Genomic DNA, 72089 nt, shown 5'->3' on the forward strand with positions numbered 1-72089 from the left:
TATCGTCACGATCAGACGGCTGAGTTGTAAGTTTGCAATGTTGTGAGATTGCATGGTGTGCCGAAGTCGATTGTTTCAAACCGAGATCCTAGATTCACTTCGCACTTTTGGCACAGTCTTCAAGAGGCACTTGGTACTCGATTGCATCTGAGTACAACTTATCATCCTCAGACCGACGAAAAGTTAGAGCGGACTATCCATGTAGTGACCCAAGCCGTGATCACCTACTAATCAAAACTTAAGCATGCAATTAATCAATAAAATAATATTAATCAGAGTAACTGTGGAATCTAAAATAAAATAATATAAGGTAAGCAAATCCTAGTGGTCAACCCTGCTAACTAGCCTTGGTCACCATCTAAGCTCCTTGTCTCCGGGAGAACTACCTGCAATTGCCCCATGGAATAGGGCATCCAGCCAACAGAAAACAACCGGAAGTGAGCCTAACAGGCTCAGTACGAGAGTACGAGTATACGGTGTTATGTGTGCATGTATGCAAATGAACTGGGTACTAAGACTCTCAGGTAAAGAAACAAGCTCAAAGACCGGGCCCAAGGTATATAGCACGCTGCGCCGTCACCTCAGGAGGTGGCTCATATACCCAGTGGATAATGGTGACCTGATACTAGTACATGTGTCCAACCATAAAGGTGACCTGACACAAGATTTAAGTATCCAACCATCCACAACTCGTAGGTAAGCGCCCTACTACAGGATACCTCTAAGGTAAAATTTCAATATACTCATGTATGCAACATACAGTCGTGATATGCTGTATATATAAAGTCATATAAAACATGCAATCACATAATCCATGCAAACACATAAAACATGCATACTCATCTGGATATCTCGAATAAATACTTCTGTACCTTACTAAGGCAGATCCTAGAAGCTTTCCCTTTAGGTCCAAGCCTACCATGCATCACTACAACATAAATACCCCATGAATTGCCCAGCATGCCAAAAATCACCTATTAGGCTCTAAAAGCCTTAATTAAACTATAGCCTACTCCCTATTTTCTATAGGGAACCAAAGCCATACCTTCGTCCATCGTCAGCCCGCTGATGACGCATGCCCCAGAGCCTGGGCATAGCCTAGCTCCTGTTGGTGATCGGTTAACTCATGCCCGAAAACGCAGCAGAATTTCAAAATTTTATAGAAAACACCGAGCACTTGTGTAGCATTCAAAATCATCAAACATCCATAGGGTGTTTTTAGAAGATTTTACCTATCAATCTCAAAAGATTGATTTATGGATCCAACCAAGTTGTGAACAACTTAGCTCTTGAAATGGTAGACACAATCTACAAGCTTCCAAGAGCACACCTTGCTCAAATGGATTCAAGCCTTCAAGAATACACCTCATTCGAAATAGTTCCTCCTTCGAATTAGGTCCACGACTAGACAATCTAGATCCACTCTAAATATGCACTAGAATATTTAAAGCATTTTTTTTTGAGATGTTTCTTGCCTTTTCTCCCAAAAATCAAAAGACAAATTGGAGAATTTTTTAGATTTAGTGGATGAACATGTATTGTAAATGGAAAAGGAATATATAATATAATAATATGATGATCAAAGATAAACAATTAGTCATGCATTAAAAGATGAAAAGCATGCATGGAAAATTGTGTCCATTCTTTTAACCCTTCACATTTCCTCTCCCATATAATATATAAATATATATGTCAAACATATATATATATATATACATGACCCTTGAACTTAATATTTAATTAATTATTTAACTCAAACCCATTTAAGTTTAATCAATTAATTAAATCTAACTTGAACTCATTCAAGCCCACTAGTAAAATAATTATTCAACACCATTTTATTTTGAGCTCTACAAGACAAGACTCAATAGTGTTTAATTAATCCAACACTTGAATTAATTAATTATTTATACTTTACAAAGTATATTAGTGAAAAATTAATTCAACCATTGAATTAAGTTAATTAAGTTCAAAATAATAATTTTAAAAATCACAATTTTCAAAAATTAATTATTTATTCAAGTCAACTTTTAATCCTGGAACACATTCACAAATTAAAAGTTACTTTCTCATTTATTCTCCATTAGAATTCATAATTCTAATTTATTTTACTTATAAACTCCTTTTTAAGTTGTTCAACACATTGAACTATTTTAATCTCAACGGGATCTAGAAAGCTAGTACTTGTGTGACCCTCAATGGTTCATTGATATAATTAGCAGTGGGTTCACATCTCCATGTGATTCGGGATCAACAAGTTCCTTATGTGAGCATACCCTATATAGCTCCATTCTTATTAATCAACCCCTTGATAATAAGAACGTCAGAAAACTCAAGTCTGATAGTACCCAACAAGTCATGTTAAACATCTAGGAGCATCGCTTACATGACTCCCTAGGTATCAAATGATAGTGCCTGCAAGAACCAATCAATTATGGTTAACGTAAAGTATGGTCCCTTCAACTCATATATCCCGACCGATTCGACAACCATTGGTTTATCGAGAGTTGTCATTGAATCGATATCTATGTGTCATGCCGTAGTTGCATCGAAGGTGTAATTCAAGAAACCCATTTCTTAATTACCACCTACTCTGATTAGAGATTTCAAGCTACATATGAATGTGAACACATAGGATATCCATACTCGTAGGTAAGCAGTGAATTTCCAACTACAATGCATTGACTCCTATATGTTTCAACACAACGCCCAACCTTGCCACCTGATGACCCCATATGAGTCGGTAAACAAGTCAAAGTGAAGCTTTAGCATATAGAGTCTCCATGTTGTCCCAGGTCATAAGGACTAATGATGTACAACCATAAACTAGGACTTCTCCACTCGATAAGTGATAACCTATTGGAAAATCCTTTAGGGAGGGTTGTTCAGTGCACCCTACAAGGATCACCTATTTGCATGCTTGGACATCACCATGTCCCCTACCAATGAAATGTGGTACTTACATCGCAAATACTAGTCTCAAGCTCGAGCGGCCTTTATCATTTTTTGTGGCGGCTGAATCAACTAGGAACAGTTTAGAATATATAGTATTACAAATATGAGTTTCATGATAGTCATCATATAACCATCTCATATTCTTTCTACTATTTGTATCTTTAAGGGATTTATCTATGCAGCTAGCATGGGTATATAGATAAAGGTGTGCCAAATTAAATAATGTCAAATATTATTAAAATAAAGATTTTCATATAAGAGTTCTCTCAAGGACCATCGACCAACACATTGGCACGATGGGCACTACTCTAACAATCTCCCACTTTCATTAGAGCCAACTACCCATATTCTTCAAACCCATTGATTCGAGATGCTTTTCGAACAATGGTCCTGGTAAAGGCTTAGTTAGTGGATCAACAACATTATCTGCGGAGGCGACTCTGTCTAACGAGACCTCTCCTCTTTCCACAATCTCCCGGATGATGTGGTATTTTCTTAGTACATGTTTGGATTTCTGATGAGACCTTGGTTCTTTTGTCTAGGCAACGGCGCCAGTGTTGTCGCAGTACACAGGGACTGGATCAACTCCATTAGAAATAACGTCCAATTCTTGGACGAAGTTCCTAATCCAAACAGCTTCCTTTGCTGCATCGGATGCAACAATGTATTCTGCCTCAGTGGTTGAATCCGCAGTGCTGTTTTGCTTGGAAATATTCCAACAAACAACAGCACCATTGAGCATGAGTACAAAACCGGAAGTTGACTTCGAATCATCAACATCGCTTTGGAAGCTAGAGTCGGTATAGTCTTTCAATTTTAGTTCTCCACCCCCATAAACCAAGAACATATTCTTAGTCCTTCTCAAATACTTGAGAATGTCTTTCACAACTTTCCAGTGTGGAATACCGGGGTTTGATTGATATTTACTTGCAGTACTCAGTGCAAATGCCACGCCAAGACGTGTAGATATCATTGCATACATGATACTACCAATAGCAGATGCATATAGAATGTGTGTTGTCATCTCTATCTCTGCATCATTATTGGGAGACATGGACTTGGATAGAGACACGTCATGACACATATGTCCTCTCTTAGACTTTTCCATCGAGAACCTCTTCACGATGGTATCAATGTATGCAGACTGGGTGAGACCAAGCAATAATTTTGATCTATCCCGATAGATTTGTATTCCCAATACAAAAGATGTTTCACCCAAGTCCTTCATCAAGAACTTACTCGCTAACCATACTTTAGTTGATTGCAACATTCCTACATCATTCTCAATGAGTAGAATGTCATCAACATAAAGTACCAGGAATGTCACGGCACTCCCACTGACCTTCTTATACACACATGATTCTTCAGGATTCTTAATAAAACCAAACACTTTGATTGTACCATCAAATCTGAGATTACAACTCCTAGATGCCTGTTTGAAACCATAAATAGATCTATGAAGTTTGCATACCTTATGCTCACTTTCGAGAGATGTGAACCCTTCAGGCTGAGACATGTAAATCTCTTCCTTAATATCCCCATTAAGAAAAGCTGTCTTCACATCCATCTGCCATATTTCATAGTCATACCATGCAGCTATGGCAAGCATTATCCTTATAGACTTGAACATTTCGACTGGAGAAAAAGTTTTCTCAAAGTCAACTCCTTGCCTTTTAGTATACCCTTTTGCTACCAATCTCGCCTTGTAGATCACCACCTTCCCATCCGCTCCAAGTTTCCTCTTGTAAATCCATTTATACCCTATAGGAACAATTCCCTCAGGTGGATCCACAAGATTCCACACTTGGTTCGAATGCATGTAATTCATCTCAGATTCCATAGCTTCAAGCCACTTGGATGAATCGGCATCAGACAACGCTTCCTTGAAGGTCCTTGGATCACATCCATGGTCAGGCTTATCTTGGCCCTCTTCAAGAAGCAGACCATACCTCATAGATGGTCTCGAGATCCTCTCGGATCTTCTAGGAGCTTGTATCTCCTCTCTTGGCTATTTGGGTATGGGCTCTATAATCGTGGGTGTTTCTCGAACTTCTTCAAGTTCTATCATCTCCCATTTTCTATCAAATAGAAATTCCTTCTCCAAGAATGTTGCATTCCTAGAAACAAACACTTTGTTTCTTTTGGATGATAGAAATAATATCCAACCGAATTCCTTGGATATCCCATGAAGTAGCATAAAATGGATCGAGCATCCAATTTATCTCCTACTGTTAGCTTAACATAAGCAGGGAACCCCCATATTCTAAGATAAGAATACTTAGGAGGTTTTCCCATTCATATCTCATATGGTGTCTTATCAACTGTCTTTGAATGAACATTGTTCAACAACAGTGTCGCTGTTTCAAGCGCCTATCCCCAAAAGGATGGCGGCAATTCCGTGAACTCCATCATAGACCGAACCATGTCCATCAAAGTCCGGTTACGACGTTCTGAAACACCATTCAACTGAGGTGTAGCAGGTGGAGTCCACTGCGAGAGAATCCCATTCTCCCTAAGATAATCTTGGAATTCAGCACTCAAGAACTCACCATCTCGATCTGATCGAAGTGCCTTGATGCTTCGTACCAACTGTTTTTCTAATTCATTTCTGAATTCTTTGAACCTTTCAAAATCTTCAGATTTTTATGTCATCAAATACACATACCCATACCTATAGAAGTCATCGGTAAAGGTGATGATGTAGGAATGTCTGTGCTTAGTGGTGATGCTAAGTGGACCACACACATCTGTATGGATCAAATCCAATAGTGTATTGGCTCGCTTCACATGGCCCTTAAAGGGAATTTTGGTCATCTTTCCTTTTAGACAAGGTTCACAAGTAGTAAGAGAATTAATATCAGACATATGAAACATTCCTTCTCCCACTAGCTTGTTCATCCTTCTTAAAGATATATGACCTAATCGAGCATGCCACAAGTGTGCCGGATTCAGAGTATCTTGTTTTCTTTGGATGTTGTTGATATCTCTTGGACATTATACATTTGAATATATTTCAATTTTAAATTATAGAGATCGTTTTCCAATTGGTCTTTACCAATTAAACATTCATTCTTGTAAATATTGCAAACACCTTTGCCAAATAAACAAGAATATCGATCTTTATCAAGCATAGAAATGGAAATAATGTTTTTCACCAAATCTGGTACAAACAAAACATCTCTCAAAATTAATTTAAAATCATTGTCCAACAATAAGTAAACATCTCCAATAGCTTTGGCAGCAACTCTTGCCCCATTGCCCATCCTCAAGAAGGTCTCACATTCTCTGAGTCTCCTACTTCTTTCCATCAACTGCAAATCATTACAGAGATGTGAGCCACACCCGGTATCCAATACCCAAGAAGAAAAGTTAATTGAAATGTTTACTTCAATGTAGAACATACTCTTTCCAGAACCATTCTGGTCAAGATATTCCTTGCAGTTACGCTTACAATGTCCATGCCAAAGTGGGCGTGTATGCTCACCAAAGAGCTTATTGAGATGCAGATGAATGTCAGCAGCATTCTTAGCATCCTCAAAACGCCTCTGCAGCTCATCAGACATAGAATCCAGCATATAACACTTGGCTTTCAAGTCATGGTCACACCAATCCTTGTAAGCCTGCAGCTCCAAAGGACTGCATCTAGTCGAAGCCTCAACAGGGGGCGACTTATCAAGTGTATATGCTATTCTTTTTGAATTCAAGACGATTTTCACATTTCTTAGCCAATCGAGGTAATTTGGACCAGTCAGTACATGTTTGTCGAGTATTGCAGATAACGGATTGCGGATTGATGACATGTCAAAAGTGTTGTACAGAAAAATAATAACAGATAAATGTTACCGACTATTTTTAAATATTTAATAAGATATAAAGTATGGACTTTAACTTTATAAATTTTTACTCCCACTGTTTTGACATTTTCACTACCCTATAGTGAAAACGGGAAACACATTTCCTCAGTAAGTATGCAAGGTCCATTTAGCCAATCATGATATCGAATAATATTAGCCAATCACAATTCCTAAAAGGTAGTTTCCAATTGCATCTCCATGAAACCCTTACGTAAACTTTTGTCTCACTCTTGATTAGGACCCAATAATATGACGTCATTCATCTTTACGTGTCAAGACTTACCCATCGATATCGAACCTTAATGGACGGTCGCCATGAGTTCCCCCAATAATATGAGCCGAAGTCATGGGAGTTTCACGTAGTTCACATCACCATGTCAATGGATGTCAGCTTTTCGGCATCCAAGCCCCCCAATAATATGAGCCGAGCATTGAATACGGGTAGCGTTCATCATGCACCCATTGTCGATGGAAGACATGAAAATTATAAATAAATTTATAATTCCCCATTTCGGGCTTGATATAAATTTTGAATCTAATTCAAAATGAGGGTTTTTAATTTTGAAATGGTCTCATCATTAATTTTAAAACTCGCCATGATTGATCGTATGTTTGCCAAATTCATGCATCTTTGTTATTATAAAATAATAACGCACATATTATTTATTTATAATATATCATGCATGTATTACAAATAGTAAATTAACAAAGATGATCAATCGCCCCATAACTATTCGGCTCGTGTGAGCCAAACACGGGTCTAGGTCCAATCCTAGGGAATGCACGTGATGCAAATGCAACAATTACATAAGCTTCCAATATTTACATGTCTTGGATCTTCATAATTCATCATGACCCACCACCTTCCAATCTTGATCTTCCACTATCAAATATTTTACAATAAAATATCCATGACAAATAGGGTTACATCTCATGGGATGGGAACGTGCTATAAACCAAGCCCACTTTATAATTTGATAATTATTACAACCCATTAAACACAAAATATCCTAGCATACAACTAGCAAATTGGTCTTGGGCTTTTGAGCATCCTTCATGCATAATATCACATATCATACACCATCAATTAATTATCACAATAATCAATTGATCAAATATTATATATCTTGGTCCAATCACTAACCGCCACAATTATAAATTAAATTAACAAAATAAACAAACACGTTTGTTTATTTTCCAATTACTTTATTTATAACCGAATTTTTTGTAAATAAAATTTACTATAAATAATCAAAGTCACACTTTAACTATTTATTTCATGAGAAAAATCATACATCATAAAGTTTAATTTTCACAAAAATCAACTATAATGATTTTAACAACTTAGGGCCTATGACACTTCATATCCCAAAACATCTTTTGGAAACTCAAGTCATCATAGTCGTTACCAAAACTCCGTCGCCGAATTCCGGCCAAAATTAAATTTTTTTTTGAGGGGCAGCCCGTAGGCTGCCTAAGCAACCCTTCGGGCAGCAAAAATGTGCTTCAAAGTTTTTTAAAAACTTCCCCAAAAGTTTAAAAAAAATGATTTTCTAATGCGGTTAGAAATTGACCTCAATATAATATTCAACAAATGCTACACAAAAGAGTAACCTAGGCTCTGATACCACTGTTGGTGATCGGTTAAATCATGCCCAAAAACGCAGCGGAATTTCAAAATTTTATTGTAAACACCGAGCAATTGTGTAGCATTCAAAATCATCAAACATCCATAGGGTGTTTTTAGAAGATTTTACCTATCAGTCTCAAAAGATTGATTTATGGCTCCAACCAAGTTGTGAACAACTTAGCTCTTGAAATGGTAGACACAATCTACAAGCTTCCAAGAGCAAACCTTGCTCAAATGGATTCAAGCCTTCAAGAATACACCTTCTTCGAAATAGCTCCTCCTTCGAATTAGGTCCATGACTGGAAAATCTAGATCCACTCTAAATATGCACTAGAATATTTAGAGCATTTTTCTTTGAGATGTTTCTTGCCTTTTCTCCCAAAAATCAAAAAACAAATTGGACAATTTTTTAGACGTAGTGGACGGCCATGTATTGTAAATGGAGAAGGAATATATAATATAATAATGTGATGGTCAAAGATAAGCAATTAGTCATGCATGAAAAGATGAAAAACATGCATGGGAAATTGTGTCCATTCTTTTAACCCTTCACATTTCCTCTCACATATAATATATAAATATATATATGTCAAACATATATATATATACATGGCCCTGGAACTTAATATTTAATTAATTATTAAACTCAAACTCATTTAAGTTTAATCAATTAATTAAATCTAACTTGAACTCATTCAATCCCACTAGTAAAATAATTATTCAAAACCATTTTATTTTGAGCTCTAAGAGACAAGACTCAATAGTGTTTAATTAATCCAACACTTGAATTAATTAATTATTTATATTTTACAAAGTATACTACTGAAAAATTAATTCAACCATTGAAATTAATTTAATTATGTTTAAAATAATAGTTTTGAAAATCATCATTTTAAAAAATTAATTATTTATTCAAGTCAACTTTTAATCTTGGAACACATTCATAAATTAAAAGTTACTTTCTCATTTATTCTCCATTAGAAGTCATACTTCTAATTTATTTTACTTATAAACTCTTTTATAAGTTGTTCAACACATTGAACTATTTTAATCTCAACGGGATCAAGAAAGCTAGTACTTGTGTGACCCTCAATGATTCATTGATAAAACTAGCAGTGGGTTCACATCTCCATGTGATTTGGGATCAACAAGTTCCTTATGTGAGCATACCCTATATAGCTCCATTCTTATTAATCAATCCCTTGATAATAAGAACGTCAGAAAACTCAAGTCTGATAGTACCCAACCTGTAACGCCCCGATTTTATCTTAATTGACTTTATTTGAGATAATCGGAGATTCCATAGTTCAAGAGCCGACTTGATTTTGATCAGGGTCCTTTTTGCGAATTTTGGATTTTGAGGGACTAAAATGCAAATATTGGATTTGTTAGATATTTATAGGAGCTTTTACTATTATTTTCACTCCATCACCTTCCTCTTCACGCCTCCCTCCTCCATTGTTGAAGAAATCGATTCTTCAAGCTTCCAGATTTCATCCCGAGCTCGATCCGTCCGTTGGAAATTATTTCTGAAGGCAGATTAGCGATCACGGCTGAGAGAGCTTCGTTCTGTTGTAAGTTTTTCTTCGATCAGGTTCATTCTAATTTTGGGATGTCGTTAGAATCGATTGAGTTGCTAGTATGTTGTTCTTGGCAGAGTTCTGATCGTTTATTCTCTGTCGGTTTCGAAATAGAGCGTCGTTTGGAATTGTTATGAATTTTTAGGCTTTAATTCGAAAATGGGACTTTTGGATTTGTTGGAATTGGATTGGATTGGATGAATTATTTGTTGTTATGAGTTGTTGGCATTGTTAGATTGAGGTTTGCATTTCCGGTTAGTTGAATTTACAGCCGTTATGCCGCCGATTTGAGTTTTGGATTGTCTATCGGTTCGAATTGTTTGAGTCAAGCCTTCGATTGAGTTGTATGTTAATCTCGAGCCTTATTACTTTTTGTACAGATTGATTTGAGGCCAGTGGAGTTGCAAGATTGTAGCTTTGTGCAACTTGGAGATTGGAGCCGGTATAGTATCGATTCTCTTATTATCGACTAGGAAGTTTGATTGAATCTTGAATTGAGGAATCGTTGTTGTTTCTAGGTTTGGAGCATCGACGTTGTTGAAAAGAGGTATAAGATGACTTAGATTGGAATGGAACGTGTGACTCGAATCCGACTCGATTCGAGTGTTCCGAAGAATCACATACTTGCATGTTATTTGATTATTCGAATTATTTGAGTTATGTTTTGAATTTCATTCATCTTGAACATGAATCCTTGATTTGAGTAGCGGGCAGGACGACCCTTTTGATGATAGACGTTTTGGGGATTATATTGTGAGTGGCCTAGGTGTAGCCGTTTCACCTAGTGCTAGCATACTCCTTATAGTCGCACCAAAGTCTAGAGGATGGAGATACGTAGCACCACCTCGATCGGGAGAGTCGGTGAGTCGTTTACGTGATCTCGTCCTCGGGATCCCAAAAGCAAAAGCAGAAATGTTTTGATTATCCGACTTGATAATCCCAGATTTTAAAAACATGCATTGCATTTATGCATATGAATTGAGTTTTAGACATTCTTGTGGAATTTCATGGTTGTTTTATGAATATCTAGAAGATGATGCATTTCGTTTGAGATGTTTTTATGATATTGCATGTTTGTCTCTTTTACTGGGAATATTATTCTCACCGGATTATCCGGCTGTTGTCTTGTCTTTGTATGTGTGCTTGGCAACAGGTGGGGCAGGACCGAATCAGAGATCGCATGGCTAGGTGGATGAGTTGATAGAGTGAGGCCTTGTTATTGTAGAAGTTGAATTTGAAATCGAACTTAGATTGTATTCAAACTCGATTTGTATTTTGGATTTTGGAACTTAGAATTGATGCATGTTCTACTCTTTCTTGTAATTGAATACTTCGTTGTTGGAAAAGTGTTAGTTAGATCATGTCGGAGCCTTTCCGGGTGTTAGATTGCACTTTTGGAGCCTTATTTTGAGCTAAAACAGCAGGCCATGAGCGTCCGCGCCTGGTGAGGAGCGCCCGCGCGTTCTGCTCCCTTTCTCGGAGGCTCGGGCAGGGCTGTATGCGCGCCCGCGCGTCACCCTGTGTAAAAAAAAAAAAAAAAAAACTTTGCCTTTAATCTTAGATCTTGTATGCGTAATTATTGTTTATTCTGAGATTAGATGATTAGAATCGAGGTCTCACATTAAATGGTATCAGAGCGATAAGATTCTTGGACTGAATTTAGAAGTGAGCGGGGTAGATCGAGTTCGCATGAATTGATTCTCGCATGTGATTGAGTTATTTAAATTGATTTATTTAAATACCATGCGAGCATGCTTTGTTGTTGAGAATTACTTGATTTACATGATTTTGTGATTTGAAATATGAAGCATGAATTATTTGAGATATGAACTGTATTTCACCTGTATCCGGAATTCTGAGAGGTTGCAAGGGCACCGAATTGCAGCGATTGAGATATCTTGTGTCCTAACCTTTGATTATCAGATGGGTCCTCGACGAGTTATTAATAGGAATCCACCGCCAGTTATTCCTACAACTGAGAAAGCTAGTACTGAAACGGTAGAGATGGATGCTTCAGCGACGCCTATGGAAACCTTGCTGAAAAGGTTTCAGTCGTTCAATCCGCCATTGTTGATGGGTTCAGAAAATCCAGTTGACTGTGAGAGTTGGTTGGATGATATCGATCAGTTGTTCGATTCCATCGATTACACAGATGACCGTCGAATCAGGTTAGTCATTCATCAGCTTCGTGGGGTTGCTAAGAGTTGGTGGATCATGACGAAGAAAGCAATGGAGAATAGAGGTACGGAAGTTACTTGGACTCTTTTCAAATCGGAATTTTATAAGCGGTTTTTCCCTATCTCGTATCGCAAAGATAAGGGAGCAGAGTTTGCCAACCTGAGGCAAGGGAATCTGAACATTGAAGAGTACGTGGCTAAGTTCGATAGTCTGTTGCGTTTTGCACCGCTAATTGCCGGAGATAAAGAAGCTAAGGCAGATCAGTTCATCAATGGTTTGAACCCCGACGTCTTGACGTTGGTAAATACCAACAGGCCTAACAACTTTGCGGATGCCATGAATCACGCAAAGGGAGCAGAAGCAGGTTTGTGGAGACAGAGAGGAAATCAGTTTGTGCCTCAGCAGCAGCAAGGACAGTTTCAGGCACAATCTTCTCAATACCAAAACCAACCGTTCCATTACCAGAATCAATCCTTTCAGTTTCAGAACCAACCACCGAGTTCTGAGGGTGGTAGCAGTGGAGGTAACAGGAAGGATTACTATCTCCCGAAAGGGAAGCAGTTTAAGAAGCACGGAACCAGTTCTTCGAGCTCGAGTGGTTCGAGGCAGTATGGATCGGGACAGAGTTCGGGACAGTCAGGCATGTCTTGTGCCAACTGCGGAGGTCGTCACTCCAGTGATCAGTGTAGAGGTATTTTTGGAAGCTGTCATATTTGTAACCAGGCGGGGCATTTTGCGAGAACGTGTCCTCAGCGTGTTCCTCAGCAAGCTCAGAGTGGAATTTTCCCGAGACAGACAGCTCAGCCTCAGCAGCAAGCACCTACTGTCCACTCTTTCCAACCTCAGCAACAGAATGTTCAGGAAGGTAATCAGTATGCAAGCCAGCCTCCCAGACAGCAGGCACGAGTTTTTGCTCTGTCTGAGGATCCACAGACTCAGGCTACCTACTCCAACTCTTAAAATAAGAGTACCCAAAAGCTCATAAAAAATGAGCTAACATGGGCCAAGGAGAGGTGTGATTGCATTCAAAATGAGGACCCCTCGTCCCCTATTTATGTTGGCACAATCGGAAGCTTCGATAGTGCCAACAAAAGCTCTGTTCTGTGCATGGAATCCACGTTGCAATTGGTTGAGATCGGAAGCTCCGATCTCTTGCAGGCATCTACGTGTACAAAACTTGAAGCCACGTCTCATGGTAACACATCGGAAGCTCCATTGCGGCATCGGAACTTTCGTTCGTACCGGCATCTCCGATCTACACAACGGTGGCTCCGAAGTGAACACCATTTTCTTTACGGTTTTTGGATCCCCGGGACCTACCCTACCATTTTTGGACGTTCCGGATCTGATTTTCCACTTATTTTGACCAAATAAGGACTCCTTAAACATTTTTTGACACTTTTAAAATTATATGTCATTTTTTAACATGTTTAAAATCACTTAATCTTGTAAAATGGAACCGGGCTACTACAATTTAGACGTTAGAGGATATGCTTCGAGCAGTAGTGCTAGACTTTGGAACTAGTTGGCAAGATTCTTTGCCTCTTGTCGAGTTTTCTTACAACAATAGTTATCAAGCGAGTATCGGTATGGAGCCTTTTGAGGCTTTGTACGGTAAGAATTGTCGATCTCCTTTGTTTTGGGACGATGTATCCGAGTCACCTGATTTGGGACCGGATATGATTCGAGATATGGTAGAGCAAGTAAAGATCATTCAGTCGAGAATAAGGTCAGCTCAGGATAGATAGGTGAAGTATGCGAATATCAGACGCAGACCTCTGAGTTTCGATCAGGGAGACCGAGTATTCTTGAAAATTTCTCATTTCAGAGGCACCATTCGATTTGGAAAGAGATGGAAGTTATCTCCGAGATTCATCGGACCGTACGAGATTCTCGAGAAGTTAGCCGATCTTGCCTACAGACTTGCACTTCCTCCATATTTATCTGGTATTCACGAAGTTTTTCACGTCTCTATGTTGCGGAAGTATCATCCAGATCCTTCTCATATTATTTAGCCTGATGAAGCCGAGCTTGATAAGACTCTGAGCTACTTTGAGCGACCGATTCAGATCTTTGACCGAAAGAGAAGCAGCTCAGAACCAAGTCGATTCCTTAGGTAAAAGTGCAGTGGAGCCGTCACGGAGTCAAGGAAGCGACTTGGGAGACAGAATCTGACATGAGACAACATATTCCTGAGCTATTCGGATGACGTGAGTTCTTTTTACTGTCTTTTGTTCTTTATTATATCTTATGTGATTGACTCTTATTGATTTCGAGGACGAAATATCTTCTATAGGGGGAGAATTGTAATGCCCCAAATTTATCTTAATTGAGTTTATTTGAGATAATCGGAGATTACAGAGTTCAAGAGCCGACTTGATTTTGAGCAGGGTCTATTTTGAAAATTTTGGATTTTTCAGGGACTAAAATGCAAATATCAAGTTTATTAGATATTTAAAGGAGCTTTGACTTGTCTTCTACATTCAATATCCTCCCCTTGGCCGATTCCTCCATTATAGATGCCTCCCAAGCTTCTTCAAGCTTTGTGATTCCGGTTTTTGCTCTATCCGTCCGTTAGAATTTATTTCTGAAGGCAGATTAGCGATCATGGCAGCGAGAGCTTCGTTATATCATTCGTTTGGAGTTTGTCGAGCCCAGAGTTATCAAAAGTCGATCTTCGAAGAGTTGGACGAAGAGCGCTTATCCAAAGTTGGAACTATTCGTATCAAAAGGTACAAGCAGTCATCGTTTTAGCGGGATAGCACCCTCGAGACAGTTGGTTCTTGAGTTTCCCTTAAATCACATACTTGCATCAAAACTTGTTCTAGAATGTGGGACTTGTATTTTTTTTATTGAGCTTTTCTTATGCATTCATCTTGAGCCAAACCTTTGATTTCAGCGGGCAGAATGACCCTTTTTGTTTTGACGTTTTGGGGGCTATACTGCGAGTGGCCTGGGAGTAGAATATCACCTAGTGTCAGCATACTCCTTATAGTCGCACCAAAGTCTAGGGGAGTGGGATACGTGGAACCACCTCGATTGGGAGAGTCGGTGAGTCGTTACGTGATCTCATCCTCGGGATCCCAAAAGCATAGCAACAATCCCTTGTTTATCAGAGTTGATATCCCGTTTTAAAGACATACATTTCATTCGTCTTAACTTGATTATGTTGTCTTGAAAGCATGTTGTTGATATATTACTTTTATTGCTTGTTATGTTGCTTTTATTGGGAATATCATTCTCACCGGAGTTATCCGGCTGTTGCTTTATTTTGTATGTGTACTTGGCGACAGGTGGGGCAGGATCAAGTCAGAGGCAGCATGCTAGGGTTTGAGTTGAGTAGAAGTGAGGACTCGGTGTTTTTAGAAGTTGAATTGTAATTCGAACTTGTTTTGTATTCGGATTGTAATCTAGAACCGATGCATGTTCTACTGGTTTGAATAATGTACAACTCTAGACCTACCTTGTACTCTTTATGCATGTTGTATTGAGTTTTTAGCATTGTGGAATGGAAGAATTAGATTGTGTTAGCATGGATTTTTGTTCTGCTGAAATTATCTTTTTCTGGTGCAGCAGGGCGCGACCCCGTTCCACGTCTGTGCAAGGGTCTGTGTCCCCTTGCAAGCTTTGGAGTATGTATTTGTTTCGAGTGCACGGACCCCGTGCCACCTCCGGGTGAGGTTCTGTGTGGTTCGATAGAAACTCAGGTTTTTAGTGCAATGTTTAAGCACGGACCCAGACACGGAGGTGGTGCGGGGTCCGTGTGTGCTTTAGTTAAATGCATGGACCCGTGCACGAATGTGTGCACAGGGTGGGTCCGGGCATAACTTTTAAAAAAAAATCTTTTTTTTCTATTGCTTTTAATCTTAGATCTTGTATACTTACTTATTGTTTAATCCGAGACTAGATGTTTATTACCGAGGTGTCACATACCAGGTCTAGCAAAATTGTTGTCACTGATTTTCCGATATATCTATTGGATGCGTTAGGCCATTGATATGTTAGATTCGATGAGATCGAGTCAGGGGATTTGCTAGATTGTATTGAATTAAGGACTTTGCCAAGGAGGGATGAAACAGTTTTGTTCATCTAAGTAGCGCAAGTCAGGATTTAGCAACGAATTATTATTATCCGTGGCAGGATAATCGGTATTCTCATTTTCAAGTGTTATCTCAAGTTATTAGATAGATGACATTATATCAATAATAAAGATTGTAATAATTGAATTTTGAGTCAACTAAATATTTATATTGATATTTCCAAGAAGAGAGCCTGGAGGGTTCAGGAAATCAAGAATTGTGGACAAAGACGTTGTCACAGGTATTATGACAAGTGTTAGTCATAAAGGATGAGAATCCTATCAGTGTACAAGGAATTGCATACGAGGTTCTGGTGGAAAGGAATGAAGAGAAGTGTGTATCAACATGTTTATAGATGTTTGGTGTGTCAGCAGGTCAAGACAGAACACCGTAGACCTGGAGGTTTTCTTCCTAGTTTATCTATTCTTGAGTAAAAATGGGATTTGATTACGATGGACTTCGTGACCCATTTACCGGTGACCTCAAGGAATTGTGATGCTATCTGGGTTGTGGTGGACCGACTCACCAAGTCAGCACATTTCATTCCTTATAACTGGGATTACAGCTTTGATAGGATGGCACGTTTGTACATCCAGGAGATTGTCCGATTGCACGGAGTGCCTGTGAGCATAGTCAGCGATCGAGACTCCAGGTTTACTTCCATGTTCTGGGGGAGTCTTCAGCGCGCTATGGGTACTACTCTCAGTTTGAGTACAACTTATCACCCAGAGACTGACGGGCAGTCAGAGCGCACGATTCGTACTCTTGAAGACATATTGCGAGCATGTTCTTTGGATTTTGGTCCAGCATGGCAAGACCAATTGCAATTGATTGAGTTAGCGTACAACAACACTTACCATCGCAGTATTGAGATGGCTCTGTTTGAGGCATTGTACTGATGATGATGTCATACTCCACTGTTCTGGGAAGAAGTGGGGGAGCGACATGTAGAGGGACTAGAGTTAGTCCAGCAGGCTGTTGATATTGTTGGACATATCAAGAAAAAAATTAAGACTGCACAGGATCGGCAGACTAGTTATGCAAATGTTAAGCGCAGACCTTTGCAGTTCGAAGTGGGAGAGGAAGTGTTTTTGAAAATATCACCATTTCGCAGGATTATGAGATTCGGTCTAAAGGGTAAGCTATATCCTAGGTTCATTGATCCATTTGAGATTTTCAAAAGTGTTGGAGATTTGGCTTACAGGTTGGCGTTACCTTCGTATTTGTCAAGTATCCACGATGTGTTCCATGTATCGCTGTTGCGACGGTATGTGGCAGATAAGTCTCATATCTTACAGCCATCTGAAGTACAATTGGATACAGATTTGACGTATGTGGAGGGATCATTGCGTATCATAGGTCATAAGGATAAAGTCTTACGCAACAAGATAATTCCTCTAGTTCTAGTTCAGTGGCAACATCGAGGTACTGAAGAAGCCACTTGGTTAATGATGGAAATGGGTCGTGTAAGGCCCGTGATTAATTAATATTAATCCAAATTTATTTAATTTTAATCCGAGTATATTTAATTTGGGAATATTTAGAGTTTCGATTTAAATTCTAATATTCTTAAATTATTTAGGATTGAAATTGAATTAAAATTAGGGCCAAGGACCGAATTGCAATTATTGAAGAATTAAGGGACAAAAGTGCAAATAGAATTAAAGTTATCAGATTTTGAATTGATTATCAGCATGTATACGTGTATCTTTCTTATCAAATTCAGAATTCAAGAACAGAGAGCCGAGTTCCTTCATCGTTTTTCTTTGAAAGTTTGATTTTTGATTTGCCGTAACTTTTGAACCGGTTGTCCGATTTTGATTCCGTAAATTGTTCTGAAATCCTTAAGAAGAGGGCTTAGATCTAGTGTAAGTGTTTATATCTTTCAGTATGGTTTGAAGCTATAAAATTGACAGATATCAGATGTTGAGTTTTCGATTATGTTTATCGATGTTTATGCGATTCTATATCGAAACCGGATTGATGAGTTTGTGTTATTTGTATTCAACTTTGATTCCATCATGTATATCAATTGTTACGGCTACTGAGATGAGGTTTGGAATGATATATCAGTTGGTTTGTTGAATTGAATACACATATAATTGGTTTTGAAGTTAGAAATGATTTCGGGATTACGTCGGTTATCGATTTTCAATCGCTACGTCATTTAATCGAGTTTTGGAACTGTTTTGATAGCCGATATTTGAGTTGAAGTTGTAGTTGAGATGTTTTGAATGTTATAGTATTTTTCTTATTCAGTTTCAGTTAAGTTTGAAGGCTAAACGACACAAGACGCCGACTTGAACTAACGAAGAAAGAGTTGAGGTTTGAAATGCGATTGATTGATGAATTCTTGATGGTTTTGACTCATTTCTAAAACGATAGATTGATATGGAGTTTGATATATGTATTTTGATTATATCTTACAGATTTGAAGAGTTCAGAACCTCGATAAAAAAAGGTATAATGACGACATCGCGAAGTAGGGACTTTGAAACTCAAGAACGACTAATCTTGAGTTGGCCCGCAAAAACCACATACTTGTTTATGTTTTGATTTAATTGTGATGTTGTCGATCCATCTCAGGTAGTGGATCTTTATATTCGAGTTGATAAGATGCTATATTGAATCGATTCTATGCCAAGGTTGCGGTTAACCTTATTTGCGAATCGTTTACGAACTCGTTAGATGGATATCCATGTCAAGATCGTTTATGAATCTTGATGGCACGAAGTTATATGAATCAATTCTTATTCGAAGCATTAATTTACTCTATTTGTTGATTCGAGTTTTAAATAGAGTCGATACGATTTATTTAACGCTTTCTATATGTTGATTATACTGAGAATTGTATCTCATCAGAGTTTATCCGGCTGTTGTCTTGTTTTGTATGTGTGCATGAAAACAGAAGGGGCAGGAGCTAGCCATCGACGTCATTGACAGCTGGGAGAGAGTCTAGCACGTGAGAACTTGGGTTGTAGATGATTTCTTGAACTTTAGAATCACTAAACCTTAGTTATGTTGGTTTTGGAATACATGTATGAAACTTGATATAGTTGTGGTCGTTTACGATCTTTAGCGACTTGTTTGATGTAATAAAATGCATGTATAGATGTTTGAGACCTTGTTTATGTATATATGCAAGTTTTGGAACTTTTAAATCATGCCTCATGCTGTTTTTGATGACAAGAAGTGATAGTGCTCGGTTTTGACAGCAAAAATAATCATGCAGTTTTTCTGGAATTTGGAGGCCGCTCGATCCGTAGAAGTTGACGGATCGAGCGAGCCCTGCAATTTGCGGACAGAGGATTTGAGTTTTTGGCTCGCTCGATCCGCAGAAGTTGACGGATCGAGCGAGGCCAAATTATACTTCCATCCAAGAGCTGAGCAATAGTGCTCGCTCGATCGGGTGTTTTTCCCCGATCGAGCGAGACATTGAATTTTAAAAAAAAAATTTTTTTTTTACTTGGCTCTTGGTTTCTTAATTGATGTTTAATAAATGTTAATTGTTCATTAATTGCCCTAAGATGAGATTAGCAACCCGAGGTCCCCACAAAAGGTGGTATCAAAGCATAAGTTTCTTGGACTGAGATTAGATGAGCGGGGTAGATCGAGTCTTCTATTCTGATTTATTTATTGCTTTCATAATTGTATGGTATATGATTGATTGATTACAGATATTAAATTGTCACATGATGCTGTGATAATTTGCGAAGAATATGCTATACAATGGTTTGAATTACATGCTATCTGGTTATTTGATTGAAGTACTAGCATGTATTATGAGGATGAATCGAAACTCGATCTTTTATGAAGGCAATGTGGACTGCAACAGACTTGTTGTAATTAAGATTGAACTGTACACTAATATGTTTGATTATCAGATATGCCTCCCCGACCAGCACCGAGAGTTAGACAGACATTGGCTACAAATCAGCCTGAACAGACAAATGCTGCACAGGTCCCAGTGACAGTGTCTGAACATGGACAGGGTAGTACTTCTACTGATGAGTTTAGTGATGCTAATCCGATGGAGAAACTTCTGAAACGATTCCAGTCATTCCAACCACCGAAGTTGCAAGGAACTGAGAATGCTGTGGAATGTGAGAATTGACTGGAAGATATTGAGCAGTTATACGAGTCTATTGACTATTCAGATGATCGTCGTGTGAGACTGATTATTCATCAACTGCATGGCCTTGCCAAGAGTTGGTGGATAGTGACGAAGAAAGAATTGGAGAACCAAGGTACTGTTATTATCTGGTCTGTATTTCGAACTGATTTCTATCAGCGTTTCTTTCCTGTGTCTTATCGTAAGGACAAAGGAGCGGAGTTTGCAAGTCTGCAACAGGGGCAGTTAAATATCGTAGAATATGTTGCCAAATTCACCAGCTTGTTGAAGTTTGCTCCACATATTTCTATTAGTGATGAAGCTCAAGCCGATCAGTTTATCAATGGCTTGAATCCTGATGTGTTTACACTTGTGAATTCGGGAAGACCGAATACCTTTGCTGATGCTCTGAATCGAGCAAAGGGTGCAAAAGCAGGGATACTGAAACAACGAGGAGCATAGTTTGTGCCACAGCCAGTGAGACAGCCGCAAGAATAGTCACAGATTCCACCGCCACCTCGATTTGAAGCTGGAGGTAGCAGTAGTGGAAAGAAGAACTTCTTCAAGGGCAAGAGTAAACAGTTCAAGAGATCTGGTGGTAGTAGCTCTTCGAGTTCAGGTAGTTCCCGACAGTCTAGGGCTGGACAGAAGTCTGATGTGTATTGCACCAAGTGTGGTGGACGCCATACCAATGAACAATGCCGAGGTGTATTTGGAAGCTGCCACATTTGCAACAAGATGGGACATTTTGCACGAGTGTGTCCACAACGAGGTTCTGAAGGTGCACAGGGTGCGGGATCATTGAGACCGGTAGGTCAATCTACATCTTCTGTTCACTCTTTTCAACCACAGCCTGCAGCACCAAGTAGAGGAGGAGGTCAGACGGTGAATCAACCTCCGAGGCAACAAGCACGAGTGTTTGCATTGACAAAAGAGCAAGCACAAGCAGCACCGGACGATGTGATTGCAGGTAACTGTTTTCTTTCTGGTTATCCTGCCTATGTCTTATTCGATACTGGTTCATCACATACCTTCATATCTGAACAATTTGTTACGTTGTATTCATTGCCTGTTGAGTCATTAGCTATTGTAGTGTCTATATCTTCACCGTTGGGAAAAGGTATAGTATCAGTGAAGTCTGTTAGAAACTGTGTACTACAGTACGAAGGTAATGAAGTTGAGCTTGACTGTATCGTTCTTGGTTTGTTTGATTTTGACTGTATAATCGGTATCGATATGTTAACCAAGTACAGAGCAACAGTGGGCTGTTTTCAGAAGGTCGTGAAGTTCAAACCTGATATGACTAATGAATGAAAGTTCTATGGTAAGGGATCACGAGCTAGAATTCCTTTGATATCTGTTATTGCTATGACTGATTTGTTACAGAAGGGAGCAGAGGGATTTTTGATCTATGCAGTTGATATGCTGAAGTCTAGTCCGAAATTGACTGATATACCGGTGGTGAGTGAGTTTGCAGATGTATTCCCTGATGAGATTCCAGGATTTCCACCGTACAAAGAGGTAGATTTCGGTATTGAATTAATGCCAGGTACACAACCGATATCGAAAGCACCTTACCGAATGGCACCGATTGAACTGAAAGAACTGAAAGACCAACTTGAAGATTTGTTGGCCAAAGGATATATCAGACCGAGTGTATCCCCATGGGGTGCTCCGATATTATTTGTTAGAAAGAAGGACGGATCGATGAGGTTGTGTATTGACTACCGGCAATTGAACAAAGTAACGGTAAAGAATCGTTATCCTTTACCTTGTATCGATGATTTATTTGATCAATTGCAGGGATCGTCAGTATATTCGAAGATTGACTTACGATCCGGATATCATCAACTGAGGGTTAGAGACGAAGACATTCCTAAGGCTGCATTTAGAACCAGGTATTTCCATTAAGAATTCATAGTCATGCCTTTTGGTCTAACGAATGCACCGGCAGTTTTTATGGGATTGATGAATAGAGTATTTCAAAGATATTTAGATGATTTTGTGATTATCTTTATCGATGATATTTTGATATACTATAAGAATCTGTGTGAACATGCTGATCATCTCCGAACTATATTGAGAATATTAAGAGAAGAAAAATTGTATGCCAAGTTATCCAAATATGAGTTTTGGTTGCAGCGAGTTGTTTTTCTTGGTCATGTAATTTCAGGAGATGGCATTTCAGTGGATCCGAGTAAGGTTGAAGTTGTGATCAGTTGGCAGAGACCGATATCTGTGCCAGAAATTCAAAGTTTTATGGGCTTGGTAGGTTATTACCGTCGATTCATTCGAGATTTTTCCTCGATAGCGAAGCCTATTACACAGCTTACACAGAAGAATGCACCATTTCTTTGGTCTGAGGCGTGTGAAAGAAGTTTTATCGAACTTAAGAAGAGATTGACAACAGCGTCAATTTTAATAATCCCTACAGGTACTGGTGATTTTGTTGTTTATTGTGATGCTTCTCACCAGGGTTTGGGATGTATTTTAATGCAGAAAGGACATGTTGTCGCTTATGCTTCTCGACAACTAAAACCACATAAAGTCAGGTATCAAATTTATGATCTTGAATTGGCTGCAATTGTCATTGCATTGAAGATCTGGAGACATTACTTATACGGCGAGAAGTTTGAAATCTTTTCTAATCACAAAAGTCTGAAGTATCTGTTCTCACAATCATAATTGAATATTAGACAACGACGATGTCTTGATTTATTGAAGGATTTTGATTGTGAAATCAAATACTATCCGGGGAAATCTAATGCAGCAGCGGATGCCCTAAGTAGAAAGGTATGTGCTTTATCCTTGTCTACGGTAGGTGTATCTAATTTGATTGAAGATTGTTGTAGTTCTGGGTATGTATTTGAGATATATAGAAGGCCGATGAGAGTGTATGCAATCAGTGCTGAGCCAGAATTGCTAATTCGTATCAAAGAAGCACAAAAAGGCGATCAGAATGTGCAGAAATCGATTGAAATGATTCGATCAGGACATCAGTCTGAGTACAAGGTTAGTGATGATGATACCTTGTATGTGAATGACCGAATAGTTGTTCCCAATATTGCAGATTTGAGACAGAATATTTTGAAAGAAGCCCATTGTAGTCGCTTCAGTGTTCACCCTGGAGGCAGAAAGATGTACAACGACTTGAAGAGTCAGTACTGGTGGAAACAAATGAAGTCTGATGTGACTGAATTTGTATCTAAATGTTTGAATTGCCAACAGGTGAAAGCTGAACGAAAGAAACTAGGTGGCTTATTATAGAGTTTATTGATTCCTGAATGGAAATGGGACCACATTTCCATGGACTTTGTAACGAAGTTGCCACGATCATCTCGAGGATGCGATGCTGTTTGGGTGATCATCGACAGATTGACGAAATCTGCGTGCTTTATTCCTTATCGAATGACTTATCGTCATGATCAAATGGCGGATCTCTATATTCGAGAAGTGGTAAGACTACACGGTGTGCCAAAGTCGATTGTATCTGACCGAGATCCGAGGTTTACTTCGCACTTTTGGCATAGCCTACAGGAAGCTCTAGGTACGCGTTTACATTTGAGTACTGCTTATCATCCTCAAACGGACGGTCAATCTGAATGAACTATTCAGACGCTTGAGGATATGCTTAGAGCTGTAGTACTTGATTTTGGTGTTACATGGCAAAATTCTATACCACTTGTGGAATTTTCTTATAACAACAGTTATCAGACGAGTATAGAGATGGAACCATTTGAAGCATTATATGGAAAGAAGTGTCGATCGCCTTTGTATTGGGATGATGTTTTTGAGGTACCTGAGTTAGGGCCAGACATGATCAGACAGATGACTGAGAAAGTGAAATCGATACAACAGAGAATGAGAGCAGCGCAGCATAGACAGACGAGATATGCAAATGTACGACGACGGCCGTTATCTTTTGATCAGGGAGATAGAGTGTTTCTGAAGATTGCACCGTTCAGGGCCACAATTCGATTTGGCAAACGAGGAAAATTATCTCCGAGGTATATTGGGCCGTATGAGATTCTCGAGAAGATAGGCAATCTAGCTTATCGACTCGCTCTTCCTATGTCTTTATCTGGAATACATGATGTCTTTCATGTATCGATGCTAAGGAAGTATATATCTGATGCGTCTCATGTGATTCAATCTGATGAAGCTGAGTTGGATGACACTCTTAGCTATTTCGAGCAACCTATTCAGATTCTCGATAGGAAGACAAAACAACTCCGATCGAAGACCATTCCATTGGTGAAGATTCAATGGAGTCGACACGGAATTGAAGAAGCAACGTGGGAAGTCGAAGATGATATGAAGCAACGTTTTTCTTATCTATTCCACTGATGTGAGTTCTTATTCAGTTTTCAGTTATTAATCATTCTTATGAGCATGCAGTCTGCGCATATCTATACTGTTTATGAATTCGAGGACGAACTCATGTCTTAGTGGGGAGAAATGTAAGGCCCGGGATTAATTAATATTAATCCGAATTTATTTAATTTTAATTCGAGTATATTTAATTTGGGAATATTTAGAGTTTCAATTTAAATTCTAATATTCTTAAATTATTTAGGATTGAAATTGAAATAAAATTAGGGCCGAGGACCGAATTGCAATTATTAAAGAATTGAGGGACTAAAGTGCAAATAGAATTAAAGTTATCAGATTTTGAATTGATTATCAGCATGTATACGTGTATCTTTCTTATCAAATTCAGAATTCAAGAACAGAGAGCCGAGTTCCTTCATCGTTTTTCTTTGAAAGTTTGATTTTCGATTTGACGTAACTTTTGAACCGGTTGTCAGATTTCAATTCCGTAAATTGTTCTGGAATCCTTACGAAGAGGGCTTCGATATAGTACAAGTGTTTATATCTTTCAGTATGGTTTGAAGCTCTAAAGTTGACAGATATCAGATGTTGAGTTTTCGATTATGTTTATCGACGTTTATGCGATTCTATATCGAAACCGGATTGATGAGTTTGTGTTATTTGTATTCAACTTTGATTCCAGCATGTATATCAATTGTTATGGCTACTGAGATGAGGTTTGGAATGATATATCAGTTGGTTTGTTGAATTAAATATACGTATAATTGGTTTTGAAGTTAGAAATGATTTCGGGATTACGTCGGTTACCGATTTTCAATCGCTACGTCGTTTAATCGAGTTTTAGAACTGTTTTGATAGCCGATATTTGAGTTGAAGTTGTTGTTGAGATGTTTTGAATGTTATAGTATTTTTCTTATTCAGTTTCAGTTAAGTTTGAAGGCTAAACGACACAAGACGCCGACTTGAACTAACGAAGAAAGAGTTGAGGTTTGAAATGCGATTGATTGATGAATTCTTGATGGTTTTGACTCATTTCTGAAACGATAGATTGATATGGAGTTTGATATATGTATTTTGATTATATCTTACAGATTTGAAGAGTTCAAAACCTCGATAAAATAAGGTATAATGACGACATCGCGAAGTAGGGACTTTGAAACTCAAGAACGACTAATCTTGAGTTGGCCCGCAAAAACCACATACTTGTTTATGTTTTGATTTGATTGTGATGTTGTCGATCCATCTCAGGTAGTGGATCTTTATATTTGAGTTGATATGATGCTATATTGAATCGATTCTATGCCAAGGTTGCGGTTAACTTTATTTGCGAGTCGTTTACGAACTCGTTAGATGGATATCCATGTCAAGATCGTTTACGAATCTTGATGGCACGAAGTTATATGAATCAATTCTTATTCGAAGCTATAATTTACTCTATTTGTTGAGTCGAGTTTTAAATAGAGTCGATACGATTTATTTAACGCTTTCTATATGTTGGTTATACTGAGAATTGTATCTCACCGGAGTTTATCCGGCTGTTGTCTTGTTTTGTATGTGTGCATGACAACAGAAGGGGCAGGAGCTATTCATCGACGTCATTGACAGCTGAGAGAGAGTCTAGCACGTGAGGACTCGGGTTGTAGATGATGTCTTGAACTTTAGAAGCACTAAACCTTAGTTATGTTTGTTTTGGAATACATGTATGAAACTTGATATAGTAGTGGTCGTTTACGATCTTTAGCGACTTGTTTGATGTAATAAAATGCATGTATAGATGTTTGAGACCTTGTTTATGTATATATGCAAGTTTTGGAACTTTTAAATCATGCCTCATGTTGTTCTTGATGACAAGAAGTGATAGTGCTCGGTTTTGACAACAAAAATAATCATGCAGTTTTTCTGGAATTTGGAGGCCGTTCGATCCGCAGAAGTTGACGGATCGAGCGAGCCCTGTAATTTGCGGACATAGGATTTGAGTTTTTGGCTCCCTCGATCCGCAGAAGTTGACGGATCGAGCGAGGCCAAATTATACTTCCATCCGAGAGCTGAGCAATTGTGCTCGCTCAATCGGGTGTTTTTCCCCGATCGAGCGAGACATTGAATTTAAAAAAAAAAAAAAAATTTTAATTGGCTCTTGGTTTCTTAATTGATGTTTAATGAATGTTAATTGTTCATTAATTGCCCTAAGATGAGATTAGCAACCCGAGGTCCCCACAGGTCGGGTCTAAACCCAACCCCGCAATGAACCTGGCCCGGCGGGGCGGGTTTAGACCCGGCCAAGCGGGTCCAAATGCGGGTTTGGGGCAGGTCCCGGGTTTGGCTGGACCACCCCCCCCCCCCCCCCCCCCCCCGTAAAAAATATATATTAAATATAAATATAAAATATATATGTATATATATTAATAATATATAATGATATTATTTATATGGCATAATCAATAATTTATCTCAAATTTAAGTTTATAATATTTTTGGATTTGAATAATTTTAATATATTATGATATTTTTAATATGAAAATATATTATTATTTTTTTATTTTGATATTATTTATTAATTAAATAAAAAATGATATATATTTTAACTTGTAAGAATATTTTTTTGTCCTAAATAATATTAATATAAATTTGAAAAATAAATTTAATGATGATTTGTTAATTTTTTAATTTATTTAAATTTTTTATTTAATAAAATTTAAATTATATTTAATTTGGCGGGTCCAACGGTTCTAACCCGAATTGGACCCGCCGGGTTCGTAGGGCGGGGTGGGGTGGACGGGTCTCCGGTTTGCCCAAACTCACCCCAAACCCGCCCCGTTGCCATTCCTACACTTGGTAACTTGAGAGTCGTATGCGTACAAAATATCCAGAGTTATTTTGAATTGTTGTAATTCAGATGTATCTTGTAAAATGATCAATTTAAATAAAAGATGTTTATTAAGTATTTTTACTGCATTCAGTACTTAATATTATTCGAAGACGAAATATCTTATGTAGGGGAGAATGTAGTAGTTCGGCTCCATTTTACAAGATTAATTAAGTAAAGATGGTTAAGAAATGATTAGGGGCTTAATTTGGAATTAATCAGACAAAATATGAAGTTTTGGGCTAAGGATAGTTCGGAGCTTCCGATCAGTTCGAAAGCAATGTTGGTAGTTTGGAAGCTACGTCAGGATCGGAGCTTCTGAAGTGAGATCGGATCTTCCGATCTACTCTCAGACATTCATGCAATGAGGTGTCAAGGTTGATCGGACACGTACAGGATCGGAGCTTAAGATAGCAGGATCGGAGCTTCCGATCGTATCCAATCCACACATGGCCTGCATGCAAGATCGGAGCTTCCAATAAGGCGATCGGAGCTTCCTATTGTTGACTATAAATTGGCCATCCGAGATTTCATTTTCTCATAACTTTTCCAAGTTCTCTCTCTCGGTTTTAGTGTATTTTAGGTGTTTTGGGGTGTTTCCAGCCTTTCTAGGTTTGGTCCGGAGGTTGGCAAGGTGCTCCGGGGTTGCGACGGAGAGGTTCCCAAGTTCTGGGACAGTCGTCATCAGAGGGCTGACGGCGGACGCAATTATAGCTCTGGATCTTTATAGTAAATAATGAGTATGCTATATCATATTTAAGACATTTAGAATAAGACACTACAACAAATATAGTCATACACAACACTATAAAGACAACGGTTTTCAGCAAAAAACCGTTGTTGTTTACTCTTTAACAACAATTTTATTTAAAACCGTTGTAATATGTCCAAAAAGCACGTTCATACACAACGGTTTTTTGAAAATCGTTGTCTTTAATAGGTCAAAGACAACGGTTTTAATTAACCGTTGTCTATGAGCGGGGTTTTTTTAGCCTACGACAACGGTTTTTATTAACTGTTGTCTATGAGCGGGTTTTTTCAACCTACGACAATAGTTTTTATTAATCGTTAAAATTTATTTTGTGGTATACGACAACGGTTGTTCCACACTTTACTAATCCGTTGTGGTTTGGTTTTAATATTAATATTAAATTAAGGTTTGGTTTTAATATTAATATTAAAAATTAAATACACTTATTTTCTCACTCTCATGACTCTCACTCACTCACTCTCACGCCCGCCCCGCTTCGAAACCCAACCCTAGCTTCTCCTCACAGCTCACCGCCCTCTTCTCCGCCCCTTACCCGAGCTGAAATACCACCCACCCATCACCGCCAACTACCTCCCTGGCATTCACCGCCTTCCCTTGAATTCTCCCCCTCCTGTTTGCGCTTGCGGTTCGTCGTTAAATGTTTGGAGTAAAATTATGCTTCGGTTGTCCTAACCATCGCGTTGACTCCAATGTAGCGAGGAATTTCGACCTGAATCTTCAAAGTGGTGCCCATGTTCGATCGTAATTGCGTGAGAAGTTTGATTTTTAATTTTTTTTCATTTCTACTTTTATGTTCGACCGAAGTTGCATTTGATGGAGTTTCGACCTGAATCTTCAAAGGGTGCAGTGTTTGTGCGAACATGACTTTTTCCTTTTCACGTTTTTGGCTTTTGGGGGAATCGGTTTTTGAAGTTTTGAAAGATCTTTCTTGATTTAATTTTTTTTATATATTCAATCTCATTTTGTTTTTTTTTTGGTGTTCCTGTCTCGTTCTTGCTTACTTTATTCCTGTGTATTGGGCGGCACACATCTCAAATTATTCAAATTCATGTGCATTTTTTTTGGTGTAATAATGTAATGTGTCCGTTTTCCGTTTTCCACATGGTAATGAGCTTGGTGTTGTTCAGGAGTTGACATATCTGCATTTCGTCTGGGCATTTTTCAATGTGAGGTAAACAAAGATATTTTATAGGAGTGTTTTTGTTAGTTTCTTGAAGAAAATGTGAGCCAGGATCTCTGCATTTTTTCGGTTCTTGGTTGGGTTTTCTCGCCTTTTTTGCAAGATCCTGGATTTTGTTTGTGGTGAGTTGATCTTCACAATGCGGTAGAGGTAGTTGATTGTTTTGACGTTTAGATGTTATGTGCTGTTTGGGTTTAGTGTTTTTGAGATTTTTGAACTGTTTATTGAAGGGTATTTCATACCTATAAGCTATCAGGTGAGTGTTTCAAGGACTGCAGACATTTCAGATTTGTAAACTTATTTTCTAATTTTCTTGGTATGAATATGGAAGCCTCAAATGAGTAATGTAGCATTTTTTCGGAGGACATTTCATTTTTTTGCGGTTCATGTGTTGTTCTTTCCCCCTTAGTCCTTAAATTGTTCTTGATGAGGTTCTGTTTGTCATTTCTGCTTTCTTGTGCTGATATTGCGTGACAATTTTTCCTATACCTTCTCTGTTGATTTTTGACAATAAATATGCTAATCGATTATATTTGTCTTTAGTAGGTGGATTTGGATTACGATATTCTGAGAGATATCATAAATAGCATCTTGAAACTTGGAAGTGTATAAAATGGAAAACTATGATATATTGGAGCAGATCGGCAAAGGATCTTTCGGTTCTGCACTACTTGTCAGGCATAAACAAGAGAAAAAGAAGTAAGGGAACTTTCTAAGCCCTGAGATTACTTTGAATTAAGCAGACGATGATGCATTTTAGATCAACTATTAGGTTTATGATTGCAATATATGTAATGTTATTCAGTGGTGATTTTTGTGTTTTGTAAGCAGATTGGTGCAATTATTTTGTGAATTTTAATGTATCAGATTTTACTGTCGGGACACGCCGGACAGGAGAAATTTGGTGGCCTTAGAGATGGATACTAGTAAGTGAATTTTGATCTTATGAACTGTTCCTATAGTTGCTATAATTCTTGTGATTTTGCTTCTAGGTCATGGTGCATCATGAGTAACTTGGTTGATGAGAAAAACCAATGTAAAATTTTTTAACTCAACTTGGTTGGATGTGGGTATAATTTAGGATTCTTAGAGTATGGCATCACATGGTGCATCATGAGTAACTTGGTTGATGAGAAAAATCAGTGTCCATTTTTTAACTCAACTCGGTTGGATATGGGTATACTTAGGCTTCGTATAGTATGGTATCGCTACTTGTCTTATTTTTGGCTGACCATTTGAATATATAAGAATGATGTTTATATTGTGTTGTTGGACTGTTGCAGCATCCATGGACAGTGTTCCATCATCATGTTTGATGTAACAGCTCGACTTACATACAAAAATTTCCCCACATGGCACCGTGATCTTTGTCGGTATGTTGTATTCTTTATTTAAATTGTGTTATGTTTGGATTAAAAATTCTGGTGGCATAATAACATATGCGATTTTCTGCTACCCATATTCAGGGTTTGTGAGAATATTCCTATGATAATGCTCAAGGCTCCACTTGAAACAACAACAATTTGCTTGGGTTTTCCCCTTTGGTTGTAATCTTCTACTGTTATTTGGTTTTAGAAAATCGATTTGCTGCATCTGGAGATTTTCTTAGGGTTGTTATCGCGATAAACGTTGCTGCTCTAAGTTGATTTCCTGCTTGGGCTCTGGTTTGACCGTGAGTTTCACTTGATTATAGGAGTGTTGTGGCTGGGTTTTTTATCTTGTTTGAGGCTGCTAACTTCCTACTCTTCTCCTGGTTGGGTTGCTTACTTCTTCCCACCGTGTGTTTGATATTTTGCTGCAACCAGCGTTCTTGCCACTTCCACTACTACTTTGAGGTAATTGGCTTGAAACTCTACTGGTTTTTAGTTCTTATTTGTGATTTGTGTTCCTCTTCTCCTCCTTGCCTGCTGTTCTTGTGGTGTATCGAAGGGGAGTAGTGAATGAAGTGGGATTTATGTGGTTATTTCGGCTGATACAATGAGTACCAATAGCTTGGATCAAGCTTCGGCCATTGGGGCTTCTTCGAGCAATGCGTAAGTCATCTTTGACTAATTAGAGAGCCTTCCTTTGCAAGGCATTGAAGTAATCATTGTCGAAAGTATTTCTTGTTGAATCCAAAAATTGCTACTGAGATGCATTTTCGTTCATTTTTCAATATTGTAGTACGGGTTAATCATTGTCGAAAGTATTTTGAAATCTAAGTTTAACTCGCTTTGTAAAGATAGGATTATGTACGAATATCAGATTTATGGTGATAATTTGATATTGTTATTAATTATTAATTTCAGTTGTTTTCTTTCTGAACCTGTTAAAGTATTTTTGCATTATAGTCATCATTGTTGCTATGTTTTTGTTTCTTCTTTTGGCTTTTTGTATCAACATACATAGACAGTCTCGTAATTAATTTCATTTTATTTCCTCGATTGTTTGTAATTTTCTGTTATTTGTTTTTGACGTGTTTACTTGGAGATTTTATGAAAATCAATGAAAATTTGCATGTTCCTTTTCTTTGATCATATTTAGTTATTGGGATTTTTTCAAATATTTTGGTATAATAGTCCACAATTTCCTTACGGGATTAAATTATTAAGGATGCATACATGCAAATCTTATGTCAAGCGCTGATTTCCTTATGGGAATAAGAAAATACAAAGTTAATGCAACTCAATTCATTTTGGTGAACAAGCATACTCGGAAAACATGTCGGACGGAGCCCTACACGATCATTCGCCCGGGACCGCCATGAACCATGGCGGCGAACGCGAATCCACCGACAATTCAGCCGCCACAGGTTGCTCAAATTCTTCTATGGCGGATAGTTTGAACCTTTTGATTTTATCCGTGATCACCGGCTTCGATCGCACAGCCGACGCCACCTCCAGAAGCCAAGACCAGCTCTCCTCTTCTCTCGATCGCCTCACTAGAGGTGGTCAACTAGTTTTTTCTATTTCCATTTTGTACATGTGTTGAAACTCTTTAATTTCGGAATTTTGTGCGTGGGCAAATTGGATTTATCCTAGTGTTCTGAATTGTATACGTATAAAAGGGGCTTTTGGTGATTATAATGTTTGAAAAAAAGAAGACATCTTTATACTGGCTAATAGTAATTGCATACCAATTTGCGATCTACTTTAAATTTAGACGCAGTTTACTAGGCTATTTGTTATTTTATTTCTTGATTCTCTATTTCCTCCAGAGCTTGATAATTTGCTGGAAGATGCACCATCGACCTTCATTATGCAACATTCAGCTAGGATTTCTAGATTTAGGAAAAGGGTCATAGCATTAAATTATGTTCTAAAGCCTATACAACAGCGGATCGACAATATGGATCGAATGATATCAGCTGGATTGATGCGAGGTGCGATTTTATTTCTTTCCTATTCCCCAAATCATTTTTTACTTTGTCCATTTAATGAAGTGGATTTATTGGAAGTCAGTTGGTGGGTAGAAGCAGCACTAACTATAAAAAAATGTACAAGTGAATAGTCGCTTTGATCATATGTCAAGCTCTAATTTCCTCACGGGATTCATGATTTCGAAGATCCAGAATTTTCATATTTCCTTACTCACGATTCATCACCACGGCTGATTTATTGCATAAACAGATTCCATATGGATTTTTTACTAAACTGGTGCAGATATGGAGTTTCATTCGAGTCTTTGCTTCTGTGTGGTGTTCTTTGAATTACTGGGGAAATTCCACACATTATTCAAAGTTTTAATTCAAATGAAAGTTGTAGATAATCAAGTTATCTTTTATTTGGCGCTGGTCTTGTAACATTTCAATTTTTATTGAGTTCGTTATGCAATCTCTGATACAGAGCATACAATCTACAAATACAGGACATGCGAAATTAAACTTGTAAATTGCACATAGGATATAATTGGGTCATGGAATGAATTTATTTGATAAATATGTGTGAAGATAAATGGTTGGGCTTCAAGTTATCTTGCATATCCAACTAGCAGCACTTGATTTGATTCAATCTTGAATGCATTATGATTTTTTTATGAAAGTTGTTTAGTCTAGAATTTGTATGCTTTATGGATTGTTTTGGTTGGGCTTGAATTAGTACTTCGACGATTTTTTTTTTGTAACATCACAATTTATAGAGTTGCAGCGTGAATTAGTCAGACATACTGAGTTTCAGATGCAACATCAAATTTCAAATGTAGATGCAGATTTCGAAGATTCGGTAAACATAGCCTCTCTTGATCTTTTTTAGTGTAAAATTTGCTCATCACGGCCATGGTAAAACTTTGCATCGCACTAATTATATCACTGTATATAATTTATTTATATGCTGGTATTCTTTAAGTACTATTATTCCAGGGATGTCACACGGTCTTTGTTTCTTGGTTCGATTCTTTGTTTGTCTTCTAAGATGGTACAATCATATGCTGATTGTTTGGATCACTGTATTGGAACTTTTCCATCAAGTCTTCCCAGCATTTTCGTTTTATGGATTCGAATTCCAGAATTTTGAAATCTTTTCTTCCTCAACTTGTGCAGATAGTCAGGATGCAGGGGATAATGGTGGATGCTAATCTAGAAGGAGTGTTCAAAGTTAATTTATATAGATTAGTTCATAACTCGATGTATAGGAAAGTTTTGAGTTAATTTATATAGATTAGTTCATAACTCGATTGATATATTTTCTAGTGTAGATTGATTTAGAATTTAGAATTAGAATATTGATTTGTAATATTGAAAAATTGTATATTAAATTTATTTTAGAAATTTTAAATTTTGTTTCATTTATAATATTGAAAATTTGTATATTAAAATTATTATTTTTTTGTTTTTTTAGCAACGACAACGGATTTTATAAAATCCGTTGTCTTTTTCATTTTAAAACTGTTGTAATTTTCTGTGTTGTTAAAAGTTCTACATACGACAACGGATAAAAACCATTGTCGTTTCAAGGAAAATACAACAGATAAAATCCGTTGTCTTTTGAAAGAAAAGACAACGGATTTTATTCGTTGTCGTTGGGTATATTTTCGACAACACCTTAAAGTACAACGGTTTTTTGACCCCTACGACAACGAATTATATCCGTTGTCTTATCCCATTTTTGTTGTAGTGAGATTATAATGTATGAGTACTTTGCATTGTAGTACGGATGATAGGCTTGGACCTAGAGCTGGTTTAGCATTGCCTAGTATATGAGGTACATAAGTATTATTCGAGATATCCAGATTGAGTATGCATGTATTATGTGTTTGCATGGATTATGTGATTGTATATTTTATATGCCTTTATATGCAGCATCTCATGACTCTATGTTGCATACATGAGCATATTGAGCCTTTACCTTAGAGGTATCATGTAGTAGGGCACTCACCCTACGAGTTTGTGGATGGTTGGATAGGTAAGTTTTGTGTCAGGTCACCGTTATGGTTGGACACTTGTACTAGTATCAGGTCACCATTATCCACCGGGTATAGGAGCCACCTCCTGAGACGATGACGTAACGTGCTATATACCTTGGACCCGGTCTATAAGCTAGTTTCTTGACATAAGTGTCTTGGTACCCAGTTCACTTGCATACATGCATATATAATACCGTATACTCATACTCCATTACTGAGCGTGTTAGGCTCACTTCCGGTTGTTTTCTATTATCTGGATACCTCATTCATTGGGGCAGATGCAGGTTGTTACTCCTGAAGTCAGGGAGATTAGGTGATGACCAAGGCTGGATGGCAGGGTTGACCACTAATCTTTACCTTCTGGTATATAGTTCCTTTTAATTCTGCAGTTTCTCTGATTAAGATTATTTATTGTTTATCTGCATGCTTAAGCTTTTGATTAGTAGTGATCACGGTGTGAGTCACTACAGTAGTACTATTCTCTATAGATGTAGATCGAGTTGACCCATCTCACGGATATAGATCTGTGAGACCATTTCATAAATGACCAACTCTTACACGATATTGTTATATTAAATGGTGCTTTTGGGTTTTCAAAACATAAATTTTTTATATAATACAATCTATCTCTATATTTTTAGTTAAATCTCGTTCAATATAAAATGTTCAGTCAACAAGAAAGTCATTCTTCATTTTATTGTGAACTGACGTCTTCAAATGCTTTACTGCTAAAAATGCTCGCTCAGTAGTGACGGTAAAAAAGTAACGTCAAATTAATATGAATCAATCTAACGAAAAGTTACAATAAAAATATAAATCAAGTAGAAACCTCATACACACATGAAAAATATTGAAAATAAAATGAATTTTAGCAAATTATCTTTGCCTTAAGTGATAAAGCGTGAAAAACATAATTTTGATACTATTTAGCAATAGATATTAATGAATAATACCTAAAATGACTGAATTTTATAACACACTTTGACTTTTATGCAACTTTCACATACAGTTGGTTTAAGAGTTTCGTGATGTTTTGAATAACAAATAAAAAAAATCTCAACTTTCATATATATAATTTTTTTCACAAATAATTAATTGATTTTTTTTCAAATAACGCATTAATTAGGTCACCATAATATATATATATATATATTTGTAGAGAAATTTTCAGCTGCCCAACCTATGATGTTCAACTCGTTTCCGACCAGTAAAACCAGGTACCGTGTTTTAGTTATGTAAAAAATAAAAAAAAAACAACTAAAACCCGGTACCGGGTTTTAGTGGTCGGGAACGATGTGGAAAAATATTGTTGGGCAACTGAAAATTCCTATATATATGTATATAAATATATATATATATATCCAATTTTTTGGGTGGAATTGAATTAATTTATGCTTATGACAATCTTCAATCTTCATGGTAGAATTCATGATATTTGTATTTGTGCCCACATCCCACGTAAGTATAAAATAGGAAAAGGCAATAAGAAAAGACCGAGTGATGGGTAGAGAGTGGGTGTGCTGGAAAGAGGGCTTTGGCGTGTTATTTAAAACATTAAATAGGTAGTAGAGGAAAAAACTTTTGGGCTGGGCTAGAGCCAGTATAGCCCTTATGTAGATCCGTCTCTGCTTGCAAGAAAATATCATACATATTAGAATACACACATCAATATCAAAATATCTACTATTGCTTGATGAGGGTTCAAGAATTGAAAAAAATTACCTTTTTCTTGCTTGGTATGAAAATATAAACTTTGGAAATATGATTCTATTCTTCTCACAATCAAAGATGTAAAAATATTTGAAAACTTTGGGAGAGAATTTTGAACTAGGGTAGTGGGGAAGATGGTGGTTGCCAACATAAAAGGAGGAAAGAAAAAAAAAAGATTTAATGCTAACTTTTTTATTACAATAAGTTGGACTCCAATCTTTAAAAGAAAAGCCTATAGCCGAAACTGGCCCATAAATTTTAAAATATAAGATTTTAAAATAATTTCCTTTCCTAAACTTTAAGATTAAATAACATTCATTAATTCTTGAATAAAAACTACATAATATACGTATACTTCTTTAAAAAAAATTAAATCTTGCTTGTAGGCTAGTCTCGATTCCCTTCGTCTCAAGAATTATACACATACCTAAAAAACATTAAAACTAACTTTTGCATAAAACATTCATAATTTAAATTTTTTTTAATAATTAACTAAATTCTCGTGAGTGAGTTTATGGATTTTCTGACATTACAAGAGGAGCGGCTCCACCCACGACATCTTCCACGATATTTTCTTCCTCGGCCTCTACCATGAGGAAAAGACTAAGAGCTGGAGGAGAAAAAATCAAACTTCTTCTGAGAGGGAAGAGTAGCAGCATTCACAGAAGGAGTTGTGGTATCACCATTAAGTGAACAAGACTCGATCATATCTTATCTTCATGAGCCATGAGGAGAGCACCAACATCGGAGACAGTAAGACAGTCAACCCGAGATGTAACATGAACCATGGCAGAGTCATATTCAAGTCCTACTCCATGAAGCACATATAGGACTTGATATTCATTAGGAATGGGATGACCACAGGCTGCCAAAATATCCATAAGATTCTTAATTTTACCCAAATAACCTTTCATATTGAGATTACCTTTCTTCAAGGTTTGAAGCTGAAATTTTTACTGCATCACCTTAGCCTTTGATCTTGAGTCAAACAGAGACACTAGTCTCGCGAATCTCGCCCATAATTTCATAGAAGTGAGACACCCAATCATTTGATAGAACTAAGGAGAAAAGAAAAATGCAATTGATAATGTCTACACTAGGAGATAAAATCAAGATTAAGTATATATGTGCCATGCTCATCGAGAACAACCTACGAGGAAGAGGAGAATCATCAAGAAAGGTATCCAGTCCTAAGCCTAGAATCCCAGCAAGAATCTGGAGATTCCAGAGAAGATATTAAGCGCCACTTAATTTGACATAATTTATTTGGTTTGCAGGGTTGTGTTACGTATTATACCGAAGCAATCATGAAGATAATAAAATACAGAAAAAAATAATCAACAAGAACATCAATAATTTACGTTGTTCACCCAATATAGGCTATGTCCACGGAGCTCAAGTGGTGCCAGGATTGAGTTGAATTCGCACTTATGCTTGGAGGTGCAAGTTCGAATCATGGGGAGGGCATGGAACTCCCTATTTAGGTGGGAGAAGGCCATGAGTTAGAATATGGCTGGGCCAGCCCAGAACAAAGGCCAGAAGGGCTAGAGCAGAGGGTGTGAGCCCAGTCCATTACACTATCCCAAATATCGAGTATAACCAAGAAATATTTATCTAACTTACAGAAGAGAACAATCAAGAAACTCTCTCTTTTCTCTCTCAATTTTGGAATGCTTTAAAAAAATTTCGATGGTATAGCTACAAATGGGGAGGGAGATCTCTATTTATAAATCTCCTTGACAATGTGAACACTGAAGTTGCACGTGTCCTTCTCCATTCTTTGTCAAATATGGCAACCCGTGTCAGCATGCAAGAATTGACGAAATTTTCTTCCACCACCAACCATATTTAATTCCATCCATCTAAAATTTCTCCCACTTGAAGACTTGATTCCAATCATGTCTTCATATCATCAATTCAATAGCTTATATTTCTTCTCTTACACTTGCAGTCCGACTGAAGTTGAACACAACTTCAGTTTGTCAATGGTCACCATTTTTTTGAACTTGTTGGCTGGATTTTTACTTCCAGAAATCTTCTCAAGCATCAAGATTTCATATTCCAAAACTTATCTGATGAAATGGTATCGAACCTGTATATGTTTTGTCCTAGCAAGATAAACAGGATTCTTTGTTAAATGAATAGTACTCTGACTGTCACAGTGTAACGTGATATCCTTAAGCTTCTGACCCAATTCCTCAAGAAATGATCGCAACCAAATCTATTCTTTTCTTGCTTCCGTTACTGCAACGTACTCAGCTTCAGTAGTCAAAAGTGCGACTATCTTGTCGTACCACCTAATGTGAACACATACCCAGTAGTACTTTTCTTGTCTTCTAGGTCACCACCCATATAGGAATCGACATATCCTTGTAAGTCCTGATTAGTCCTCTTGAATCATAGAGATAAACCATCAATACCTTTCAAGTACCTGAGAATCCATTTAACTGCTTCCCAGTGTTGTTTTCCTGGATTGCTCATAAACCTACTCACAACCCCCACTGCATGTTCTATATCTAGTCTTGTGCACACCATTGCATACATGAGGCTTCTGATAGCAAAAGCAAAAGAAATCTTGTTCATGTAATCCTGCTCCTGCTCAGTCGGTGATGATTGGGCTTTGGTTAGTTTAAAATGACTAGTCAAAGGAGTACTCACAGCTTTAGCTTCATCCATATTAAATCTTTCAACCAGCTTTTTCACGTACTTTTCTTGAGATAACTTCAAGATTTCATTCACCCGATCTCTTAAGATCCTCATTCCAAGGATTTCCTTTGCAGCACCCAAATCCTTAATTGCAAATTCTTTTGATAACTATTTCTTGATCTTATCAATTTCCTAAAGACAAGATACTGCGATCAACATACCATCTACATATAACAGTAGTATGATATAAGAACCGTCAAACTTTCTCACATAACAGCAGTGATAGGCCTGACACCTCAGGAATCCATTGTTGCTCATGAATCCATCAAACTTCTTGTACCATTGTCTTGGAGTTTGTTTAAGACCTTACAAGCTCTACTAAAGTTTGCATACTATTTTATCTTTCCCTTGTACATCAAATCCCTGTGGTTGTTTCATATAAATTTCTTCATCTAGGTCACCATGAAGAAACTCTGTCTTTATATCTAACTGCTCCAGATTTAAGTCTTCATTTGCCACTAGTCCAAGTACAGTTCTGATAGTGGTTTACTTCACCATAGGAGAGAAAATCTTGGTGTAATCAATGTCTTCCTATTGTTGAAAACCATTTACAATAAGTCTCACTTTGTACCGCTTGCTACCATCATGATCTTCTTTCAAATGGTACACCCACTTGTTGTGTAATTCCTTTTTGCCTTTCGGAAGTTTCGTCAACTCCCACGTCTGAATGGATGACAGTGAATCCATATCATCTTCCATGGCTAACTCCCACTTGGTTGAATCATCATTTTTCATTGCTTCTTCAAAGGTTTTCGGTTCACCTTTATCTGTCAGCAAAATATAATGAAGTGTGGGGGATTATCTCTCAGGTGGTCTAATTGTTCTCGAAGATCTCCTGAGTTCAATCACCGGATTTTGTGGGTCAACTTCTTGTGCGGTATCTTCTTTATCTTCTTGGTTACTATCCTCCGACTAATTCATAGGAATATCTGTCAATGACACTTCATTTGTCTTCTTTACTTCAGAACATTTATCTCCAGCTGTACTGTCTGACCTGTTCTTGTACAATACTTGCTCATTGAAAATTACATCTCTGCTCCGAATGATCTTCCGATTTTGGTCATCCCAAAACCGATAACCAAACTCATTATCTCCATAACCAATAAAGAAATACTTCTTTGATTTTGGAACAAGTTTTATTTTTCTAGCTGAATCAATATGAACATATGAGAGATAACCAAACACTTTCAAGAAAGAAATGTTTACTACTTTGCCGCTCCAGACCTCCTCTGGTATTCTGCAATCAAGCGGTACCGATGGTACTCTGTTGATCAGATATGCTGCAGTGTTGACTTCATCAGCCCAAAATTATTTCGACAGTCTAGCGTGCAATCTCATGCTCCTGGCTCATTAATTTAGGGTTTTGTTCATTATTTCAGCTACACCATTCTGTTGAGGTGTACCAGGAATGGTTTTTTCCATCTTGATCCCGTTCTGTGCACAATACATCTTGAACTCACCTTCTTCATATTATCCACCATTATCAGACCGTAAGCACTTCACTTTCAATTTGGTCTCATTTTCAACCATGGTTTTCCACCTTTTAAAGGTCTCATAAACATCAGATTTATTTTTCAGAATATAAATCCAAACTTTTATGCTTGAGTCGTCAATAAACGTTACGTAGTATCTTGAGCCTCCAAGGGATGCCACAGGAGATGGTCCCTATACATCAGTATGAACCAACTCCAACTTTGTTACTTTCGGTTTTCTACCGCTTTTTGAAAAGCTCGCCTTTTTCTGATTTCCAAGAACTCAACTTTCGCACAATTTATGTTTGACAGACTTTAGTTCTGGTTGATTCCATTTTGATATCAGCATTTTTATTTCCTTCTCACTCATATGCCCAAGTATACAATGCCATAGACTTGAATTGGCTCCAGCATCCACAGCTTCTAACATGTTTCTGCAACTGGAAGTCATATAAAGGGTTCCAGTTTTCTTTTCACGTGCAGTAATCATGGCTCCTTTGCTCACTTTCCAGCATCCATCACCAAAGGTCACTTTATGGCCTTCGTCATCGAGCTGTCCCACTGAGATCAGATTTCGTGTCAATCTTGGTACATGCTTTACTTTGTTGATTTTTCAGATAGATTCATTTGACATTTTCAAATGGACATCACCCATACCAACTATTTCTAAAGGTTTTCCATCTTCTAGGAAAATGTTTCCGTAATTTCCAGCAATGTAATTACTAAATACCTCAAGATCAGCAGTGGTATGAAATGAAGCTCTCGAGTCCATAACCCAATAATCAACCGGACATTCCATGGATAGTAGTAAAGCATCGTGTACATCCTAAGTAACAACATTAGCATTGTTCTTGTGTGATTTGCAGTTCTTTTTCAAGTGACCAGTTTCACCATAGCTCCAGTACTTCAATTTATTTTCGAATGTATTTTGTATTTTCCATTCCTTGACTTGGATCTGCCATGCCATCGGTTAGAATTCTTTTCGCCACATCTGCCCCTACTCCTGTTCTCAAGATTGAGGGAAGATCTCGATGATGTTCCTTCACCTGAATCCATCCTGCGAACTTCTTCACCAAGAATTTGATCTCTGACATTATTGAATTGTAATTTTCCCTTGCCAGCATATTTGCTAACCGCTGCTCGCATCGGATCCCAAACATTTGGTAAAGACACCAAAAGAATAAGTGCACGAACCTCATCATAAAATTTGATTTTAACTGATGTTAATTGGGAAACAATCATGTTGAAATCATCGATTTTGCTGCCACCGAAGCACCTTCCTCCATCTTCAAGTTGAATATTTTTTTCATGAGATATAATTTATTATTTGCTTATGGATTTTCATACATGTCCGACAAAATGGACATCATCTCCTCAATGGTATTTGCCTCCGCTACATTATGTGTCACGTTCTTTGTTAGGGCCAATTGTATCACACCTAACACCTATCAGTCAATGAGCTCCCACTCATCTGTCTCTGTGATGCCCGGGGATGAGGAGGCAAGGAGTGATTGCCGGTGCCAAGAGATTGCATAGACAATGAGCGGCTCCTGGTAGGCTTCTAGGCGCAGGGAGACATGAATGAACCGATCTCGTGTCGGAATAAGAGGGATTCTGAGACAGTGTAGGTATGGACTGCATAGTTGAAGAGAGTTTAAATGATTTCATATGTACTACCCATATCAAGAAGGTGCTTCTTCTTTTCCGGAACTCATCACATAATAACTCCAAAGTTAAGTGTGCTTGACTTGGGGAAATTATAGGATGGGTGACCCCCTGAAAAGTTTCTCAAGGTGCATGTGAGTGAGGACATAAGCACGCTGGAAAGACCCGTCTTGATACAGTGGGTCATTACAAATGGTATCAAAGCCGACCTCTCTTAGTACGGTATGGTTCGGGAACGAACCAAGCGGAAGCTGGTGGGCATGTGATGCCTGGGGCTGAGGAGGCAAGGAGTGATCGCCGGTGCCAAGAGGTTGCACGGACAATGAGCGGCTCCTAGTAGGCTTCTAGGCGGAGGGAGTCATGAATGAACCGATCTCGTGTCGGAATGAGAGAGATTCTGAGACTGTATAGGTATGAGACTTCATAGTTGAAGAGAGATTAAATGATTTCATATGTGCTACTCATATCAAGAAGGTGCATCTTCTTTTTGGGAACTCATCACATAATAACTCCAAAGTTAAGTGTGCTTGACTTGGGGAAATTATAGGACGGGTGACCCCCTGGGAAGTTTCTCAAGGTGCGTGTGAGTAAGGACATAAGCACACTGGAAAGACCCGTCTTGATACAGTGGGTCGTTACAGTCTCCATCTTTTTTGACTTCTTTTCGGACAGAAGTTGATGTAGCTTCTTGCTATACAGATAATCTTCAATATATTGTTGGAGAACATGCGATCAGATCAATCAGAATTGATACCCGGTGCAGCGAAAGTTTAAAAATTTTATATGGAACGATTCCATAATGGGTATCAAAACTTTACGATTAAATTGTGTGTGTAAAAATTAAATAACAATTATAAATTTTTACCTCCAATCTCGAATTGAGATTATGGACACCAACAGATTGCTCTGCTCTTGTTGTATCTCCCAGGAACTGATGGACGAACTGTTCTTCAATCAGGTTCACGAACAGAGATTTAATCCCTCTGATAGATTGCACTAGAAAATCTATCAGAAGTTTCTACGAAGAGAATTAACGAATTTGATCCGTTAAACCAGACTGTAATTCAAAATTCACAGGCTGGATTTTTCCCGAGCAGAGGGGAGGGGGGCGGCCACTTTTAGAGAGAAAACTAGGGTTTTTCGAAAATTGTGACCTGTGTTGTATAATTTCTGTACTGCAATAACTTCTTTATAATGTAGGCCGCTAACAGCTTAGGGCCCATTAGTCATAAGTTCAAGCCTGACAAGCAAAGCCCGCATGTTCAGAAATTAATATAAAATTCATCGTGACTCAGATTGATAAACCAATTTCACCAATGTTCACAGAAACCATTTCTGCATCTTTTAAAGTCAAGATAAATTTTTCTGAATCCGAATTCAGTGATTTCCAAAAATGCCCATTCCTATGTCATTTTAGGAAATCTTACTCCTATACTCTTAAATAAGAAGTCCCACTTCTTTGTTCATTAAATTTAACTCTTTAAATTTAACTATCTCAACGGGGATTAAAAATCCATTACTCTGTGTGACCCTCAATGGTTCAGGGATACAGCTAGCCGTGGGCTCACAACTCCTTGTGACTCGGAACAACAATTTCCGACTTGCCCATCGAATCATGGTAAGAGCACCTAGCAACATCGCCCCATGATTCCCTAGGTATCACTGATAGTGCCTGCAAGAACCAATAGATTTTGGTTAGCGTACAGTACGGTCCCTTCATCCATATATCCCGATCGAATCAACAACCATTGGTAAATCGAGAGTCGTTCGAGATTCGATAACTATGCAATACATCTTGAAGATCAAATAGTGACATCGCATGTGCTACTAAGAAACCATTTCTTAAAACACATCATGTACTTTGGCCAGAGATTCGTCACACTAATATCTCCTCAGATCGCATAGGATATCCACACTCGCAAGTATGTGGTGAATCCTTGACAACAAAGCATCGACTCCTATATGTGTTGTAACTGTACCCAATCCCGACACCTGATGACCCCAATAGAGTCGGTAAACGAGTCAAAGCACAGTACTAGCATATAGAGTCCCAATGATGTTTCAAGTAGTAAGGACTAATGGTGTACAACCAAAACCGCGAACTTTATCCACTCGATAAGTGATATCCACTAGGAAAGTCCGGATAGAGTAGTTCAATCATTCATCGTATGAATATCCATTTTCATGCTTCGAACATCTCTATGTTCCTTACCAATGAAACGTGGTACTCTGCATCGCAAATGCTAGTCTCAATCTCGAGCGATCCTTATCCTTATTAACGGACGGCTCAATCGACTAGGAACAGTTTAGAATATACAGTGACTATAAGATGTATTTCATGATAGACATCCCCATGTTCTACCACATCTTACATACACTATAGTATATTCAAGGTCTTTATCAAAACAACAATAGTATATCAAAATATAACAATATGAAGAAAGATAAAGTCATTGCCATTAATAAAAGTGTAAATTATATTTAAACAAAATATTGTTTATACAAAGAGTCATCAAAGCCCTTAGCCACAAATTGGCTCACCGGGCACCCACTCTTTCAATCTCCCACTTGCCCTAAAGCCAACTAGTCATACTACGTAGACCCATTGCTTCGCAATGTTTTTCAAATAATGGTCCTGGCAAGGGCTTAGTAAGTGGATCAGCGATATTGTCTGCAGAGGCTACTCTTTCGACAGTGATGTCTCCTCTTTCCACAATCTCCCGAATGATGTGGTATTTCCTCAGTACGTGTTTGGATCTTTGATGAGACCTTGGTTCCTTTGCCTGAGCAATGGCACCCGTGTTATCACAGTACACCGGGACTGGACCAACAACTTCTGGAATAACGCCCAACTCTTGGACGAAATTCCTCATCCAAACGGCCTCTTTAGCAGCAGCTGATGCTGCAATGTATTCTGCCTCAGTGGTGGAATCTGCTGTGGTGTCCTGCTTGGAACTCTTCCAAGAGACAGCACCGCCATTGAGCATGAACACAAATCCAGAGGTTGACTTCGAGTCATCCACGTCACTTTGGAAGCTAGAGTCGGTATAGCCTTCCAATTTTAGTTCTCTTCCTCCATATACCATGAACATATTCTTAGTCCTTCGTAAGTACTTAAGAATGTCCTTCACGGCTTTCCAATGCATTTGACCGGGATTAGCTTGATATCTGCTCGTGACACTCAGAGCAAATGTTACATCCGGTCTGGTAGATATCATCCCATACATGATACTACCAATGGCTGACGCATATGGTACATGTGTCATTTTCTCTATCTCTTCATCAGTCTTGGGACACATAGACTTGGATAGAGAAACTCCATGACACATAGGTAGATGTCCTCTCTTGGACCCATCCATTGAAAACCGTTTCAATATGGTGTCGATGTAGGTTGCTTGAGTGAGTCCTATCATTCTCTTAGATCTATATATAGATCTGTATCCCTAGAATATAGGATGCCTCACCCAAATCCTTCATCGAGAATCTACCTGATAACCATATCTTTGTTGACTGCAACATCCCTACATCATTCCCAATGAGTAGGATGTCATCAACATAAAGTACTAAGAATGTCACAGCATCCTTAACTACTTTCTTGTACACGCATGGTTCCTCCGGGTTCTTGATGAAACCAAAATCTTTTATTGTTTCATCAAATTTCTGGTTCCAACTTCTTGATGCTTGTTTTAGACCATAGATTGATCTCTGAAGCTTGCATACCTTATGCTCGCTTCCCATGGATGTGTATCCCTCAGGCTGCGTCATATAGATCTCTTCCTTAATGTTTCCATTAAGAAATGTAGTCTTCACATCCATTTGCCATATCTCATAGTCATACCAAGTAGCTATGGCAATAAGGATTCTTATGGACTTGAACATTGCAACTGGTGAAAAGGTTTCATCATAGTCAACTCCTTGTCTTTGAGTATAACCTTTCGCCACCAATCGTGCCTTGTATGTCAATACCTTACCATCAGGCCCAAGCTTTCTCTTGTAGATCCATTTACACCCTATTGGAACAATTCCATCGGGAGAATCTACTAAAGACCAAACTTGGTTTGTATGCATCGAATCTATTTCCGACTGCATAGCTTCAAGCCATAAATTTGAATCCGCATCAGAAATTACTTCCTTGAAGTTTCTTGGATCACATCCAACGTCGGGTTCATCTTGATCCCCTTCAAGAAGTAGACCATATCGAATAGGAGGTCTAGAAGTCCTCTCGGATCTTCTAGGTATAGGCATGTCTATCAATGGTTCCTGAGGTGTTGGATCGTTATTTTGTATTTCGGGTTCTTCTCGAATTTCTTCGAGTTCCATCATCTCGCCTTTCTTATCCAATAAGAACTCCTTCTCCAAGAAGGTGGAATTCCTTGAAACAAACACCTTTGTTTTAGCAGGATGATAGAAATAATATCCGATTGAATTCTTCGGATACCCTACAAAATAACATAAGGTGGATCGACTATCCAACTTATCTCCCACTGTCTGCTTCACGTAAGCAGGACATCCCCAAATCCTCAAGTATGAATACTTAGGAGCTTTGCCATTCCATAACTCGTATGGTGTTTTGTCCACTGCTTTAGTGTGGACATTGTTCAACAACAATACCGTCGTTTCAAGCGCGTAGCCCCAAAACAAAGGTGGAAGCTCAGTGAAGCTCATCATGGATCGAACCATGTCCAAAAAAGTTCGATTACGACGCTCCGATACACCATTCAGCTGTGGTGTCATAGGAGGAGTCCACTGAGAGAGAATCCCATTCTCCTTCAGATAGTCCAAAAACTCGGTACTTAAGTATTCTCCACCTCGATCCGATCGAAGTGCTTTAATACTTTTACCTAGCTTGTTTTCTACTTCAGCCTTGAATTCTTTGAACTTTTCAAATGCTTCAGAATTATATTTCATTAAATATAAATACCCATACCTAGAATAATCATCAGTAAAGGTAATGAAGTAGGTGTGGCCATATTGAGTACCAATTCTAAATGGACCACAAACATCTGTATGGATCAAATCCAACAGATTTTGACTACGCTCAGGTTTCCCCTTAAAAGGAGATTTAGTCATTTTTCCTTTTAGGCAGGACTCACAAGTAGGTAGAGAGTTAATATCAGACATATCAAACATGCCCTCTCCCACTAGCTTGTTCATCCTCCTTGAGGAAATATGACCTAGCCTAGCATGCCAAAGGTTTGCCGGGTTTTGACTATCGATTTTCCTTTTGTTTGTTGTTGCCGGTTTATCAACATAATTTATTGGAACGTCTTTCAATTTTAAGTTATATAGATCGTTTTCAAGTTGTCCATTTCCAATCAAACATTCATTCTTGTAAACATTGCAAATCTCATTCACAAAATTGCAAGAAAAACCATCTCTATCAAGCATAGAAACAGAAATAATGTTTTTAATCAAATCTGAAACAAATAAAACATCTCTCAAAAGTAACTTAAAATCGTTCTGCAAAATTAAATAAACATCTCCCACAGCTTTAGCTTCAACTCTGGAACCATTTCCGAGCCTCAGCTGGGTCTCACCCATTCTAAGCCTGCGACTTCTTGTCATCACCTGCAAATCATTTCAAATGTGAGATCCACATCCGGTATCCAATACCCAAGAAGTAGTATTAAGTGAAACATTTATCTCAATATAGAACATACCCTTCGCAGTTCGCAACTGCTCTAGATATTCCTTGCAGTTACGTTTCCAATGACCGGGCTTCTTGCAGTAATGGCAAACATCCTTGGACTTTTCCATGTTTGAAGCCTTTGTCTTGTACTTCTTCTCGGGTTCGGTTTTCTTGGGTGGGGCAGAACGTTTCTTACCCTTTGTACTTGGCCCCTTCTTAGCAGAAGAAGAGGAGCCCACCAAGAAAGCCGGTTTATCCTTCTTTAAAGTGGATTCATATGTTACAAGCATATTGACCATCTCTTCAAGGGAGGCCTCTATCTTGTTCATATTGAAATTCACCACAAATCCGTCAAACGAAGAAGGAAGATATAGAAGTAATAAGTATACGTTGAGTTCATGCTCCAACACCAAATCAAGTGTTACCAACTTCTGTATGAGCCAAATCACTCGTACCCCATGATCACGGACCGAAGTCCCTTCACGCATGCGACACGTCATTAGCTCTTTTATAGTAGCGAACCTTTCAGCTCTCGATTGAGCCCCAAAACGTTCCTTGAGTTGTACGTGAATGTCAGCAGCATTCACGGTGTCCTCAAATCGCCTCTGGAGTTCATCAGACATCGAGGCTTGCATATAGCATTTGGCCTTGATATCATGGTCCCACCATGTATCAAGTTTGGCCAACTCTTCTGGACTTATATCAGCTGGTGCTTCCTTCGGAGGAGATTTTTCTAACACGTAGAGCATCTTCTCCGAAGTCAAGACAATCTTCAACTTACGGAACCATTCCGTATAGTTTGCGCCAGTCAGTTTATTTTGTTCGAGGATAGAGAAAAGTGGATTACGCGAATTCATCTTTATGAAATACTGAAAAGAAACAGACAAATATCAGTGATTGTTTAATTAATTTACTAAGACATAAAATAGGCGAAATTTATTTTATGAATCTCACTCCCACTATTTTAACGATTTCACTACCCTCTAGTGAAAACGGGAAACTGTTTTTCTTAGTGAGAACATGGAGTCCAATTGACAAACTATGGTCCCGAATAATATCAGCCAACCATAATTTTCAAAAGGTAGAGCCCAATTGCTTCCAAAGCAACCTCCACGTTTTTACCTCATGTCCAATAAGGGCCCAATAATATGACGCCGTTTATTGTGACATGTCAAGATGACCCATCAATATTAAGTTGTGATGGACGGTCTCCATGTGGATCCCCCAATAATATGAGCCGATCCCATGGGAGTTCCACCCAACTTACAACATGTGTCGATCCAATGTACAGCTTTTCGACGAACGGGCCCCCCCCCCAATAATATGAGCCGGACCGTATCCGCGGGTAGCATCTCATACAATGATCGTTGATGGAAGGTAGGAACATTTAAACAATTTTAAATTTCCTTTATTTATCTTGATATCAATTTTAAATCATATTTAAAATGAGGGATTTTAATTTTGAAAATTTGTCTCATCATTTTAAAATTTTGTATGCTTGCCGGATTCACACAATTTAGTCTAAAACATGCATACAACAATAATATCACATATTATATAGGATGATCGATTCCATTTCTAATCGACCCGTGGTTGCCAATCACGAGTCTTAGTCCAATCCTAGGTAATATGCAGTATGCAATGCAATCCTATTACATTGAGCTTCCAATTTACATTTCTTTTGTCTTTATTGTCTGCTGGGCCCACCTCCATCTTCAAATCTTCATCTCCCACTAAGTCTAATGTATTTACAATAAATAACCATGACAAGTAGGGGATACATTTCAAGGGGTGGGAACGGGCCATAAACCAGGCCCACTTTTATTACATATGACAATTCATATTGGGCCATAAACCAGGCCCATTAATATGTTGGAGAACGCGGCGATCAGATCAATCAGAATTGATACCCGGTGCAGCGGAAGTTTAAAAATTATTTATATGGAACGATTCCATAATGGGTATCAACCTTACGATTAAATTGTGTGTGTGTAAAAATTAAATAACGATTATAAATTTTTACCTTTAATCTCGAATCGAGATTTTGGACACCAACAGATTGCTCTGCTCTTGTTGTATATCCCTGGAACTGATGGACGAACTGTTCTTCAATCAGGTCCACGAACGGATATTTAATCCCTCTGATAGATTGCACTAGAAAATCTATCAGAAGTTTCTACGAAGAGATTAACGAATTTGATCCGTTAAACCAGACTATAATTCAAAATTGACAGACTGGATTTTACCGAGCAGAGGGGAGAGGGGGTCGGCCACTTCAGAGGAAAATCACTAGGGTTTTTCGAAAATTGTGACCTGTTATATGTAACTTCTGTACTGCAATAACTTATTTATAATGTAGGCCACTAACAGCTTAGGGCCCATTAGTCATAAGTTCAAGCCCGACAAGCAAAGCCCGCATGTTCAGAAATTAATATAAAATTCATCATGACTCCGATTGATAAACCGATTTCACCAATGTGCACAGAAACCATTTCTGCACCTTTTAAAGTTAAAATAAATTTTTTTGAATCCGAATTCAGTGATTTCCAAAAATGTCCATCCCTATGTGATTTTAGGAAATCTTACTCATCTACTCATAATTAAGAAGTCCAACTTCTTTGTTCATTAAATTTAACTCTTTAAATTTAACTATCTCAACGGGGATTAAAAATCCATTACTCTGTGTGACCCTCAATGGTTCAGGGATACAGCTAGCCGTGGGCTCACAACTCCTTGTGAATCGGAACAACAATTTCCGACTTGCCCATCGAATCATGGTAAGAGCGTCTAGCAACATCGCCCCATGATTCCCTAGGTATCACTGATAGTGCCTACAAGAACCAATAGATTTTGGTTAGCGTACAGTACGGTCCCTTCATCCATATATCCCGATCGAATCAACAACCATTGGTATATCGAGAGTCGTTCGAGATTCGATAACTATGCAATACATCTTGAAGATCAAATAGTGACATCGCATGTGCTACTAAGAAACCATTTCTTAAATCACATCATGTACTCTGGCCAGAGATTCGTCACACTAATATCTCCTCAGATCGCATGGGATATCCACACTCGCAAGTATGTGGTGAATACTTGACAACAAAGCATCGACTCCTATATGTGTTGTAACTGTACCCAATCTCGACACCTGGTGACCCCAATAGAGTCGGTAAACAAGTCAAAGCACAGTACTAGCATATAGAGTCTCAATGATGTTTCAAGTAGTAAGGACTAATGGTGTACAACCAAAACCGCGGACTTTATCCACTCGATAAGTGATAACCACTTGGAAAGTCCGGATAGGGTAGTTCGATCATTCATCGTATGAATATCCATTTGCATGCTTCGAACATCTCTATGTTCCTTACCAATGAAACGTGGTACTCTGCATCGCAAATGCTAGTCTCAAACTCGAGCGATCCTTATCCTTATTATCGGACGGCTCAATCGACTAGGAATAGTTTAGAATATACAGTGACTATAAGATGTGTTTCATGATAGACATCCCCATGTTCTACCACATCTTACATACACTATAGTATATTCAAGGTCTTTATCAAAACAACAATAGTATATCACAATATAACAATATGAAGAAAGATAAAGTCATTTCCATTAATAAAAGTGTAAATAATATTAAACAAAAGATTGTTTATACAAAGAGTCATCAAAGCCCTTAGCCACAAGTTGGCTCACCGGGCACCCACTCTTTCAATCTCCCACTTGCCCTATAGCCAACTAGTCATACTACGTAGACCCATTGCTTCGCGATGTTTGTCAAATAATGGTCCTGGCAAGGGCTTAGTAAGTGGATCAGAGATATTGTCTGCAGAGGCCACTCTTTCGACAGTGATGTCTCCTCTTTCCACAATCTCCCGGATGATGTGGTATTTCCTCAGTACGTGTTTGGATCTTTGATGAGACCTTGGTTCCTTTGCCTGAGCAACGGCACCCGTGTTGTCGCAGTACACCGGGACTGGACCAACAACTTCAGGAATGACGCCCAACTCTTGGACAAAATTCCTCATCCAAACGGCTTCTTTAGCAGCAGCTGATGCTGCAATGTATTCTGCCTCAGTGGTGGAATCCGCTGTGGTGTCCTGCTTGGAACTCTTCCAAGAGACAGCACTGCCATTGAGCATGAACACAAATCCAGAGGTTGACTTCGAGTCATCCACGTCACTTTGGAAGCTAGAGTCGGTATAGCCTTCCAATTTTAGTTCTCTTCTTCCATACACCATGAACATATTCTTAGTCCTTCTTAAGTACTTAAGAATGTCCTTCACGGCTTTCCAATGCATTTGACCGGGATTAGCTTGATATCTGCTCGTGACACTCAGAGCAAATGCTACATCCGGTCTGGTAGATATCATCCCATACATGATACTACCTATGGCTGACGCATATGGTACATGTGTCATTTTCTCTATCTCTTCATCCGTCTTGGGACACATAGACTTGGATAGAGAAACTCCATGACACATGGGTAGATGTCCTCTCTTGGACCCATCCATTGAAAACCGTTTCAATATGGTGTCGATGTAGGTTGATTGAGTGAGTCCTATCATTCTCTTAGATCTATCTCTATAGATCTGTATCCCTAGAATATAGGATGCCTCACCCAAATCCTTCATCGAGAATCTACCTGATAACCATATCTTTGTTGACTGCAACATCCCTACATCATTCCCAATGAGTAGGATGTCATCAACATAAAGTACTAAGAATGTCACAGCATCCTTAACTACTTTCTTGTACACGCATGGTTCCTCCGGGTTCTTGATGAAACCAAAATCCTTTATTGTTTCATCAAATTTCTGGTTCCAACTTCTTGATGCTTGTTTTAGACCATAAATTGATCTCTGAAGCATGCATACCTTATGCTCGCTTCCCATGGATGTGTACCCCTCAGGCTGCTTCATATAGATTTCTTCCTTAATGTCTCCATTAAGAAAAGCAGTCTTCACATCCATTTGCCATATCTCATAGTCATACCAAGCAGCTATGGCAATAAGGATTCTTATGGACTTGAACATTGAAACTGGTGAAAAGGTTTCATCATAGTCAACTCCTTGTCTTTGAGTATAACCTTTCGCCACCAATCGCGCCTTGTAGGTCAATACCTTACCATCAGGCCCAAGCTTTCTCTTGTAGATCCATTTACACCCTATTGGAACAATTCCATCGGGAGGATCTACTAAAGACCAAACTTGGTTTGTATGCATCGAATCTATTTCCGACTGCATAGCTTCAAGCCATAAATTTGAATCCGCATCAGAAATTGCTTCCTTGAAGTTTCTTGGATCACATCCAACATCGGGTTCATCTTGATCCCCTTCAAGAAGAAGACCATATCGAATAGGAGGTCTAGAAGTCCTCTCGGATCTTCTAGGTACAGGCGTGTCTATCAATGGTTCCTGAGGTGTAGGATCGTTATTTTGTATTTCGGGTTCTTCTCGAATTTCTTCGAGTTCCATCATCTCGCCTTTCTTATCCAATAAGAACTCCTTCTCCAAGAAGGTGGCATTCCTTGAAACAAACACCTTTGTTTCAGCAGGATAATAGAAATAATATCCGATTGAATTCTTCGGATACCCTACAAAATAACATAAGCTGGATCGACTATCCAACTTATCTCCCACTGTCCGCTTCACGTAAGCAGGACATCCCCAAATCCTCAAGTATGAATACTTAGGAGCTTTGCCATTCCATAACTCGTATGGTGTTTTGTCCACTGCTTTAGTGTGGACGTTGTTCAACAACAATACCGCCGTTTCAAGCGCATAGCCCCAAAACGAAGGTGGAAGCTCAGTGAAGCTCATCATGGACCGAACCATGTCCAACAAAGTTCGATTACGACGCTCCGATACACCATTCAGCTGTGGTGTCATGGGAGGAGTCCACTGAGAGAGAATCCCATTCTCTTTTAGATAGTCCAAAAACTCGGTACTTAAGTATTCTCCACCTCGATCCGATCGAAGTGCTTTAATTCTTTTACCTAGCTTGTTTTCTACTTCAGCCTTGAATTCTTTGAACTTTTCAAATGCTTCAGACTTATATTTCATTAAATATAAATACCCATACCTCGAATAATCATCAGCAAAGGTAATGAAGTAGGTGTGGCCATATTGAGTACCAACTCTAAATGGACCACAAACATCAGTATGGATCAAATCCAACAGATTTTGACTACGCTCAGGTTTCCCCTTAAAAGGAGATTTAGTCATTTTTCCTTTTAGGCAGGATTCACAAGTAGGTAGAGAGTTAATATCAGACATATCAAACATGCCCTCTCCCACTAGCTTGTTCATCCTCCTTGAGGAAATATGACCTAGCCTAGCGTGCCAAAGGTTTGCCGGGTTTTGGCTATTGATTTTCCTTTTGTTTGTTGTTGCCGGTTTATCAACATAATTTATTGGAACGTCTTTTAGTTTTAAGTTGTATAGATCGTTTTCAAGTTGTCCATTTCCAATCAAACATTCATTCTTGTAAATATTGCAAATCTCATTCACAAAATTGCAAGAATAACCATCTCTATCAAGCATAGAAACAGAAATAATGTTTTTAATCAAATCCGGAACAAATAAAACATCTCTTAAAAGTAACTTAAAACCGTTCTGCAAAAATAAATAAACATCTCCCACAGCTTTAGCTTCAACTCTGGAACCATTTCCGAGCCTCAGCTGGGTCTCACCCATTCTAAGCCCTGCGACTTCTTGTCATCACCTGCAAATCATTGCAAATGTGAGATCCACATCCGGTATCCAATACCCAAGAAGTAGTATTAAGTGAAACATTTATTTCAATATAGAACATACCCTTCGCAGTTCGCAACTGCTCTAGATATTCCTTGCAGTTACGCTTCCAATGACCGGGCTTCTTGCAGTAATGGCAAACATCCTTGGATTTTTCCATGTTTGAAGCCTTTGTCTTGTACTTCTTCTCGGGTTCGATTTTCTTGGGTGGGGCAGAACGTTTCTTACCCTTTGTACTTGGCCCCTTCTTAGCAGAAGAAGAGGAGCCCACCAAGAAAGCCGGTTTATCCTTCTTTAATGTGGATTCATATGTCACAAGCATATTGACCATCTCTTCAAGGGAGGCCTCTATCTTGTTCATATTAAAATTCACCACAAATCCGTCAAACGAAGAAGGAAGAGACAGAAGTATTAAGTCCACGTTGAGTTCATGCTCCAACACCAAATCAAGGGTTACCAACTTCTGTATGAGCCAAATCACTCGTACCCCATGATCACGGACCGAAGTCCCTTCACGCATGCGACACGTCATTATCTCCTTTACAGTAGCGAACCTTTCAGCCCTCGATTTAGCCCCAAAAAGTTCCTTGAGTTGTACGTGAATGTCAGCAGCATTCACGATGTCCTCAAATCGCCTCTGGAGTTCATCAGACATCGAGGCTTGCATATAGCATTTGGCCTTGATATCATGGTCCCACCATGTATCAAGTTTGGCTAACTCTTCCGGACTTATGTCAGCTGGTGCTTCCTTCGGAGGAGATTTTTCTAACACGTAGAGCATCTTCTCCGAAGTCAAGACAATCTTCAACTTACGGAACCATTCCGTATAGTTTGCGCCAGTCAACTTATTTTGTTCGAGGATCGAGAAAAGTGGATTACGCGAATTCATCTTTATGAAATACTGAAAAGAAACAGACAAATATCAGTGATTCTTTAAGTAATTTACTAAGACATAAAATAGGCGAAATTTATTTTATGAATCTCACTCCCACTATTTTAACGATTTCACTACCCTCTAGTGAAAACGGGAAACTGTTTTCCTTAGTGAGAACATGGAGTCCAATTGACAATCTATGGTCCCGAATAATATCAGCCAACCATAATTTTCAAAAGGTAGAGCCCAATTGCTTCCGAAGCAACCTCCATGTTTTTTACCTCATGTCCAATAAGGGCCCAATAATATGACGCCGTTTTTGTGACATGTCAAGATGACCCATCAATATTAAGTTGTGATGGACGGTCGCCATGTGGATCCCCCAATAATATGAGCCGATCCCATGGGAGTTCCACCCAACTTACGACATGTGTCGATCCAATGTACAGCTTTCCGACGAACGGGCCCCCCCAATAATATGAGCCGGACCGTATCCGCGGGTAGCATCTCATACATTGATCGTTGATGGAAGGTAGGAACATTTAAACAAATTTAAATTTCCTTTATTTATCTTGATATCAATTTTAAATCATATTTAAAATGAGGGATTTTAATTATGAAAATTTGTCTCATCATTTTTAAAGTTTTGTATGCTTGCCGGATTCACACAATTTTGTCTAAAATATGCATACAATAATAATATCACATATTATATAGGATGATCGATTCCATTTCTAATTGACCCGTGGTTGCCAATCACGAGTCTTAGTCCAATCCTAGGTAATATGCAGTATGCAATGCAATCCTATTACATTGAGCTTCCAATTTACATTTCTTCTGTCTTTATTGTCTGCTGGGCCCACCACCGTCTTCAAATCTTCATCTCCCACTAAATCTAATGTATTTACAATAAATAACAATGACAAGTAGGGGATACATTTTTAAGGGGTGGGAACGGGCCATAAACCAAGCCCACTTTTATTACATATGACAATTCATATTGGGCCATAAACCAGGCTCATTAATAAAACCAACAACAATAAAAACAAATGTAAATTCCTAACATACACCTACAAAATTGGTCATGACAATCGATCATCCTTATCCAATAACATTTAATTCAAAATTAATTTATTGGATAACATGCATTGGCAATTTAAATTTAAAAGGATAAAATCATATTTCATATATAAAATCTTATTTTACATACAAAATCATATTTTATCTTTTTATCAAATAAAATCATATTTTATCTATAAAATCCAATTTTATACATAAAATCACATTTTACTCAATATATCCATAAGATCATATCTTATCATCAATTGTACCAAAAATAATTAATTTCAAAATTCAATTTAACGGATAAAATATTTAAATTTTCCAAAAATTCAAATTTATCCAAAAATCAATTTTAAAATTTTTGGACTCGAACAATTCGATCCGATGCCTCGTGGACCAATCAAAAACAATTTTCGATCGGACCAAAAATAGAATTTTAACATATTAAAATTTAATTTAAAAATTAAAAAATTAATTTTTCCGCGGGCCGCCCGGGACATTCCCGGGCTGCCCGCGCCCCATAGGGCTCGGGCCGGGCAGCGACGATCGCTGCCCTGGGCAGCGCCCAGCGCTGCGCTGGGCAGCGCCGTGCGCTGCCCGGGGCAGCGATCCAATCGCTGCCCGGGTTTTTGCCCGGAAAAAAAAAAAATTTATTTTTAAAATATTTATTTTGTTTCAAAAACCGAGGCTCAAAAATTTTTGTACAATCGATTAATTTAATCGCTTGATCTGAGCAACCTGGCTCTGATACCACTGTTGGAGAACGCGGCGATCAGATCAATCAGAATTGATACCCGGTGCAGCGGAAGTTTAAAAATTATTTATATGGAACGATTCCATAATGGGTATCAACCTTACGATTAAATTGTGTGTGTGTAAAAATTAAATAACGATTATAAATTTTTACCTTTAATCTCGAATCGAGATTTTGGACACCAACAGATTGCTCTGCTCTTGTTGTATATCCCTAGAACTGATGGACGAACTGTTCTTCAATCAGGTCCACGAACGAATATTTAATCCCTCTGATAGATTGCACTAGAAAATCAATCAGAAGTTTCTACGAAGAGATTAACGAATTTGATCCGTTAAACCAGACTGTAATTCAAAATTCACAGACTGGATTTTACCGAGCAGAGGGGAGAGGGGGTCGGCCACTTCAGAGGAAAATCACTAGGGTTTTTCGAAAATTTTGTGACCTGTTATATGTAATTTCTGTACTGCAATAAATTATTTATAATGTAGGCCACTAACAGCTTAGGGCCCATTAGTCATAAGTTCAAGCCCGATAAGCAAAGCCCGCATGTTCAGAAATTAATATAAAATTCATCATGACTCCGATTGATAAACCGATTTCACCAATGTGCACAGAAACCATTTCTGCACCTTTTAAAGTCAAGATAAATTTTTCTGAATCCGAATTCAGTGATTTCCAAAAATGCCCATCCCTATGTCATTTTAGGAAATCTTACTCCTCTACTCATAATTAAGAAGTCCAAATTCTTTGTTCATTAAATTTAACTCTTTAAATTTAACTATCTCAACGGGGATTAAAAATCCATTACTCTGTGTGACCCTCAATGGTTCAGAGATACAGCTAGCCGTGGGCTCACAACTCCTTGTGACTCGGAACAACAATTTTCGACTTGCCCATCGAATCATGGTAAGAGCGTCTAGCAAGATCGCCCCATGATTCCCTAGGTATCACTGATAGTGCCTACAAGAACCAATAGATTTTGGTTAGCGTACAGTACGGTCCCTTCATCCATATATCCCGATCGAATCAACAACCATTGGTATATCGAGAGTCGTTCGAGATTTGATAACTATGCAATACATCTTGAAGATCAAATAGTGACATCGCATGTGCTACTAAGAAACCATTTCTTAAATCACATCATGTACTCTGGCCAGAGATTCGTCACACTAATATCTCCTCAGATCGCATAGGATATCCACACTCGCAAGTATGTGGTGAATCCTTGACAACAAAGCATCGACTCCTATATGTGTTGTAACTGTACCCAATCTCGACACCTGATGACCCCAATAGAGTCGGTAAACGAGTCAAAGCACAGTACTAGCATATAGAGTCTCAATGATGTTTCAAGTAGTAAGGACTAATGGTGTACAACCAAAACCGCGGTCTTTATCCACTCGATAAGTGATAACCACTTGGAAAGTTCGGATAGGGTAGTTCGATCATTCATCGTATGAATATCCATTTGCATGCTTCGAACATCTCTATGTTCCTTACCAATGAAACGTGGTACTCTGCATCGCAAATGCTAGTCTCAAACTCGAGCGATCCTTATCCTTATTATCGGACGGCTCAATCGACTAGGAACAGTTTAGAATATACAGTGACTATAAGATGTGTTTCATGATAGACATCCCCATGTTCTACCACATCTTACATACACAATAGTATATTCAAGGTCTTTATCAAAACAACAATAGTATATCACAATATAACAATATGAAGAAAGATAAAGTCATTGCCATTAATAAAAGTGTAAATAATATTAAACAAAAGATTGTTTATACAAAGAGTCATCAAAGCCCTTAGCCACAAGTTGGCTCACCGGGCACCCACTCTTTCATAATAAATCCAACAACAATAAAAACAAATGTAAATTCCTAACATACACCTACAAAATTGGTCATGGCAATCGATCATCCTTATCCAATAATATTTAATTCAAAAATAATTTATTGGATAACATGCAATGGCAATTTAAATTAAAAGGATAAAATCATATTCCATATATAAAATCTTATTTTACATACAAAATCATATTTTATCTTTTTATCAAATAAAATCATATTTTACATATAAAATCCAATTTTATACATAAAATCATATTTTACTCAATATTTCCATAAGATCATATCTTATCATCAATTGTACCAAAAATAATTAATTTCATAAAATCTGATTTAACGGATAAAATATATAAATTTTCCAAAAATTCAAATTTATCCAAAAATCAATTTTAAAATTTTCGGACTTGAACAATTCGATCCGACGCCTCGTGGACCAATCAAAAACAATTTTCGATCGGACCAAAAATAGAATTTTAACATATTAAAATTTTAATTTTAAAAATTAAAAATTAATTTTTCGCGGGCCGCCCGGGACGCTCCCGGGCTGCCCGCGCCCCAAAAGGGCTCGGGCCGGGCAGCGACGATCGCTGCCCTTGGCAGCGCCTAGGCAGCGCCGTGCGCGGCCCGTGGTAGCGACTCTCACTGCCCCCCGGGCAGCGATCCAATCGATGCCCGTGTTTTTGCCCGAAAAATTTTTAATTTAAAAAAAATTTATTTTGTTTCAAAAACCGAGGCTAAAAAATTTTTGTACAATCGATTAATTTAATCGCTTGATCTGAGCAACCTGGCTCTGATACCACTGTTGGAGAACATGCGATCAGATCAATCAGAATTGATACCCGGTGCAGCGGAAGTTTAAAAATTTTATATGGAACGATTCCATAATGGGTATCAAAACTTTACGATTAAATTGTGTGTGTAAAAATTAAATAACAATTATAAATTTTTACCTCCAATCTCGAATCGAGATTATGGACACCAAGAGATTGCTCTGCTCTTGTTGTATCTCCCAGAAACTGATGGACGAACTGTTCTTCAATCAGGTCCACGAACAGAGATTTAATCCCTCTGATAGATTGCACTAGAAAATCTATTAGAAGTTTCTACGAAGAGAATTAACGAATTTGATCCGTTAAATCAGACTGTAATTCAAAATTCACAGGCTGGATTTTTCCCAAGCAGAGGGGAGGGGGGCGGCCACTTTTAGAGAGAAAACTAGGGTTTTTCGAAAATTGTGACCTGTGTTGTATAATTTCTGTACTGCAATAACTTATTTATAATGTAGGCCGCTAACAGCTTAGGGCCCATTTGTCATAAAATTTTTCTACTCTTAAATAAGAAGTCCCACTTCTTTGTTCATTAAATTTAACTCTTTAAATTTAACTATCTCAACGGGGATTAAAAATCCATTACTCTGTGTGACCCTCAATGGTTCAGGGATACAGCTAGCTGTGGGCTCACAACTCCTTGTGACTCGGAACAACAATTTCCGACTTGCCCATCGAATCATGGTAAGAGCGCCTAGCAACATCGCCCCATGATTCCCTAGGTATCACTGATAGTGCCTGCAAGAACCAATAGATTTTGGTTAGCGTACAGTACGGTCCCTTCATCCATATATCCCGATCGAATCAACAACCATTGGTAAATCGAGAGTTGTTCGAGATTCGATAACTATGCAATACATCTTGAAGATCAAATAGTGACATCGCATGTGCTACTAAGAAACCATTTCTTAAAACACATCATGTACTCTGGCCAGATATTCGTCACACTAATATCTCCTCAGATCGCATAGGATATCCACACTTGCAAGTATGTGGTGAATTCTTGACAACAAAGCATCGACTCCTATATGTGTTGTAACTGTACCCAATCCCGACACCTGATGACCCCAATAGAGTCGGTAAATGATTCAAAGCACAGTACTAGCATATAGAGTCCCAATGATGTTTCAAGTAGTAAGGACTAATGGTGTACAACCAAAACCGCGGACTTTATCCACTCGATAAGTGATAACCACTTGGAAAGTCCGGATAGGGTAGTTCGATCATTCATCGTATGAATATCCATTTGCATGCTTCGAACATCTCTATGTTCCTTACCAATGAAACGTGGTACTCTGCATCGCAAATGCTAGTCTCAATCTCGAGCGATCCTTATCCTTATTAACGGACGGCTCAATCGACTAGGAACAGTTTAGAATATACAGTGACTATAAGATGTGTTTCATGATAGACATCCCCATGTTCTACCACATCTTACATACACTATAGTATATTCAAGGTCTTTATCAAAACAACAATAGTATATCACAATATAACAATATGAAGAAAGATAAAGTCATTGCCATTAATAAAAGTGTAAATTATATTTAAACAAAATATTGTTTATACAAAGAGTCATCAAAGCCCTTAGCCACAAGTTGGCTCACCGGGCATCCACTCTTTCAATTATAACCGCCAGAACATGAAATATATAACGTCAAACTTATTGATTCCAGATCCCGATCCGTCATCTCTGGCCATAACTTATCCTGCCTTAATAAAATTTCAAAAAATATTTTCAGATGTGGAAGATCAGTCAAAGCTGTTTGACTGTCAACCATAGAGCATACTCAGAATTTTAAGAAATTTTTCACCAAGGCTCCTGGACACCGTAACAACTCTAATACCAGTTGTTATGTATTATACCGAAGTGATCATGACGATAATAAAATGCGGAATAAAATAATCAACAAGAACACTAAAAATTTGCGTGGTTCACCTAATATAGGCTACGTCCACGGAGTTGCTGCAAATATTTATTTCAGAGAGAAATATTACCAGTATATGCAAAACACTTAATCTCGCACTATCCCAATTGTCGAGTATAAATAAGAAAATATTTTTCTAACTCACACTAGAGAAAAATCAAGAAACTCTCTCTTTTCTCTCTCAATTTTGGAATGCTTTAAAAATCTTTTGATGGGATATCTACAAATGGGGAGGGAGGGCTCTATTTATAGAGCTCTCTGACAATGTAAACACAGAAGTTGCATGCGTCTTTCTCCATAATTTGTCAAATATGGCAACCCATGTCAGCCTGCAAGAATTGACAAAATTTTCTTCCATCACCAACCACATTTAATGTCATCCACCTAACAGGTTGATGATTATAAAAAGAGCAGGAGTGATAGAGTTGGGGGAATGGGAGGGCTGAGAGGAGAGGTAGAGTGTAGTGACCCTGCAAAGAATCACCTACAAACTGGCAACTAATAAAATGCATTAAACTTAATAAGGCAAGAATGCTTAACATAGTAAAACGTGCGGAAAAATAATCCATAATTTACATATCAGCTTAGTAAAACATATCCGGACTTATTACTGTAGTGATACAACCATATCGAAAAACTTAAATTAAAACTGTTTAAAACATTTATACAGCTAAACAAATCCTGCTGTATAAAATCCCCGGAAAAGCTCCGGCTCCCTAGTCCTGCCTCGAGCTACCCGCTCCGTCCATCCTGCGACCTGCTCCGTGGAATAGGATGTCCAAGATAGCAACTAGGACGTGAGCGCTAACGCCCAGTACATAAACATGAGTAAACGTATATATATGATGCATGCAACATGATGACTAGTAAAGGGTCATCTGAAAAGTCATGCTCAGTACCGACGCCACATGAGTGCTGCCACCGCACGAATCAACCTCTGGGTGCAACCACACTTGTCTAGTACACCAGAGTAGTCAGACATACATGTCCCCGCCTTCGCGGTACTCTCAGTGATAGACTATCGAGTATAGAGTTGAGCGGCTCTATAATCAGGTATAACAAGGTATAGGCTCAACATGTATGTGCACATGATATATGAATATAGACAGCGGTAAAACATACATCATGCCACATAATAATGCCAAATAAATGCAACATATAAACATGTATACTCGCTGGCAATCTCAGTCAAGGTGTACATACCTCTAGGCTAGTTCAAGTCTTAGTAGGATCCTAGGTTCCAAGCCTATATTCAAAAGTTCACCGTATCACTACTCAAGTTCTATAAGCCTTAACTAAGCTAATAAGTACTCCCAAAACTTAAATAGATTCCCGGACCATACCTTCGTCTGTAGTAAGCCATTTGAAGTTGCTAGTCCCGGATGACTATAACCATACCTTAGTTATTCCAGAACCTCTATAATAACCGATAGGGCCCTCAAGTGTATGTCTGACACTATATAACTGAAGAAGGAAACTCGGGAATTCGTATCAAATTATGACTCCAAAGAGCCTATTTATAGCCAAAAATCCGTCGGAGTTCAGAGCCTCCGAACTGGGTTCGGCCCCTCCGAACCTGCATGTACGACACATGTCAAAAATTATGGATTAGTCATCTAGCACTGCTTTTTGAGGGAGTTCGGAGCCTCCAAACTGGGTTCGGAGAGTCCGATCCTGACTAGGTTCGGAGCCTCCTAAGAACTGGGTTATGAGCCTCCGAACTGGGTTCGGATGGTCCGAACTTGGTATCTGCGTTCGGATGGTCCGAACTCATTTTGGTGCCTCCAAACTTTCCGAGACCCCCGGGACCCTTCCTACCATTTTCGGACATCCCGGAGCTGATTTTCCACTTATTTTCACCAAATAAGGACTCCTTAATCATGTTTTGCCACTTTTAAAATTATGTGCCATATCATAGCATGTAAAGTGGAACTTGCTTACTACCCTTATATGTAGCGATCCATCTGGTAATTCTGAAGTCCAATTTAAGCTCTTGAATTGGTTAATTACTAACCCTTAATCATGATTATCATATTATTATCTTAAAATAAAATCTAGGTTTCTACATTCTTCCCACCTTTAGACATTTCGTCCGCGAAATAAAATCTAAAGACAAATCAAGATAACAATATGAAAAATCAAACCATGTTTTATTACAACAGTTGTAATTACATCTTTACATGGTAATCAAAAGTACAAAGCAAACAACTCTGGATATTTTGCTCGCATAAGGCGAGAGTTTCTCAAGTTGCTTCTTCAACGCCTCGGCATTGCCACTGTACCATCACAAGTGGTATAGTCTTGTTTCGAAGAACTTTCTCTTTCCTGTCTAGGATACAGAGTGGTCGTTCGACATACGACAAATTTGGCTCTATCTGAACATCAGTAGGCTGGATAATATGAGATTCATCAGCTATGTACTATCGAAGTAACGACACATGAAAAACATCATGTATACTGGAAAGATATGGCGGTAAAACCAAGCGATAAACAACATCTCCAATCTTTTCCAGTACCTGGAAAGACCCAATGAAACGAGGTGACAACTTGCCTTTCACCCCAAATCTCATCACCTTCCTGAAAGGTGATACTCGCAGAAAAACATATTCACCAGGCTCGAACTGAAGTGGCCTACGATGAATATTTGCATAACTGGCTTGCCGATCTTGAGCAGCTTTAATCCTCCTCTTGATCAAATCTACCTTGTCTACAATCTGCTGCACCAACTCAGGACCCTTGACTTGTTGTTTTCCTATCTCATCCCAGAATAACGGAGTGCGACATCGTCGACCATACAATGCATCGAAAGGTTCCATATCAATACTACGAGGATAACTGTTATTGTAGGCAAATTCTATCAAAGGTAACTGATCCTGCCAAGATAAACCAAAATCCATGACAGAAGAACATAACATATCCTCCAACGTACAAATCATCCGCTCTCACTGCCCGTCAGTCTCCGGATGATATGCAGTACTCAAACTCAGAGTGGTACCCAATGCCTACTGAAAACTACCCCAGAAACATGAGATAAATTGCGGGTCTCTATCACTAACTATTCTCACTGGAATCCCATGTAATCGCAGTATCTCCTGGATGTATAAGCGTGTCATTCGATCATAAGAATACTCCTGGTTGTAAGGAATGAAATGTGCTGATTTCATCAAACGATCAACAACGACACAGATAGCATCACACTGACGTGAAGTCATAGGCAAGTGGATGACGAATTCCATAGTCACGTGCTCCCACTTCCATTCGGGAATCTCAAGATTATGCAGTAATCCACCTGGTCGTCGGTGTTCAGCCTTGACCTGTTGACAAACAAGACATCAAGAAACAAATTGTATACACTTCGCTTCATCCCCTTCCACCAGAATCTAGTTCGCAAGTCCTTATACATTTTCATGCTTCCAGGCTGAACTGACAACCGACTCATGCGAGCTTGAGATAAAATATCATTCCTGAGCTCCGCAACATCAGGTACAACCACCCGATTTGATAAGCATAATAAAAAATCTGCTTGAAAATGAAATCCAGATTTATTAACTCCATTGGATAGACGTGTCAAACGCTGAGTCTTAGCATCAGATATCTTAGTATCTCTAATCCGAGAATACAATGCTGGCTCATATAGAATAGTATACAAACAAATCCCATTTCTCCCTTTCTTGTGATTGAGTGTAAACTCAGTGAACAACACTCCTGAATCATATAAGAAATTTCACTAGTCTGAAGTGTAGAAAGTCTAACCTGCCGACTCAAAGCATCAGCAGTAAGATTAGCAGAACCTGGATGATACTTAATTTCACAATCATAATCTTTAAATAAGTCCATCCAGTATCTCTGTCGCATATTCAACTCCGCCTGAGTGAATAAATACTTCAGACTTTTGTGATCCGTAAATATCTCAAATTTCTCGCCATAAAGATAATGTCTCCAAATCTTGAGCGCAAAAACAATGGCGGCTAACTCGAGATCATGCACTGGATAATTTCCCTCATGCGTCTTCATCTGTTGAGAATCATATGCAATAACATGTCCATGCTGTGTCAGAACACATCCTAGCCCCTGACCAGAGGCATCAGTGTAGACAATATAACCTCCTGATCCAGAAGGTAGAGCTAGCACAGGTGCAGTAGTAAGACGTCTACGCAGCTCGTGAAATGATTCCTCGCAATCCGAGGACCATATGAAGGCAACATCTTTCCGTGTAAGCTGTGTCAAAGGCCTGGCCAATTGTGAAAAATTCTCGATGAACCGACGGTAATAACTCTCTAGACCCAAGAAACTTTGAATCTCAGCAAACGTCGTCGGACGATACCAGTTCAGCACTGCCTCTATCTTACTAGGATCAACAGATATTCCTTCACTAGAAATCACATGACCGAGAAACACTACCCGATCAAGCCAAAATTCACACTTACTCAATTTTGCATACAGATGCTTATCTCGTAACATCTACAATACAATCCTCAGATGTTGTGCATGCTCATCCTTGTCATGAGAATAGAAAAGAATATCATCAATGAAGACAATGACGAATCTATCCAGATATTCTCGAAATACCTGATTCATCATATTCATAAAGACTGCCAGTGCATTCGTCAAACCGAATGGCATCACCAGAAATTCATAATGCCCGTATCTGGTTCTAAAAGCAGTCGTAGAAATATCTAAGTCTCGTACCCGCATCTGGCAGTATCCCGATCTTAGATCTATCTTAGAGTAACAGAAGTACCCTGTAATTGATCGAACAGATCATCAATTTGTGGCAACAGATACTTATTATTGATGGTGACACGATTCAGCTGTCTGTAAGCAATACATAATCGCATCGATCCATCCTTTTTCTTGACGAACAAAACAGGTGCTCCCTACGGAGAAACACTCGGACGAATATATCCCTTATCAAGCAGATCCTGCAACTGCTGTTTTAATTTCCTCATCTCTGATGGTGCCAGATGATAAGGTGCTCGGGATATAGGCGTTGTTCCTGGTACTAGATCAATACCAAATTCAACCTCTCGAACCGGAGGAAAACAAGGAATCTCATCAGGTAATACATCATGAAACTCGTTGACAACCGATAACTGATCAATACCCGAACTACTCGAGGACATATCAACTGCATAAATGAGGTAGCCCTCCCCACCTGACTCTAAGATATGACATGCCTTTAGAGCCGATACAAGTGGAATCGAAGGTCGCGCACCCTAACCATAAAATTACCAGCTCTCACCCTCAACAAGATGAAACTGTACCAAACGCTGATAACAATCCACAGTAGCGTGATACAATGTCAGTATATCTATTCCCAAGATACAGTCAAAATCTGCCATCGCTATTATCATCAGATTAGCCGATAACACATTACCCTCAAACTATAGAAGGCAACCCATCACTAGACGCTTAGTTACTACCTCCTGCTCCAACGGAGTAGATACAACTAAATCCATATCTAATGATACATAAGATAATCTATGTCTCTTAACAAAGCGACTAGAAATAAAAGAATGCGATGCTCTAGTATCAATTAAAATAAGTGCAGGAATACCACATAGTAAAAAGGTACCTGCCAACATGCGATCGCTTCCCTCAGTAGCCTGTTCCTGAGACAGAGCAAATACCTGCCCCTGAGTCTGTGGAAGATAACCAGAAGAACTCTGTGGTGCTAGCTGCTGACGTGGAAAAGTAGAAGCCTGAGATCCAACCTGTGATCCCGATCCACTCGCAGAACCCATACGCTGAGGACAATCTCTCCGCAGATGTCCCTGCTCACCACAAATATAACATGCACCAGTGGCCTTCCGAAATGAAGCTGCAGGATGCTTCCCACCACAATGACTACAAAACTCCTCCTTTTTCTTCTTCTTCCAAAAACGGAACGTACCTCGTGAGCCACGAGAACTAGATGAAGTAGTAGTAGAAGAAGACATAGGTTCATATTGCACAACAGATTAAGCCCTAGTCCCAAGAGATCCACTAAGCTATCCTAGAATCATCAACAGTGCTCGTCTATTGATGTTCTCCACTTGACGGCAACGGTTCACCAAAGTCTCATAAGATGTCGGATCATCACAGACGACAACTTGCGAATAGATATCTTGATTCAAGCCTTGCAGAAAGATATCATACTTTGATGCATCACAGTCATTGATATGAGGACTAAAAGGTAGCAGATCAAGAAATCGTTGTTGATATTGATCAATAGTCATTGATCCTTGCCTCAAAGTCAGCAACTCCATAGATCGTGTCTGACGAACTGCTGGAGGAAAATATAGTTTATGAAATTGCTGACAGAAATCCCCCCAAGTCACCCGTCCTCTCTCCGTACGTGCCTGAGTAGCCTTGGAATCCCACCATAAGCGTGCTCGATCCTCTAGAAAAAATTCTAGAACTTCCATTTTATGCTCTTCGGTGCAATCAAAAGCTCGAAAAGAACTCTCAAGTTTGGACATCCAACCTCTTTCTTGTTCAGGATTTTCGCCACCCAATAAAGCTTCGGTCCTACTTGCATAAACTTATTGATAGTGTAGCGACGTCTACTCTAATGAGGACGATGTCGATCCTCATGATGATGGCGATGGTGACGATGCTGATGACTACCTTCCTGGCCAACACTACCATGGCTCTCATCACCTCTTCCGGCCTTATACTGAAAAGATTTGCACATTTAAAATCCTAAATGCGAAAAAATCAAGACTACACTAAATCCCAATTATTAATCCCAAAATCTAAGCATGGTCTGATATCAAAAATGTAGTGACCCTGCAAAGAATCACCTACTAACTGGCAATTAATAGCATGCATTAAACCTAATAAAGCAAGAATTCTTAACATAGTAAAACGTGCGAAAACATAATCCATAATTTACATATCAGCTTAGTAAAACATATCCAGACTTATTACTGTAGTGATACAACCATATCGAAAAACTTAAATTAAAATTGTCTAAAACATTTATACAGCTAAATAAATCCTTCTGTATAAAATCCCCTAAAAAGCTCCGGCTCCCTAGTCCTGCCTCGGGCTACCGTCTTCGTCCATCCTGCGACCTGTCCCATAGAATAGGGTGTCCAAGATAACAACTAGGACGTGAGCGCTAACGCCCAGTACATAAACATGAGTAAACGTATATATATGATCCATGCAACATGATGACTGGTAAAGGGTCATCTGGAAAGTTGTTGAATCCTGACTTTTGGTGATAACAAAACAATACTTTGTTGTTTAGTAGGCCGCCAGTTATTTGTATAAGCAGCTACGTCAACCGAAGAAAGACATATCTACTGACGACAGCCAAAGCATGCAAAGCAGCTATGTCAACCAAACAAAGACATATCTACCGACGTCAGCTAAAGCTTATCAACCAACGAAAGATGCAAAACAGTTGTATGTCAAACATATCTACCGACTGAGATATCTACCGAACTTCAAATACAAAAAGCTATACGCTACAGTTCGAAGTTACAGTTTCCCAGATCTCGAAAAGTTACAAGACAACTGAAAAGCAAAAGGAAGAAGCATTTAAGAATTTGTCTGATAAAGTGAGAAAGCCTTAAATAGCATTTAATGTGAGCAACACATTGAATAGACAATTAAAGGCGCTCCCAATACGAAATATTCAGAAAGCTTTATCAGCAGGGAAATCCTACCGTTGGAAAAAGAAGAAAGACATTGAAGACAAAGGCTATATATATCAAAGCCTCTCTAGACAAAAGAAGAGACAAAACACAACACAACACAACAATGCTTATTGAGAATCTGTCTATCTGAGCTCTCGAACCCATCTTGAATACTCAACTGCTCAAAGAGAAAACCCTTAGCTTTAAACAGCCTTATCCGATCTTCGAAGAGATCCTTTTCAAGGGTTGCTCAAATCCAGATATCGTTTGAAAGACGCTACCTGATTCAAGGATTTGAGAAGTCTTAAGTCCTCAGGAGACTAAGACAATCATCATCACCATCTGAAGAAAAGTTTGATAAGAGCTTTAAATCTTATCACTCTGAATCTAGGAGTTACATATTAGGCGTTGGATAAGTCCTAACTTGGATCGGGTGTATTGCAAGATGTTGTAATAACCAAAGTCTTCTAGTGAATCCTTCCAAGGTGGAAGAAGGGGTGACGTAGGAGATTGAGCTCCGAACATCCAAGAAACATATATGTGTCTACTTACGTTATTGCATTGCATCATTCCATGGATATCATCTAGCATGCTGAGAGCCATTTTCGCACTAATCATAGTTGCTCTTATATTTCTAGCTAGCTAAAAGAAAACCGGTCGAGTGAACTAACATTTACTCAACCATATTGCATTAGATTTTAAAGACTATCAATATTTTGTATTCACCCCCTCCCCCTCTACACACTATATCGATCCCCAACAAGTGGTATCAGATAGGGTTTTTCTATTTAGCTACTGATATTCATCATGACTTCTTTAAATAAAATTCATATGTTCTCTAAAGAAGATTATGTTGACTGGAAAATTCGTATGCAGGCACATCTTTCTGCTCAAAATGATGATATGTGGTACGTTATCACTGACGGACCCATGAAGATTCTCAAAGTCAACAATGTTGTAGCCATAACTGGAGGAGAATCAAAGATGGTCGAGAAACCCAGAATGGAATGGACTAATAAGGATAAAAAGAAAGCAAATCTTGATAACGTAGCCAAAGATATGCTGTACAAGACGCTGGACAAAAATATGTTTAGCAAAATCAAGGCGTGCTTAACTGCCAAAGAAATTTGGGAGAAACTCACTCAATTGTGCGAAGGGAACGACCAAACCAAAGAAAACGAACTCACTGTAGCAATACAGATGTTTGACAACGTCAAGATGAAACCAGGAGAAACAATGACTGAGTTTGACGAAAGATTCAGCAATATTATTTGTGAATTAATTGCTCTTGGAAAGATATACACTAATCGTGAAATTTCTTTGAAGGTTATGCGAGCACTACCCAGAGAATGGGATGTCAAGACCATAGCCATGAGGGAATCAAAAGATCTGAACAAGCTAGAGCTTCATGATCTGTTTGCGGATCTCAAAGAATATGAGTTTGAACTTGGAATCCGAACAGAGGAAGAACCATCAGCGTCAAACCCCACCAAGGCACTAACAACAACTATGCTATCTGAACCGATTGAGGATACAACAAAGAAAACAGTTGAACAAATGAGTGGAGAAGCTATGTCTCTTTTTATCAAAAGGTTTGGAAAGTTTATGCGTAATAATAAAAAATTTAAACCTTACTACAAACAAGATTATACAGAGGATGGTCCCGCATGCTTTAACTGTGGCAAGCAATGCCATTTTATTGCAGATTGTACTAAACCCAAGAATGAAGAAAGAAAGCAGCACTATGAGAAGAAGAAAGGAAAAGAAGGAAGAAGAACATATCGAAAGAAGAAGGAGCAAAAGGTACTAGTTGCAGACAAAGGGAAAAGCAAATGGGCTGAAACAGAATCTAACTCAACCGATACAGATAGCTCATCCGAGGATAGTGAGGAAGAGCGAGTTCAATGTCTCATGGCTAACTCCATACATGAAGAAGATGACACTGAGGTATTTGACTTCAACTCATCTGACTTTACACAAGAGGAACTCATTTAGGCCCTGAATGAGATGGTCACTAAGTATAAAAAGCTTTATATATCATTCGAGGAAGCAAAAACAGAAAAAGCATGTCTCATTGATAAATCAAGAGAATCTAGCTGTTTACAGCAAAAAGAACTTGATGGTCTAAGGAATAAGCTAAACCTGTTAGCTACTGAGAATGATAATATGAAACGAGGATTCCAAGCTACTTTATTTGAAAATCAAAAGTTGCTTAAAACAACCAATGCTTGGAATAAGGCTTCTGACTCTTTGGATAAGATACATGAGAACCAGAAACAAGCAGGTGATAAAACCGGTCTTGGATATGGA

The 72089-nt window shown here is 38.5% G+C and overlaps 1 protein-coding gene across 24 annotated transcripts; it reads left to right on the forward strand.

Annotated features, from left to right (window-relative positions):
• The first annotated feature begins 28824 nt into the window (after nucleotides 1-28824).
• LOC140876195 (uncharacterized) lies at nucleotides 28825-34240 on the forward strand. Of its 24 annotated transcripts, none has more exons than XM_073280093.1 (10): nucleotides 28825-29103; nucleotides 29482-29525; nucleotides 30078-30233; nucleotides 30402-30460; nucleotides 30818-30907; nucleotides 31001-31567; nucleotides 32221-32460; nucleotides 32731-32895; nucleotides 33651-33733; nucleotides 34051-34240. In XM_073280093.1, exons 6-10 carry the CDS (start codon nucleotides 31564-31566, stop codon nucleotides 34156-34158), a joined length of 600 nt encoding a protein of 199 aa, XP_073136194.1. In that variant the 5' UTR covers nucleotides 28825-29103; nucleotides 29482-29525; nucleotides 30078-30233; nucleotides 30402-30460; nucleotides 30818-30907; nucleotides 31001-31563; the 3' UTR covers nucleotides 34159-34240. The 24 variants fall into 24 exon arrangements, 22 of the variants coding, with proteins under 22 accessions (XP_073136194.1, XP_073136195.1, XP_073136197.1 ...); XM_073280094.1 differs by having other exon boundaries at nucleotides 30081-30233; XM_073280096.1 differs by having other exon boundaries at nucleotides 28825-29095.
• Nucleotides 34241-72089: the final 37849 nt, after the last annotated feature.

This window comes from Henckelia pumila, chromosome 1 (assembly GCF_033568475.1).
Source record: "Henckelia pumila isolate YLH828 chromosome 1, ASM3356847v2, whole genome shotgun sequence".
NCBI classification, from domain to species: Eukaryota; Viridiplantae; Streptophyta; class Magnoliopsida; order Lamiales; family Gesneriaceae; genus Henckelia; species Henckelia pumila.

What these genes read in the sequence shown, in the direction of transcription:
- LOC140876195 (XM_073280083.1), top strand. An exon ending in TCTCGATCGCCTCACTAGAG is followed by an intron (nt 32,461 to 32,730) that starts GTGGTCAACTAG and finishes TATTTCCTCCAG; the next exon opens with AGCTTGATAATTTGCTGGAA. An exon ending in ATGCAGATTTCGAAGATTCG is followed by an intron (nt 33,734 to 34,050) that starts GTAAACATAGCC and finishes CAACTTGTGCAG; the next exon opens with ATAGTCAGGATGCAGGGGAT.